Genomic DNA, 71,544 nt, shown 5'->3' on the forward strand with positions numbered 1-71,544 from the left:
CTGTGTGTGCACATTTCAACCCATCCTGCAAATGGAGGTGATATCTGCCTTTTCTGCTCCTGGGATTGTTGAAGTCACACACACACACACACACACACACACACACACTACATGAAAATATGTAAGTGAAGTTTTATGTCAGGCAAAGATTTGACTTTTAAAGAGCAAGATAAAATTCCGATATCATTAAAAAAAGTATCCTTGATATCTCTTAACTTGTCATACAAGGTTTTGTGCCTAAGATCCTGTGCATCATTCTTAGGTACACTAAATGCTGTGAACCACTGAGCTAGATGAAAAGAGGAAACAAAAGGAAAATCTATGTGCAGATTCAAGCATTCAATCCATTTTATATTTAAGAAAACTATCAGAGAGTGACTTAAAAAATGGGAGGAAAGTTTTTTTTTTTAATCTTTATTTATATAGGCTAAGAAAAGAAGGGGAGATGAGGAAGTGAAGGCAAGGGTATAGGTTATAGCTGACAAGTTTTTGTTTTTGTATTTAAATCCTCACCCGAGGATATTTTTCCATTTATTTTCGGACAGAATGGGAGGAAGCGAGAGAGAGAAACATCGATGTGAGAAAGACTCATCAACTGGCCGCCTCCCACACAACCCTGAACAGCACTGGGGACCAAACCGAAACTGAGGTACATGCCCTTGGCTGGAATAAAACCTGTGACTCTTTGGTCCTAGGGCTGACACTCTAACCCTGAGCCAAACTGGCCAGGGTAGGAGGAAAGTTTTAAGCGTTCTCTTTTGCTGACCAGATTTAGTCCATTTGAGTTGATAGTAAGCCATGATGCTATCAATAAATTGGGAGGGGTGTGTAAAGATTAAAGAAAATATTAACAGTCCTTTGCCTTCTATTGTGGCCACAAATATCAGGGAGACACCATTCAAAGCTTCAAAGCAGTGTGTCAAAGGAGCCAGCTCACACGGCATCAGTGTCGACATAGAGCCCAGCGACTGACTTTACGCCAAATCCCATCAGAAGATACACAGCCTCCTCTCTGAAAGAGCCCAAACCAAGGCCTTCTGCTCACGGATGCTGTTGTCAAAATCCAGTCCTCTCACCCTGGGCTCCCCTCGGACGGTGAGAAGACACTGACCCCAACCATTTAACAGCACTTTATTCTTAAAATCTAATTTTCTTTTAGATTCAGGCACCAACAACTCACTTCCCACTTCTGTGCCAGAACAATCATGACAGCCCTTAGGAGCTCCAAGCAGTGCAGACACAGCTGGCAGGAATTTTCCTGTAATCACAACCACCTGACGCCTAAGATCTATGGAATTTTCTGGTGCCTTTTATCTGGACTATTTTGGATAAGTATAAGAGAGCTGAAGGTAAAACCTTTGTAGAAATTTTACTTCAAAGCACTGGCCAGACTTTTCAAAACTAGAACTACCTCTTCCCATATCAGTGGGAAAATGTGGAGATGCATGCCATACATTTAGCAATCTCTGACCTTCTGTTGTGCCTTGTAAACAGAGATCCATCACATACAAATGAGTGCTTTCACTTTGCCTCAAATGGCACTAAATCCTGCTTGCTGCAGATATGGTGGCCACCAGGAATAAGGTTTCCCCAAATCTCATAAATTTGACCTTAGTCAGTATAAGAAGGATTTGAACTCTGAAGAGTGAGAAATACTACCTACACATGACCAAGAATAAATGGATAAGGGTTTAGGGACAGGGACAAGGGCAGGTGAATGTTGCTATAAGAGGTAAGGAAATCTTTGTGACAATGGACCTATTCTGAATCTTGTATTGGTGACTACACAGATCTACACATGTGACAAAATTTCATGAAGCTTGATATACACAGAAGTACAATTGGTTAAATCTGAATAAATTCTTTGGATTAGACTAATGTTAATTTCCTAATTTTGATATTGTCTATAGTATGCAAGATACTACCATGAGGGAAAATGAATGAAGAAGTCTTGGAAACTAAAATCTAAATCCTAAAGCCCTTTATTTTTTCTAATTAGTGGTCATAGATTACCATATTCAGATACATTTTTATAATATCAGAAATTATATGAACAGTCTTATCATTATGTTAACAGAAAAGCTTTAGAATTTATCTCTTGTCATGTTTTGCATAAAGGCATATAAACTGATAAATCTGATAGATCTATAACCTTTGAACTACTTGTATGAATGATCTTGAGTCCATCAATATTCTCTGCCAGTCATTTTCAAAGTGAGGTTTCTGGATCATTGGTATTAGGAAGGGCAGGGGATCTGTGCTTTAGCAACAAACCCTCTAGATGCTTTTGGTGCACATTAAAGTTTGAGAATCACTGCTATCCTTCATCATTGCTATAAGGTATCTGGCAAACATTCACATTTCAAAAGAGAGAGAAAACAAACAAAATACGCACACATTTTAACTTCCACAGAAGTACCCTCTCTGTTCTATCTCCCTCCACAGTATGTGAACTCCTGATACTCACTAAAGATGCTGACCCATTGTGCCTGGTCATAGAACTCCAATTTGCTAATTCTTGAACTCTTTCTAGGAGCTCATTTAAGAATATTGAATGTAAACAAAGTTTGACTGACATCCAATTCTGTTCAATTAATGTTGGAAAATTATTGTCTTGGTAATTGGAAGTATTTTCCACTCATGTACTTTATAATTTCCGCAGAAAATATTCATTTATTATAATTTTTCATATATCCCTGTTTGACTGTAGAATTTCTAAAGAAAAATTGGTGATTGGCAAAACTAACAAGAGTATTCTGATCCTTTAAATCAAATAAATGATCCCAAAGTCATTTCTATTTTTCCTAGAGTCAAGCACATAATTCTTTATTTCTTTATTTTGGTGACAGTGAAGCTTTTCCTAATTATACTCTTCTCAAGAAACTATCACCAAGAGTTCACAGTGCTGGGATGGTTATATTTAGCCTAGAACATTCTGAGTAATGTTAGCAAAGAAAGATAGTACTAAAATTAGTTACAATTAATCCTCCAAATATATTCCTTTATTTTCATCTAACCTGTGTCCTACAAGAGGGAGTTACCCAGCTATTGGTTTCAATACTCTTTTTTTTTTTTTTTGTAATCCTCACCCAAGTATATTTTTCTATTTATCTTCAGAGAAAGTGGGAGGGAGAGAGAGCAAGAGAGAGGAAAAGAGAGAAACATGGACATGAGAGGAACGCATTGACTGGTTGCCTTCTTTATGACCCGGACCAGGGCCGAGGATGAATTGCAACTGAGGGATCTGCCCTTGACCAGAATCAAACCCACGCGACTCATTGGTCCGCAGGCCGACACTCTAACCACTGAGCAAGCCGGCCAGGGCTGGTTTCAATACTCTGTAGTGTTTACGCCAAAAGTATCACTCCTCACTGTAGACACCACCTAAATTGATATCTGTTGCTTGGATACATTAAATATCATTGACACTCTCTGATCAGATAATCAAACCACATGCTTCAAAGTTAATTACTTAAAATCAAATATATGTAGAATGAATGGTGAAAGGGAAGCCTTAAAATATAGGCTTTTCAAAGAAGAACTGGAATAAGCACAGCTGTGGGCCCAGACCAAGCCTATAGTCAGTAATATTCAAACAGCAAGGCATAACATTCCTGCTCTCAGGAAACTTATGCTCGAACTGGAGAGACCACAGGTGGATTTATACTGAAGCTCAGGTAGCAAAGATTCAAAGATTCAGGGCCCTTCTGTTTTTTGTTTTTGTTTTTTTTTTTTTACACGGGTCTTTTCAAAGAGATTGTGTACCTAACTTTGAACTCATTATCTTGAGTTATTTTCTTTAAGTGAATCACTAAAATTGTATAAGCTCAGACTCCTCACAACACTTGATTCATCCCTGGATTACATAAATTGTGAGTGTGTAAATATAGAAACAAGATACTTTCAAGTACTGGCATGAAGTAGAAGATGATTTGATAGAGAGTGACAGGACTATTTTAAAATGGGAGATCAGGGAAGAACTCACAAGCAGAGACCCCAATACAAAATGTCAGAGGAATTTGGAAGAGGGATGTCTAAAAGTTTTCAACATGGCTTCTCATTGAGTTTATTTACATATTTACCATGTATTAAATAAAACTTTATTATCGGTAAAATGATGTTAAATTTGGAGAGATTAATAACTTTGCAGAAGCTAAGCCTTGCTCATATTTTGTTTTTCACAAGTAGGTCCAGTAGAGCTCACAAAAACAGATCTCCTTTGTGAGTGGCAGATTTTATTTTTCAATACATTGGTGTTTGTTCTAGGTATTTTTATTCTAATATCTCATGACTCTTCTCCTAGGAACATTTGAATATTTAAAAACCAATACATATAGATAGATATAGAGACAGAGACTATTTTAGCAAGCCCAATTAACTAAATTATTCTGAATTAAAACAGCAATATGTGTATTTGTATGTGTATTTATGTCTAGTTCTGGCTTTATCACTGTATTGTTGTTTTTTTGAGTGGGGCGAGCATTTTGCTTATTGTTGCTGTTTTCTTTATCCCTACCATCATGCAATAAATAGGTACTTTTCAGTCGATAAACCACATAAGGGACAAACTATATTTGATAGTGGTGTCATAAGATTAAATTGGAGCTAAAAATTCTTATTGCTTAGTGACATCATAGCCATTACAACATCACTGGGCAGCACATTCCTTGTGTGTTTGTGTTGATGCTGGCATAAACAAACCTACTCTGATGCCATTTGTGTAAAACTATAACACACAATCACAGGCTACACCATCCAGGTTTGTGTAAATACACTCTGATGTTTCCACAATGACAAAAGTGCCTAACAATGCATTTCTCAGAACTTATCCCAACAGTTAGTGACAGGACTGTATTATTTAGTACATGAAAAAATAAACAAAAAAATGTATTGAAAATAATGGGTAGAATAAATGTTTATGTAATCTTTAAATGGTGTTTATATCTTCTGAAAATGAGATAACTAGGAAGTAGAAAATGCTTAGGTTCTGAACACCATATTTAAGCTTATGAAACAATATAAAATATGAACCATGGTTATTTCTATTTATACTAATTAAGTAACATTCTTTGTATGTTTTCATGTTAAAATCAGAGACACGTAATGATGTACAAGGTGACATAAGTTCATTAGATTTCAGTTGATAGTTTTGCAATACATACAAATACAAAATTTTTGTGTTGTAACAAAGTGGTTCAGGGAAAGGAATTAACTTGAACAAAGTTAGTGAGGTAACAGTCTCTGAGTCTCATAGAAGATTGGAGACAAAAATCAAATCCCCCGCATCACTCGAACTCCTTTCATTGTTAAACCAGATCATCCAATCACTAGACCCATCTTGTCCTCCTGGCCAGGGACCACAGAATCCAGTGGGAGCTAGATAAGTACCCTCAGACTCCTCCAGGCTTAATTCTGTGCTACCGACAAGGCCCAGGCCAGCACTTCCTGCTGTTGATGCTGAGGGGTCTCCAACTCTCCGCTTGATTGGCTGAGACAAGTTGAGTCATTGGGGACCCAGGGAGTTGTCCGGGCCCCTGGCCCCGCGCCTCTCGTCCCATTTGCCTACAAGGGATTCCCAATTTTCTCAAGTTTGAACTTAAACCAATTGGCCCAATGAAGCCTTTTGCCACATCGGGGACAGGGCTCAGTAGATGTGCCACTGGTTCCGACCTTCCCTTTCCTACATTCCTGCTGAAACTGTCCCGGCTTGCCACCATTGAAACCTAACCTGGGCCCCTGTTGCCCTCTCTTGAATCCTCCAACTGGCAAGGTTAGGAGAGCAGGAGCTAACGTTCTCCACCCATGCGCTTCGGTCCCTACCTTCGGACATGCTTTTATATGTGCCCCTGCGGTGGAGGTTTGTCCCTTCAAAGGAGCAAAAGTACAGCCTGACCATCTGCATTAGCATTCTCTTAGGCTTCTTGTGATAACAATGCACCTGCTGCTTCTGTTTTATTACCCTGTCTACCTACTCTTGCTTGCAACCGATGAATGAATGCCACTTAAGATGCCAGGCTTCTGGCCTGACTGTAGCAAAAGACCCTGTCCTGTCTCCAGACTCGCCACGCCTTCGGCAAGCTCTAGTAGGTCACAGCTCTGGCGTAGACCCACCTTCGAAAGTTTGCCTTTTTCGGAAATCAAGGCACTTCTTTTCTGGGCAAAAGAAGGATAACTGAGTCCAGGGACCGCATTCATGCTCAAGGTAGAGAGGCGGTAGAAGGGTCAGTGACAGTGACATGAATTTGATTTATTGGGAAAGCACAGGCTTTGAGATTTAGTCGAGATCAAGAATCGGGTGACAGTGGGAAACCGCGTGAGATTTTCCCACTGGGCGTGTTCCCGTCGCCTGCGTCCTATGTAAGGGACTGGGCCTCCACCAAGCACAGGCTTTCCCAAAGGACTGCTACAGAACTCCACGTTCTGTCTGCAAGGAGAGGCATGTGTCAAATGACCACGGAACATGATGGAGAGCACACAGGAGGGGGAAGATGAAGGGTTTCCGAGTTTGCCTCCTGGTCCAGCGTGCACTCCGAGAACCTGAAAGAAAGAATTGCGACGGAATCAAACGGTCTGTTTGGTTTGTGGGGTTTCGTTTGGGTTTACTCCCTCATTTTAGTTTCTTTAAATGCAACTGTAGATACACGTCTTATTCCTACTGCATACGATTCCCGTGGTACTGTGGTGACCAGTAAGGTCAACCTGCAGGAACTCGGTAATACACAAATCCGGAGGAGAACGCAGGGTTCCCGCCCATCCTTGGGCAGAGGGCCCTGTGCCTGCCCCTCACATGAGCTGGGGCAGTCACTCCCCTGATGAGATTAATAATCCTGTGACTGGGGAAACCCCGTGATATCTTCCAGCTGGGCGAGATTTCCCATCACGTGAGTCTTTATAAGGGACTGGAGCCCCACCCAGTCCACAGTTCCCGGTCAGACGACAGGAGAGCACTCCGAGGCTGGTTCTCCACTGGGATTTCTGACCTACACACTGTAACTAGTAAGTCAGTGGGGGTTTTGCGGACGTCAGTGATAAAGTAATGAAAAATTCATTATTAAATGTGTTGCAAATGTTACTTATAACGTTTGCTGTAAATTGATAGAAAAACTAATAGCCAACCTGACACTAAAGCTTCTCGACATTCCTGTTGCAGGTCCCTGAGCAGACATCCCTGCACCGGGCCCTGCGTCTTCCAGCCCGGGCATGGATAAGGCCAGGTCCTGGCGCGCGGGCACAGGTGGGAACACAGGTGTGTGCCCGAAACCTGCTGTCGCCCCCGTGGACTCCGCGGCTAGCGACCCCCACAGAATCCCGGCGCAGCGGTTTAAGGAACTGAAGGAAACTCCTGAACACGAAGATGGGCTCAGGAGTCAGGACAGCTCGGACCTGAAGACAGTCGGAAGGAAGGAGTCCTCGTCATCTCCTCCCACGGCCAAAAGACAGAAAAGAGACGCCAAGGGGAAGAAGGAGAGGAAATGGAAAGTGGATGAGGCGGACGCTCAGAAGATGAAACTCCTGATGCTTTCCGAGGAGCAGCTGAACCGCTACGAAGTGTATCGCCGGTCAGCCTTCCCCAGGGCCGCCGTGAACCGGCTGATGCGGAGCGCGGCCAGCACCTCGGTGCCGCAGACTGCGGTCATCGCCATGGCCGGCCTGGCCAAGGTCTTCGTGGGAGAGGTGGTGGAAGAGGCCCTGGACGTGTGCGAGAAGTGGGGGGAAGCGCCCCCACTGCAACCCAAGCATCTCAGGGAGGCTGTTCGCAGGTTGAGCTCCAAGGGCAAAATCCCCAAACACAAGCCCAAACCGGTCTTATTCTAGTCTAGGCCCAGGCCAGCAAAGGGCTGTTGCTGACCCAACAAGACCCAAGCCCGGTGTGTGGCTTCCTGGGGCTGAGACTGTGTGCCGCGCCGCGTCTCTAGCTCAGCCCACCAAGAATTCACCCGGGACAAGTCCTGTCTTCCTCCAGACTCCACTGTCGACATAAATCTATGAAGACATTCAGCCTTGACTCGCTGGGGGCTCCTTGGAGGCCACCTGGGGGCCTTGACCTCAGTCAGTTGAATGAGAAACTGTGCATGCAAGAAGAAACCCAGCAACGTCCGGTTGAGACCTGCTTGGAAAAAGGAAAAACCCTCGCAAGGTTGCCGCGATGGTTTCCCATTGAAGATGGGAGTGGCTATGACTCGGATGGTTACTTTCCCGTGCTCTTTGGGAGATGAAACAACTCGGACATTTCATGTGTGCCTTTCCACCCTGAAGGACTCTGGGCATAGCAGGGGAAGTTAAAACTTTGTCCTTGTAAATAGTTACGTTTTACCCCGGTGTGGGGTTTTTTTGTTGTTTTTTCTCTCTTTTTTATTTTATTTTTCTTAAATCTTAGTGACCATTACTCTGTGTTTCAACTTACAAAAATAAAGATAAAATTACAAATCCTTTCGGTCCCTTGTGTGACTGTTTCCTTCTTCCTCCCCATAGTGGTTTATGTCAGAGAATGACCTTTGACCCAGTTAGTGAGGTAACATAGTCTCCTAGCCTCATAGGGCACCGGGAGGTAGCATCAAATTCCCTGGCATCACTCGAACTCCTTTCATTGTTAAACCAGATCATCCAATCACTAGACTCATCTTGTCCTCCCGGCCAGGGACCACAGAATCCAGTGGGAGCTAGATAAGTACCCTCAGACTCCTCCAGGCTTCATTCTGTGCTACCGACAAGGCCCAGGCCAGCACTTCCTGCTGTTGATGCTGAGGGGTCTCCAACTCTCCGCTTGATTGGCTGAGACAAGTTGAGTCATTGGGGACCCGGGGAGTTGTCCGGGCCCCTGGCCCCGCGCCTCTCGTCCCGTTTGCCTACAAGGGATTCCCAATTTTCTCAAGTTTGAACTTAAACCAATTGGCCCAATGAAGCCTTTTGCCACATCGGGGACAGGGCTCAGTAGATGTGCCACTGGTTCCGACCTTCCCTTTCCTACATTCCTGCTGAAACTGTCCCGGCTTGCCGCAATTGAAACCTAACCTGGGCCCCTGTTGCCCTCTCTTGAATCCTCCAACTGGCAAGGTTCGGAGAGCAGGAGCTAACGTTCTCCACCCATGCACTTCGGTCCCTACCTTCGGACATGCTTTTATATGTGCCCCTGCGGTGGAGGTTTGTCCCTTCAAAGGAGCAAAAGTCCAGCCTGACCATCTGCATTAGCATTCTCTTAGGCTTCTTGCGATAACAATGCACCTGCTGCTTCTGTTTTATCACCCTGTCTACCTACTCTTGCTTGCAACCGATGAATGAATGACACTTAAGATGCCAGGCTTCTGGCCTGACTGTAGCAAAAGACCCTGTCCTGTCTCCAGACTCGCCACGCCTTCGGCAAGCTCTAGTAGGTCACAGCTCTGGCGTAGACCCACCTTCGAAAGTTTGCCTTTTTCGGAAATCAAGGCACTTCTTTTCTGGGCAAAAGAAGGATAACTGAGTCCAGGGACTCACCGCATTCATGCTCAAGGTAGAGAGGCGGTAGAAGGGTCAGTGACAGTGACATGAATTTGATTTATTGGGAAAGCACAGGCTTTGAGATTTAGTCGAGATCAAGAATCGGGTGACAGTGGGAAACCGCGTGAGATTTTCCCACTGGGCGTGTTCCCGTCGCCTGCGTCCTCTGTAAGGGACTGGGCCTCCACCAAGCACAGGCTTTCCCAAAGGACTGCTACAGAACTCCACGTTCTGTCTGCAAGGAGAGGCGTGTGTCAAATGACCACGGAACATGATGGAGAGCACACAGGAGGGGGAAGATGAAGGGTTTCCGAGTTTGCCTCCTGGTCCAGCGTGCACTCCGAGAACCTGAAAGACAGAACTGCGACGGAATCAAACGGTCTGTTTGGTTTGTGGGGTTTCGTTTGGGTTTACTCCCTCATTTTAGTTTCTTTAAATGCAACTGTAGATACACGTCTTATTCCTACTGCATACGATTCCCGTGGTACTGTCGTGACCAGTAAGGTCAACTTGCAGGAACTCGGTAATACACAAATCCGGAGGAGAACGCAGGGTTCCCGCCCATCCTTGGGCAGAGGGCCCTGTGCCTGCCCCTCACGTGCGCTGGGGCAGTCACTCCCCTGATGAGATTAATAATCCTGTGACTGGGGAAACCCCGTGATATCTTCCAGCTGGGCGAGATTTCCCATCACGTGAGTCTTTATAAGGGACTGGAGCCCCACCCAGTCCACACTTCCCGGACAGACGACAGGAGAGCACTCCGAGGCTGGTTCTCCACTGGGATTTCTGACCTGCACACTGTAACTAGTAAGTCAGTGGGGGTTTTGCGGACGTCGGTGATAAATTAATGAAAAATTCATTATAAAATGTGTTGCAAATGTTACTTATAACGTTTGCTGTAAATTGATAGAAAAACTAATAGCCAACCTGACACTAAAGCTTCTCGACATTCCTGTTGCAGGTCCCTTGATCAGACATCCCTGCACCGGGCCCTGCGTCTTCCAGCCCGGGCATGGATAAGGCCAGGTCCTGGCGCGCGGGCACAGGTGGGAACACGGGTGTGTGCCCGCAACCTGCTGTCGCCCCCGTGGACTCCGCGGCTAGCGACCCCCACAGAATCCCGGGGCAGCGGTTTAAGGAACTGAAGGAAACTCCTGAACACGAAGATGGGCTCAGGAGTCAGGACAGCTCGGACCTGAAGACAGTCGGAAGGAAGGAGTCCTCGTCATCTCCTCCCACGGCCAAAAGACAGAAAAGAGACGCCAAGGGGAAGAAGGAGAGGAAATGGAAAGTGGATGAGGCGGACGCTCAGAAGATGAAACTCCTGATGCTTTCCGAGGAGCAGCTGAACCGCTACGAAGTGTATCGCCGGTCAGCCTTCCCCAGGGCTGCCGTGAACCGGCTGATGCGGAGCGCGGCCAGCACCTCGGTGCCGCAGACTGCGGTCATCGCCATGGCCGGCCTGGCCAAGGTCTTCGTGGGAGAGGTGGTGGAAGAGGCCCTGGACGTGTGCGAGAAGTGGGGGGAAGCGCCCCCACTGCAACCCAAGCATCTCAGGGAGGCTGTTCGCAGGTTGAGCTCCAAGGGCAAAATCCCCAAACACAAGCCCAAACCGGTCTTATTCTAGTCTAGGCCCAGGCCAGCAAAGGGCTGTTGCTGACCCAACAAGACCCAAGCCCGGTGTGTGGCTTCCTGGGGCTGAGACTGTGTGCCGCGCCGCGTCTCTAGCTCAGCCCACCAAGAATTCACCCGGGACAAGTCCTGTCTTCCTCCAGACTCCACTGTCGACATAAATCTATGAAGACATTCAGCCTTGACTCGCTGGGGGCTCCTTGGAGGCCACCTGGGGGCCTTGACCTCAGTCAGTTGAATGAGAAACTGTGCATGCAAGAAGAAACCCAGCAACGTCCGGTTGAGACCTGCTTGGAAAAAGGAAAAACCCTCGCAAGGTTGCCGCGATGGTTTCCCATTGAAGATGGGAGTGGCTATGACTGGGGTGGTTACTTTCCCGTGCTCTTTGGGAGATGAAACAACTCGGACATTTCATGTGTGCCTTTCCACCCTGAAGGACTCTGGGCGTAGCAGGGGAAGTTAAAACTTTGTCCTTGTAAATAGTTACGTTTTACCCCGGTGTGGGGTTTTTTTGTTGTTTTTTCTCTCTTTTTTATTTTATTTTTCTTAAATCTTAGTGACCATTAAACTGTGTTTCAACTTACAAAAATAAAGATAAAATTACAAATCCTTTCGGTCCCTTGTGTGACTGTTTCCTTCTTCCTCCCCATAGTGGTTTATGTCAGAGAATGACCTTTGACCCAGTTAGTGAGGTAACATAGTCTCCTAGCCTCATAGGGCACCGGGAGGTAGCATCAAATTCCCTGGCATCACTCGAACTCCTTTCATTGTTAAACCAGATCATCCAATCACTAGACCCATCTTGTCCTCCCGGCCAGGGACCACAGAATCCAGTGGGAGCTAGATAAGTACCCTCAGACTCCTCCAGGCTTCATTCTGTGCTACCGACAAGGCCCAGGCCAGCACTTCCTGCTGTTGATGCTGAGGGGTCTCCAACTCTCCGCTTGATTGGCTGAGACAAGTTGAGTCATTGGGGACCCGGGGAGTTGTCCGGGCCCCTGGCCCCGCGCCTCTCGTCCCGTTTGCCTACAAGGGATTCCCAATTTTCTCAAGTTTGAACTTAAACCAATTGGCCCAATGAAGCCTTTTGCCACATCGGGGACAGGGCTCAGTAGATGTGCCACTGGTTCCGACCTTCCCTTTCCTACATTCCTGCTGAAACTGTCCCGGCTTGCCGCAATTGAAACCTAACCTGGGCCCCTGTTGCCCTCTCTTGAATCCTCCAACTGGCAAGGTTCGGAGAGCAGGAGCTAACGTTCTCCACCCATGCGCTTCGGTCCCTACCTTCGGACATGCTTTTATATGTGCCCCTGCGGTGGAGGTTTGTCCCTTCAAAGGAGCAAAAGTCCAGCCTGACATTCTGCATTAGCATTCTCTTAGGCTTCTTGCGATAACAATGCACCTGCTGCTTCTGTTTTATCACCCTGTCTACCTACTCTTGCTTGCAACCGATGAATGAATGACACTTAAGATGCCAGGCTTCTGGCCTGACTGTAGCAAAAGACCCTGTCCTGTCTCCAGACTCGCCACGCCTTCGGCAAGCTCTAGTAGGTCACAGCTCTGGCGTAGACCCACCTTCGAAAGTTTGCCTTTTTCGGAAATCAAGGCACTTCTTTTCTGGGCAAAAGAAGGATAACTGAGTCCAGGGACCCGCATTCATGCTCAAGGTAGAGAGGCGGTAGAAGGGTCAGTGACAGTGACATGAATTTGATTTATTGGGAAAGCACAGGCTTTGAGATTTAGTCGAGATCAAGAATCGGGTGACAGTGGGAAACCGCGTGAGATTTTCCCACTGGGCGTGTTCCCGTCGCCTGCGTCCTCTGTAAGGGACTGGGCCTCCACCAAGCACAGGCTTTCCCAAAGGACTGCTACAGAACTCCACGTTCTGTCTGCAAGGAGAGGCAGTGTGTCAAATGACCACGGAACATGATGGAGAGCACACAGGAGGGGGAAGATGAAGGGTTTCCGAGTTTGCCTCCTGGTCCAGCGTGCACTCCGAGAACCTGAAAGAAAGAACTGCGACGGAATCAAACGGTCTGTTTGGTTTGTGGGGTTTCGTTTGGGTTTACTCCCTCATTTTAGTTTCTTTAAATGCAACTGTAGATACACGTCTTATTCCTACTGCATACGATTCCCGTGGTACTGTCGTGACCAGTAAGGTCAACTTGCAGGAACTCGGTAATACACAAATCCGGAGGAGAACGCAGGGTTCCCGCCCATCCTTGGGCAGAGGGCCCTGTGCCTGCCCCTCACAGTGCGCTGGGGCAGTCACTCCCCTGATGAGATTAATAATCCTGTGACTGGGGAAACCCCGTGATATCTTCCAGCTGGGCGAGATTTCCCATCACGTGAGTCTTTATAAGGGACTGGAGCCCCACCCAGTCCACACTTCCCGGACAGACGACAGGAGAGCACTCCGAGGCTGGTTCTCCACTGGGATTTCTGACCTGCACACTGTAACTAGTAAGTCAGTGGGGGTTTTGCGGACGTCGGTGATAAATTAATGAAAAATTCATTATAAAATGTGTTGCAAATGTTACTTATAACGTTTGCTGTAAATTGATAGAAAAACTAATAGCCAACCTGACACTAAAGCTTCTCGACATTCCTGTTGCAGGTCCCTTGATCAGACATCCCTGCACCGGGCCCTGCGTCTTCCAGCCCGGGCATGGATAAGGCCAGGTCCTGGCGCGCGGGCACAGGTGGGAACACAGGGTGTGTGCCCGCAACCTGCTGTCGCCCCCGTGGACTCCGCGGCTAGCGACCCCCACAGAATCCCGGGGCAGCGGTTTAAGGAACTGAAGGAAACTCCTGAACACGAAGATGGGCTCAGGAGTCAGGACAGCTCGGACCTGAAGACAGTCGGAAGGAAGGAGTCCTCGTCATCTCCTCCCACGGCCAAAAGACAGAAAAGAGACGCCAAGGGGAAGAAGGAGAGGAAATGGAAAGTGGATGAGGCGGACGCTCAGAAGATGAAACTCCTGATGCTTTCCGAGGAGCAGCTGAACCGCTACGAAGTGTATCGCCGGTCAGCCTTCCCCAGGGCTGCCGTGAACCGGCTGATGCGGAGCGCGGCCAGCACCTCGGTGCCGCAGACTGCGGTCATCGCCATGGCCGGCCTGGCCAAGGTCTTCGTGGGAGAGGTGGTGGAAGAGGCCCTGGACGTGTGCGAGAAGTGGGGGGAAGCGCCCCCACTGCAACCCAAGCATCTCAGGGAGGCTGTTCGCAGGTTGAGCTCCAAGGGCAAAATCCCCAAACACAAGCCCAAACCGGTCTTATTCTAGTCTAGGCCCAGGCCAGCAAAGGGCTGTTGCTGACCCAACAAGACCCAAGCCCGGTGTGTGGCTTCCTGGGGCTGAGACTGTGTGCCGCGCAGCGTCTCTAGCTCAGCCCACCAAGAATTCACCCGGGACAAGTCCTGTCTTCCTCCAGACTCCACTGTCGACATAAATCTATGAAGACATTCAGCCTTGACTCGCTGGGGGCTCCTTGGAGGCCACCTGGGGGCCTTGACCTCAGTCAGTTGAATGAGAAACTGTGCATGCAAGAAGAAACCCAGCAACGTCCGGTTGAGACCTGCTTGGAAAAAGGAAAAACCCTCGCAAGGTTGCCGCGATGGTTTCCCATTGAAGATGGGAGTGGCTATGACTCGGATGGTTACTTTCCCGTGCTCTTTGGGAGATGAAACAACTCGGACATTTCATGTGTGCCTTTCCACCCTGAAGGACTCTGGGCATAGCAGGGGAAGTTAAAACTTTGTCCTTGTAAATAGTTACGTTTTACCCCGGTGTGGGGTTTTTTTGTTGTTTTTTCTCTCTTTTTTATTTTATTTTTCTTAAATCTTAGTGACCATTAAACTGTGTTTCAACTTACAAAAATAAAGATAAAATTACAAATCCTTTCGGTCCCTTGTGTGACTGTTTCCTTCTTCCTCCCCATAGTGGTTTATGTCAGAGAATGACCTTTGACCCAGTTAGTGAGGTAACATAGTCTCCTAGCCTCATAGGGCACCGGGAGGTAGCATCAAATTCCCTGGCATCACTCGAACTCCTTTCATTGTTAAACCAGATCATCCAATCACTAGACCCATCTTGTCCTCCCGGCCAGGGACCACAGAATCCAGTGGGAGCTAGATAAGTACCCTCAGACTCCTCCAGGCTTCATTCTGTGCTACCGACAAGGCCCAGGCCAGCACTTCCTGCTGTTGATGCTGAGGGGTCTCCAACTCTCCGCTTGATTGGCTGAGACAAGTTGAGTCATTGGGGACCCGGGGAGTTGTCCGGGCCCCTGGCCCCGCGCCTCTCGTCCCGTTTGCCTACAAGGGATTCCCAATTTTCTCAAGTTTGAACTTAAACCAATTGGCCCAATGAAGCCTTTTGCCACATCGGGGACAGGGCTCAGTAGATGTGCCACTGGTTCCGACCTTCCCTTTCCTACATTCCTGCTGAAACTGTCCCGGCTTGCCGCAATTGAAACCTAACCTGGGCCCCTGTTGCCCTCTCTTGAATCCTCCAACTGGCAAGGTTCGGAGAGCAGGAGCTAACGTTCTCCACCCATGCACTTCGGTCCCTACCTTCGGACATGCTTTTATATGTGCCCCTGCGGTGGAGGTTTGTCCCTTCAAAGGAGCAAAAGTCCAGCCTGACATTCTGCATTAGCATTCTCTTAGGCTTCTTGCGATAACAATGCACCTGCTGCTTCTGTTTTATCACCCTGTCTACCTACTCTTGCTTGCAACCGATGAATGAATGACACTTAAGATGCCAGGCTTCTGGCCTGACTGTAGCAAAAGACCCTGTCCTGTCTCCAGACTCGCCACGCCTTCGGCAAGCTCTAGTAGGTCACAGCTCTGGCGTAGACCCACCTTCGAAAGTTTGCCTTTTTCGGAAATCAAGGCACTTCTTTTCTGGGCAAAAGAAGGATAACTGAGTCCAGGGACCCGCATTCATGCTCAAGGTAGAGAGGCGGTAGAAGGGTCAGTGACAGTGACATGAATTTGATTTATTGGGAAAGCACAGGCTTTGAGATTTAGTCGAGATCAAGAATCGGGTGACAGTGGGAAACCGCGTGAGATTTTCCCACTGGGCGTGTTCCCGTCGCCTGCGTCCTCTGTAAGGGACTGGGCCTCCACCAAGCACAGGCTTTCCCAAAGGACTGCTACAGAACTCCACGTTCTGTCTGCAGGGAGAGGCGTGTGTCAAATGACCACGGAACATGATGGAGAGCACACAGGAGGGGGAAGATGAAGGGTTTCCGAGTTTGCCTCCTGGTCCAGCGTGCACTCCGAGAACCTGAAAGAAAGAACTGCGACGGAATCAAACGGTCTGTTTGGTTTGTGGGGTTTCGTTTGGGTTTACTCCCTCATTTTAGTTTCTTTAAATGCAACTGTAGATACACGTCTTATTCCTACTGCATACGATTCCCGTGGTACTGTCGTGACCAGTAAGGTCAACTTGCAGGAACTCGGTAATACACAAATCCGGAGGAGAACGCAGGGTTCCCGCCCATCCTTGGGCAGAGGGCCCTGTGCCTGCCCCTCACATGCGCTGGGGCAGTCACTCCCCTGATGAGATTAATAATCCTGTGACTGGGGAAACCCCGTGATATCTTCCAGCTGGGCGAGATTTCCCATCACGTGAGTCTTTATAAGGGACTGGAGCCCCACCCAGTCCACACTTCCCGGACAGACGACAGGAGAGCACTCCGAGGCTGGTTCTCCACTGGGATTTCTGACCTACACACTGTAACTAGTAAGTCAGTGGGGGTTTTGCGGACGTCGGTGATAAATTAATGAAAAATTCATTATAAAATGTGTTGCAAATGTTACTTATAACGTTTGCTGTAAATTGATAGAAAAACTAATAGCCAACCTGACACTAAAGCTTCTCGACATTCCTGTTGCAGGTCCCTTGATCAGACATCCCTGCACCGGGCCCTGCGTCTTCCAGCCCGGGCATGGATAAGGCCAGGTCCTGGCGCGCGGGCACAGGTGGGAACACAGGTGTGTGCCCGCAACCTGCTGTCGCCCCCGTGGACTCCGCGGCTAGCGACCCCCACAGAATCCCGGGGCAGCGGTTTAAGGAACTGAAGGAAACTCCTGAACACGAAGATGGGCTCAGGAGTCAGGACAGCTCGGACCTGAAGACAGTCGGAAGGAAGGAGTCCTCGTCATCTCCTCCCACGGCCAAAAGACAGAAAAGAGACGCCAAGGGGAAGAAGGAGAGGAAATGGAAAGTGGATGAGGCGGACGCTCAGAAGATGAAACTCCTGATGCTTTCCGAGGAGCAGCTGAACCGCTACGAAGTGTATCGCCGGTCAGCCTTCCCCAGGGCCTGCCGTGAACCGGCTGATGCGGAGCGCGGCCAGCACCTCGGTGCCGCAGACTGCGGTCATCGCCATGGCCGGCCTGGCCAAGGTCTTCGTGGGAGAGGTGGTGGAAGAGGCCCTGGACGTGTGCGAGAAGTGGGGGGAAGCGCCCCCACTGCAACCCAAGCATCTCAGGGAGGCTGTTCGCAGGTTGAGCTCCAAGGGCAAAATCCCCAAACACAAGCCCAAACCGGTCTTATTCTAGTCTAGGCCCAGGCCAGCAAAGGGCTGTTGCTGACCCAACAAGACCCAAGCCCGGGGTGTGGCTTCCTGGGGCTGAGACTGTGTGCCGCGCAGCGTCTCTAGCTCAGCCCACCAAGAATTCACCCGGGACAAGTCCTGTCTTCCTCCAGACTCCACTGTCGACATAAATCTATGAAGACATTCAGCCTTGACTCGCTGGGGGCTCCTTGGAGGCCACCTGGGGGCCTTGACCTCAGTCAGTTGAATGAGAAACTGTGCATGCAAGAAGAAACCCAGCAACGTCCGGTTGAGACCTGCTTGGAAAAAGGAAAAACCCTCGCAAGGTTGCCGCGATGGTTTCCCATTGAAGATGGGAGTGGCTATGACTCGGGTGGTTACTTTCCCGTGCTCTTTGGGAGATGAAACAACTCGGACATTTCATGTGTGCCTTTCCACCCTGAAGGACTCTGGGCAGTAGCAGAGGAAGTTAAAACTTTGTCCTTGTAAATAGTTACGTTTTACCCCGGTGTGGGGTTTTTTTGTTGTTTTTTCTCTCTTTTTTATTTTATTTTTCTTAAATCTTAGTGACCATTAAACTGTGATTCAACTTACAAAAATAAAGATAAAATTACAAATCCTTTCGGTCCCTTGTGTGACTGTTTCCTTCTTCCTCCCCATAGTGGTTTATGTCAGAGAATGACCTTTGACCCAGTTAGTGAGGTAACATAGTCTCCTAGCCTCATAGGGCACCGGGAGGTAGCATCAAATTCCCTGGCATCACTCGAACTCCTTTCATTGTTAAACCAGATCATCCAATCACTAGACCCATCTTGTCCTCCCGGCCAGGGACCACAGAATCCAGTGGGAGCTAGATAAGTACCCTCAGACTCCTCCAGGCTTCATTCTGTGCTACCGACAAGGCCCAGGCCAGCACTTCCTGCTGTTGATGCTGAGGGGTCTCCAACTCTCCGCTTGATTGGCTGAGACAAGTTGAGTCATTGGGGACCCGGGGAGTTGTCCGGGCCCCTGGCCCCGCGCCTCTCGTCCCGTTTGCCTACAAGGGATTCCCAATTTTCTCAAGTTTGAACTTAAACCAATTGGCCCAATGAAGCCTTTTGCCACATCGGGGACAGGGCTCAGTAGATGTGCCACTGGTTCCGACCTTCCCTTTCCTACATTCCTGCTGAAACTGTCCCGGCTTGCCGCAATTGAAACCTAACCTGGGCCCCTGTTGCCCTCTCTTGAATCCTCCAACTGGCAAGGTTCGGAGAGCAGGAGCTAACGTTCTCCACCCATGCACTTCGGTCCCTACCTTCGGACATGCTTTTATATGTGCCCCTGCGGTGGAGGTTTGTCCCTTCAAAGGAGCAAAAGTCCAGCCTGACATTCTGCATTAGCATTCTCTTAGGCTTCTTGCGATAACAATGCACCTGCTGCTTCTGTTTTATCACCCTGTCTACCTACTCTTGCTTGCAACCGATGAATGAATGACACTTAAGATGCCAGGCTTCTGGCCTGACTGTAGCAAAAGACCCTGTCCTGTCTCCAGACTCGCCACGCCTTCGGCAAGCTCTAGTAGGTCACAGCTCTGGCGTAGACCCACCTTCGAAAGTTTGCCTTTTTCGGAAATCAAGGCACTTCTTTTCTGGGCAAAAGAAGGATAACTGAGTCCAGGGACCCGCATTCATGCTCAAGGTAGAGAGGCGGTAGAAGGGTCAGTGACAGTGACATGAATTTGATTTATTGGGAAAGCACAGGCTTTGAGATTTAGTCGAGATCAAGAATCGGGTGACAGTGGGAAACCGCGTGAGATTTTCCCACTGGGCGTGTTCCCGTCGCCTGCGTCCTCTGTAAGGGACTGGGCCTCCACCAAGCACAGGCTTTCCCAAAGGACTGCTACAGAACTCCACGTTCTGTCTGCAGGGAGAGGCATTGTGTCAAATGACCACGGAACATGATGGAGAGCACACAGGAGGGGGAAGATGAAGGGTTTCCGAGTTTGCCTCCTGGTCCAGCGTGCACTCCGAGAACCTGAAAGACAGAACTGCGACGGAATCAAACGGTCTGTTTGGTTTGTGGGGTTTCGTTTGGGTTTACTCCCTCATTTTAGTTTCTTTAAATGCAACTGTAGATACACGTCTTATTCCTACTGCATACGATTCCCGTGGTACTGTCGTGACCAGTAAGGTCAACTTGCAGGAACTCGGTAATACACAAATCCGGAGGAGAACGCAGGGTTCCTGCCCATCCTTGGGCAGAGGGCCCTGTGCCTGCCCCTCACATGCGCTGGGGCAGTCACTCCCCTGATGAGATTAATAATCCTGTGACTGGGGAAACCCCGTGATATCTTCCAGCTGGGCGAGATTTCCCATCACGTGAGTCTTTATAAGGGACTGGAGCCCCACCCAGTCCACACTTCCCGGACAGACGACAGGAGAGCACTCCGAGGCTGGTTCTCCACTGGGATTTCTGACCTACACACTGTAACTAGTAAGTCAGTGGGGGTTTTGCGGACGTCGGTGATAAATTAATGAAAAATTCATTATAAAATGTGTTGCAAATGTTACTTATAACGTTTGCTGTAAATTGATAGAAAAACTAATAGCCAACCTGACACTAAAGCTTCTCGACATTCCTGTTGCAGGTCCCTTGATCAGACATCCCTGCACCGGGCCCTGCGTCTTCCAGCCCGGGCATGGATAAGGCCAGGTCCTGGCGCGCGGGCACAGGTGGGAACACAGGTGTGTGCCCGCAACCTGCTGTCGCCCCCGTGGACTCCGCGGCTAGCGACCCCCACAGAATCCCGGGGCAGCGGTTTAAGGAACTGAAGGAAACTCCTGAACACGAAGATGGGCTCAGGAGTCAGGACAGCTCGGACCTGAAGACAGTCGGAAGGAAGGAGTCCTCGTCATCTCCTCCCACGGCCAAAAGACAGAAAAGAGACGCCAAGGGGAAGAAGGAGAGGAAATGGAAAGTGGATGAGGCGGACGCTCAGAAGATGAAACTCCTGATGCTTTCCGAGGAGCAGCTGAACCGCTACGAAGTGTATCGCCGGTCAGCCTTCCCCAGGGCCGCCGTGAACCGGCTGATGCGGAGCGCGGCCAGCACCTCGGTGCCGCAGACTGCGGTCATCGCCATGGCCGGCCTGGCCAAGGTCTTCGTGGGAGAGGTGGTGGAAGAGGCCCTGGACGTGTGCGAGAAGTGGGGGGAAGCGCCCCCACTGCAACCCAAGCATCTCAGGGAGGCTGTTCGCAGGTTGAGCTCCAAGGGCAAAATCCCCAAACACAAGCCCAAACCGGTCTTATTCTAGTCTAGGCCCAGGCCAGCAAAGGGCTGTTGCTGACCCAACAAGACCCAAGCCCGGGGTGTGGCTTCCTGGGGCTGAGACTGTGTGCCGCGCAGCGTCTCTAGCTCAGCCCACCAAGAATTCACCCGGGACAAGTCCTGTCTTCCTCCAGACTCCACTGTCGACATAAATCTATGAAGACATTCAGCCTTGACTCGCTGGGGGCTCCTTGGAGGCCACCTGGGGGCCTTGACCTCAGTCAGTTGAATGAGAAACTGTGCATGCAAGAAGAAACCCAGCAACGTCCGGTTGAGACCTGCTTGGAAAAAGGAAAAACCCTCGCAAGGTTGCCGCGATGGTTTCCCATTGAAGATGGGAGTGGCTATGACTGGGGTGGTTACTTTCCCGTGCTCTTTGGGAGATGAAACAACTCGGACATTTCATGTGTGCCTTTCCACCCTGAAGGACTCTGGGCGTAGCAGGGGAAGTTAAAACTTTGTCCTTGTAAATAGTTACGTTTTACCCCGGTGTGGGGTTTTTTTGTTGTTTTTTCTCTCTTTTTTATTTTATTTTTCTTAAATCTTAGTGACCATTAAACTGTGTTTCAACTTACAAAAATAAAGATAAAATTACAAATCCTTTCGGTCCCTTGTGTGACTGTTTCCTTCTTCCTCCCCATAGTGGTTTATGTCAGAGAATGACCTTTGACCCAGTTAGTGAGGTAACATAGTCTCCTAGCCTCATAGGGCACCGGGAGGTAGCATCAAATTCCCTGGCATCACTCGAACTCCTTTCATTGTTAAACCAGATCATCCAATCACTAGACCCATCTTGTCCTCCCGGCCAGGGACCACAGAATCCAGTGGGAGCTAGATAAGTACCCTCAGACTCCTCCAGGCTTCATTCTGTGCTACCGACAAGGCCCAGGCCAGCACTTCCTGCTGTTGATGCTGAGGGGTCTCCAACTCTCCGCTTGATTGGCTGAGACAAGTTGAGTCATTGGGGACCCGGGGAGTTGTCCGGGCCCCTGGCCCCGCGCCTCTCGTCCCGTTTGCCTACAAGGGATTCCCAATTTTCTCAAGTTTGAACTTAAACCAATTGGCCCAATGAAGCCTTTTGCCACATCGGGGACAGGGCTCAGTAGATGTGCCACTGGTTCCGACCTTCCCTTTCCTACATTCCTGCTGAAACTGTCCCGGCTTGCCGCAATTGAAACCTAACCTGGGCCCCTGTTGCCCTCTCTTGAATCCTCCAACTGGCAAGGTTCGGAGAGCAGGAGCTAACGTTCTCCACCCATGCACTTCGGTCCCTACCTTCGGACATGCTTTTATATGTGCCCCTGCGGTGGAGGTTTGTCCCTTCAAAGGAGCAAAAGTCCAGCCTGACATTCTGCATTAGCATTCTCTTAGGCTTCTTGCGATAACAATGCACCTGCTGCTTCTGTTTTATCACCCTGTCTACCTACTCTTGCTTGCAACCGATGAATGAATGACACTTAAGATGCCAGGCTTCTGGCCTGACTGTAGCAAAAGACCCTGTCCTGTCTCCAGACTCGCCACGCCTTCGGCAAGCTCTAGTAGGTCACAGCTCTGGCGTAGACCCACCTTCGAAAGTTTGCCTTTTTCGGAAATCAAGGCACTTCTTTTCTGGGCAAAAGAAGGATAACTGAGTCCAGGGACCGCATTCATGCTCAAGGTAGAGAGGCGGTAGAAGGGTCAGTGACAGTGACATGAATTTGATTTATTGGGAAAGCACAGGCTTTGAGATTTAGTCGAGATCAAGAATCGGGTGACAGTGGGAAACCGCGTGAGATTTTCCCACTGGGCGTGTTCCCGTCGCCTGCGTCCTCTGTAAGGGACTGGGCCTCCACCAAGCACAGGCTTTCCCAAAGGACTGCTACAGAACTCCACGTTCTGTCTGCAGGGAGAGGCATGTGTCAAATGACCACGGAACATGATGGAGAGCACACAGGAGGGGGAAGATGAAGGGTTTCCGAGTTTGCCTCCTGGTCCAGCGTGCACTCCGAGAACCTGAAAGACAGAACTGCGACGGAATCAAACGGTCTGTTTGGTTTGTGGGGTTTCGTTTGGGTTTACTCCCTCATTTTAGTTTCTTTAAATGCAACTGTAGATACACGTCTTATTCCTACTGCATACGATTCCCGTGGTACTGTCGTGACCAGTAAGGTCAACTTGCAGGAACTCGGTAATACACAAATCCGGAGGAGAACGCAGGGTTCCTGCCCATCCTTGGGCAGAGGGCCCTGTGCCTGCCCCTCACATGCGCTGGGGCAGTCACTCCCCTGATGAGATTAATAATCCTGTGACTGGGGAAACCCCGTGATATCTTCCAGCTGGGCGAGATTTCCCATCACGTGAGTCTTTATAAGGGACTGGAGCCCCACCCAGTCCACAGTTCCCAGACAGACGACAGGAGAGCACTCCGAGGCTGGTTCTCCACTGGGATTTCTGACCTACACACTGTAACTAGTAAGTCAGTGGGGGTTTTGCGGACGTCGGTGATAAATTAATGAAAAATTCATTATTAAATGTGTTGCAAATGTTACTTATAACATTTGCTGTAAATTGATAGAAAAACTAATAGCCAACCTGACACTAAAGCTTCTCGACATTCCTGTTGCAGGTCCCTGATCAGACATCCCTGCACCGGGCCCTGCGTCTTCCAGCACCGGCATGGATAAGGCCAGGTCCTGGCGCGCGGGCACAGGTGGGAACACAGGTGTGTGCCCGCAACCTGCTGTCGTCCCCGTGGACTCCGCGGCTAGCGACCCCCACAGAATCCCGGGGCAGCGGTTTAAGGAACTGAAGGAAACTCCTGAACACGAAGATGGGCTCGGGAGTCAGGACAGCTCGGACCTGAAGACAGTCGGAAGGAAGGAGTCCTCGTCATCTCCTCCCGCGGCCAAAAGACAGAAAAGAGACGCCAAGGGGAAGAAGGAGAGGAAATGGAAAGTGGATGAGGCGGACGCTCAGAAGATGAAACGCCTGATGCTTTCCGAGGAGCAGCTGAACCGCTACGAAGTGTACCGCCGGTCAGCCTTCCCCAGGGCCGCCGTGAACCGGCTGATGCGGAGCGCGGCCAGCACCTCGGTGCCGCAGACTGCGGTCATCGCCATGGCCGGCCTGGCCAAGGTCTTCGTGGGAGAGGTGGTGGAAGAGGCCCTGGACGTGTGCGAGAAGTGGGGGGAAGCGCCCCCACTGCAACCCAAGCATCTCAGGGAGGCTGTTCGCAGGTTGAGCTCCAAGGGCAAAATCCCCAAACACAAGCCCAAACCGGTCTTATTCTAGTCTAGGCCCAGGCCAGCAAAGGGCTGTTGCTGACCCAACAAGACCCAAGCCCGGGGTGTGGCTTCCTGGGGCTGAGACTGTGTGCCGCGCAGCGTCTCTAGCTCAGCCCACCAAGAATTCACCCGGGACAAGTCCTGTCTTCCTCCAGACTCCACTATCACCATAAATCTATGAAGACATTCAGCCTTGACTGGCTGGGGGCTCCTTGGAGGCCACCTGGGGGCCTTGACCTCAGTCAGTTGAATGAGAAACTGTGCATGCAAGAAGAAACCCAGCAACGTCCGGTTGAGACCTGCTTGGAAAAAGGAAAAACCCTCGCAAGGTTGCCGCGATGGTTTCCCATCGAAGCTGGGAGTGGCTATGACTCCGGTGGTTACTTTCCTGTGCTCTTTGGGAGATGAAACAACTCGGACATTTCATGTGTGACTTTCCACCCTGAAGGACTCTGGGCATAGCAGGGGAAGTTAAAACCTTTGTCCTTGTAAATAGTTACGTTTTATCCCGGTGTGGGTTTGTTTTTTGTTTTTTTCTGTCTTTTTTATTTTTATTTTTAAATCTTAGTGACCATTAAACTGTGTTTCAACTTACAAAAATAAAGATAAAATTACAAATCCTTTTGGTCCCTTGTGTGACTGTTTCCTTCTTCCTCCCCATAGTGGTTTATGTCAGAGAATGACCTTTGACCCAGTTAGTGAGGTAACATAGTCTCCTAGCCTCATAGGGCACCGGGAGGTAGCATCAAATTCCCTGGCATCACTCGAACTCCTTTCATTGTTAAACCAGATCATCCAATCACTAGACCCATCTTGTCCTCCCGGCCAGGGACCACAGAATCCAGTGGGAGCTAGATAAGTACCCTCAGACTCCTCCAGGCTTAATTCTGTGCTACCGACAAGGCCCAGGCCAGCACTTCCTGCTGTTGATGCTGAGGGGTCTCCAACTCTCCGCTTGATTGGCTGAGACAAGTTGAGTCATTGGGGACCCAGGGAGTTGTCGGGGCCCCTGGCCCCGCGCCTCTCGTCCCATTTGCCTACAAGTGATTCCCAATTTTCTCAAGTTTGAACTTAAACCAATTGGCCCAATGAAGCCTTTTGCCACATCGGGGACAGGGCTCAGTAGATGTGCCACTGGTTCCGACCTTCCCTTTCCTACATTCCTGCTGAAACTGTCCCGGCTTGCCACCATTGAAACCTAACCTGGGCCCCTGTTGCCCTCTCTTGAATCCTCCAACTGGCAAGGTTCGGAGAGCAGGAGCTAACGTTCTCCACCCATGCGCTTCTGTCCCTACCTTCGGACATGCTTTTATATGTGCCCCTGCGGTGGAGGTTTGTCCCTTCAAAGGAGCAAAAGTACAGCCTGACCATCTGCATTAGCATTCTCTTAGGCTTCTTGCGATAACAATGTACCTGCTGCTTCTGTTTTATTAACCTGTCTACGTACTCTTGCTTGCAACCGATGAATGAATGCCACTTAAGATGCCAGGCTTCTGGCCTGACTGTAGCAAAAGACCCTGTCCTTTCTCCAGACTCGCCACGCCTTCGGCAAGCTCTAGTAGGCAACAGCTCTGGCGTAGACCCTCCTTCGAAAGTTTGCCTTTTTCGGAAATCAAGGCACTTCTTTTCTGGGCAAAAGAAGGATAACTGAGTCCAGGGACTCACCGCATTCATGCTCAAGGTAGAGAGGCGGTAGAAGGGTCAGTGACGGTGACATGAATTTGATTTATTGGGAAAGCACAGGCTTTGAGATTTAATCGAGATCAAGAATCAGGTGACAGTGGGAAACCCCGTGAGATTTTCCCACTGGGCGTGTTCCCGTCGCCTGCGTCCTCTGTAGGGGACTGGGCCTCCACCAAGCACAGGCTTTCCCAAAGGACTGCTACAGAACTCCACGTTCTGTCTGCAGGGAGAGGAGTGTGTCAAATGACCACGGAACATGATGGAGAGCACACAGGAGGGGGAAGATGAAGGGTTTCCGAGTTTGCCTCCTGGTCCAGCGTGCTCTTCGAGAACCTGAAAGACAGAATTGCGACGGAATCAAAGGGTTTGTTTGGTTTGTGGGGTTTCGTTTTGTTTTTCTCCCTCGTTTTAGTTTCTTTAAATGCAACTGTAGATACACGTCTTATTCCTACTGCATACATTTCTCATGGTTATTGTCATGACAGGTCAACTTGCAGAAACTCGGTAATGCACAATTCGGAAGGAGAACTTGTGGTTCCCACCCATCCCTGGGCAGAGTCCCCTGTGCCTGCTCCTCGCTTTCTCTTGGGCGGTCACTACTGCGAAGAGATTAAGACTCCTGTGACTGGCCCGGACTCGTTTGGCTCAGTGGCTACATTTCGTTCCCTCTAAGGGTACATATCTTGGTTGCAGTTTGTCCCTGGCTCCGATTGGGGTCGTGTCGGTGGCAGCTACTCAATGTGTCTCTCTCTCTTTCTCCCTCTCTCCCTCCTGCTCTATCTGAAGATAAATGAAAAAAAAAAAAAAAGTCCTCAAGTGAGAACAAGAATAAAATAAAGAATCCTGTGACTGGGGAAACCCCATGAGCTTTTTCAGCTGAGCAAGATTTCCCTTCACATGAGTCCTTTATAAGGCACTGGACCAGTTAGAGAGGTAACATAGTCCTGGAGCCTCATAAGAGACTAGATACATAATCAAATCACCAAATACACTTGGATAACAACCTCCATTATGGATATGCGCATGTTTCTACAGGCACTAGAGTTTATTTCAAAACATGTCTGAAAATATATTTATTTTCCCATTTTACCCAAAATTCCTAGAACCTCAAAACCTGAGTCAACCACAGGTAACAGAAGTTGTCAGTATGAATTAAGCAAGCTTATCATGAGTTACACACATCCTAATTTTTACTTGTACATATGTTGTACTACAGAACTTTTCATTATAATGTCTAAAGTTTATTTTCCAATGGCCATCACCATTCACAGCACAACTTTCATGTCTACAGTGCTATTTTAGTCTGTTTAACTTGGCCACCTGGCTTCTGAAACACCCAGTACAGGCAAAAGAACCTAATAAGCCCCACTGTGCAACTTTAATGCTAAATGGAGAATGTCCTCCATTTTTCTCATCTTGAAGCCAAAAATATCCCCACACAAATGTTATTTTATTTCTCCTCACATTTTCTCTTTGCCTTTATATTGGTATCCATAATAGATAGAATCTATAATTATTTTGGTGTTTTGTTTACAGTAAGCTTTGAGACTCTAGTAAGAATAAGCAAGTTCTATTTAATACCATAATAGTCTGTTACACTCTTATTTACCAACTTGCTGCATCAGTGGTTATAATGAGCTAGACCAGGAAACAAAAAGGGAGATGGAGGTTACAGGTTCTTGGAAGAACCCATGGGCTGTCTCAGGAAATTAAGTGATTGAGCAAGAAAAGAAGTAAGGTGCAAGGGATTCAACTTTTCCCAACCTTTTTATTGCTCTCAGCCTCATTTTTCCACACAGGGTCAGAGGAAGGTTTGGAAGATGTTTTCTGGGTAGATAAGTCATGCTTGTGGCTTTCTGAACCATGGAGGCAAAGAGAACCTAACCCAAGCAGGTGGAAGTGGGGAACAGTATTTGGCCAATAGCAGTGATTATATCCACTGGACACACGGCTGTAAAGGTCTTGTGGCCACCTGGAAGGCTCAGTGCTTTCGTGGGGTTTGAGTATAGCTGAACCACTGATAGTTGAAGCAAGTTCCTACTAAGGTCTCAAAGGTCAGATCAGGAACAGGAACTTTTGCATTGTTTTCTCAGATGGGCAAAATGGATTGGCTAAAGGTTCAATATATTTACACATTCTAAGACTTTTTGCCATGTAGGTGTCTAATATCCAATGTTCTCAAAAAGGAAATTTATGTGTAGTCTGGTACCCTTCTAAGAGAAATCTCTGAAAGCTCTTGTGTATGGTTGTGTGCCATTGACAATGCAGATTTCCCCTTGAGCTTCATTACCAAAGTACATATAATATATGCGTGAAGACTTTTTAGAAAAATGTAGTGTGTAGTTGGTGCTATTTTTGTAAAATGATGCATAACAAATAAAGAAACTAAACTTGTCTGTGTGTTTTTCAGTACTTTAGTATCCCTCTGTGATAAGGTCAATACCTTACCACCACCTCCCTGCCCTGCCCCCAGAAGTTCTCAGCATACGCCCAAACAAAATTCATTAATCTAGTTCCACTATACCAAAGGCATATCATCTAAGGAATAGTCTTCAAAAATACAAAGACCTGTGGCAACTAAACATAAAATGTATACAAAGTAGACAAGTTTAAACTGTGAGTGGATGGGTTTATGTTTGAAGGAGAGCAAAATCAGGGTGCTAAGCTACATAATCATATATAATGGAGAAGGGGAAGGGCTTTCATAAAAATGAACTGATTATATGTAATTGTAAGAATGAGGTGGAACGAGGTGGTCCAGGATCTGCAGAAGTGCAGGTTTATTGGGAATTAGCCTGCCGGACTACCTCTAAGGAGAGAGTAGCAACCGGCTTGTACAGACTAGGGATTTTTAAACTCAGGGCTGGGGGGATGGTTGTTCAGCTGAGGAGACGTGGTCGTCTTTGATTGGTTGGGCCTGGGGTCTCCCAAGTTCTTGATTGGTCTGGGGCTCAGGTCTCCTGAAACTTATTTTTCTTGTGGAGCGACCGTTTGCTGTTTTGGGTGGGTTAGGGTGGTTCCATCATTCTGTTCCACCTGACTGGAGTGATGGGTTTTGGTTTCCTGGAATGAGAGGCTTAGGGCAAGGTTAAAGGATAAGAGGCTTGGGGCATCAATATGAAAGTAAAAGATTGAAGAGCCTTGGGGCAGTAATATGGAAGCTAAGTGCTAACAGTAATAGTTTCATAAGTTGCCTGAATATTTGGAGAAACCTTATGAAATTTTTTGTTAGTATCAATTTACAGACAAAATCACCATAGTAATAATTAGAGTAGGTAACCCTCAAAAATATAGATTTGGGGAGAAATAGAAAAAATGTACAATGCATAGCATGTCTTTCATTAACTAGAGTCATTACTCTGCCTTAGAGAGCAAAAAGCAGTGACAAAGTTTCTTGCTGTTCCGTATTTCTTAGCCCATTCTTCTCCTGTTGTAACCCAGGAGATCGACCAAACTCAGACCCGAGATGGGGTTTAATAAAAGGAGTTTATTGAGCTAAGTCCGCAGGCACCTGCAGTATGTCCCACACAGGAGTAACTGCGGCCCTGGAGAGCTAAAATGGCTCCTTTTTATAGGATTTTGTAAGGGGGTTGCTACGTGTAAGCAAGCATGTTACAGAAGCGGAATTTAGCAGTTAGTTAATTACCTGTTACTCAGTTTCCCAGACATCTCAAAGGTCAAGATGTTTTCAATAGATTATCGCTGGTGCCGCCCAGGATTACTCAAGGGTTAGTTATTACCCCAGGGTTAGCGATTACTTAGGGATTAGTTAGTGAAGAATGTTCTTCAGTAAAAGAGTAAACTGACAACCCCTTTGGTTGTCGTGAAGGCCTCTGGGAGTTTAGGTCAATGGCACTGAGTTATAACACTCCCACAGGCATTTCTTTGGCTTACACTGTCACCCTTTACGCTGTGTATTTCCTGCCACTTGTCTTGAAGCAAGAACCAAATCCCACCTTTCAGAAGCTGTCCTTTAAGTGTTGTCTGGACACAGTAGACAATAGAACATCGAGAACTGCCATTATAATTAAAAACTGACACATGAATTTTCTATGGGCTAAGACTACAGACTTCCAAAACACACAAAGCAGACACATGTTCACAAACTAAGCACAAAAATTGAACCTTCACAATCATCATGAGAAATTATGAGCCAGATTTGAGTTGGAAACCACCAAGGAGAAGGACCAGAGCAGTTTTTGCTGTAGCTCTATATGGATCTATGACTTTGGCAGCAATTTAACATGGGCAGATAAAGCAACAAAAGGATAATTAGTTATTTGAGACATAAGCTGGATTACAGTGATGAGGAAAATAGAATCTAGATTTATTTCCCTAACTTGGAAAATCTTCTTTATCTGGATTTACTGCAACATTCTACATTTCTAACTTTACTTTTCATTAAGCACACCAAATCCATTGGACATGTAATATTTGCCTTCACTTGTAGTGATTTCCTGACCTGGAAATCCTTCTTCCCTTTATTCTAGTGTATCTGATTTATTCATGGAAGCCTGGTCAAGATCTGTCTTTTCTAGAAGGCCTTCCTAACTCCAGTGTCCTCATTGTACTTCCTGCAGTATGCCATTTCGACCCATGAGTTGGCATTGGATTATATTCTGCCTTGTTCTTTCAAGTGTTGGCCTTATGTCCCACATTATACTGAAATCCCTGCTCAAACTTCTAAACCAAGACATTCTCCAGCAAAACAGTAAACAGTGAGCACTAAAAAGTACCTTTTTTTTTCCTTTATTGATTTTAGAAAGAGCGGGAGGGAAAGGGAGAGAGAGAGAGAATAATCAATGAGAGAGAACATCAACAGGGTGCCTCCTGCATGCCCCCCACTGGGGATTTGGCCCACAACATGGGCATGTGCCCTGACCAGGAATTGAACCAGTGACCTCCAGTGCATGGGTTGATGTTCAGTCACTGAGCCACACCAGTTGGGGTAAAAAGTGTCTATTTTTGATGGTCAAAAAGTAATAATTTTTGCCCTAGGATTCAAGTTGCTAAAGAGTTAATGCATTACATTTGTGATATACCATTTCCCAAATTCTATAAAGATAAAACAGAACGGCCTGGCTGGTTTTGCTCAATGGTTAGAGCGTCGGCCTGCAGACCAAAGAGTCTCAGGTTTGATTCTAGTCAAGGTCACGTACCTCAATTGCAGTTCAGTCCCCAGCCACGGTCAGGGTCATGTGGGAGGTAACCAAACAATGAGACTCTCTCACATCTATGTCTCTCTTGCTCTCCTCTCTCTCTCACTATCCTCCCTCCCACTCTATCTGAAGATAAATGGAAAAATATCCTCAGGTGAGGATTATTTTTTTTAAAAAAAAAAAGATAAAAAAATGATAAAACACAAGGAACAATAACATTGCACCAAGAGTATGACTTCTACCAAGATAAGCATACATTCCTATCTACCAAGTCATATGAAAACTAGAGGGATAAATACAGATGGAAAGTTCATTTTTCCCACCAGCCAAACTTGAGAACAACCACATACCTAAAATTTTGTAGGTATTATCTAATCTGGAAGCAGAAAGAGAATATGTGAAGTTCATGCTCAATGGCCTACACCTTTAATTGTATCATTAAGTTTTAAACTGATCCAGATTCTAAGTAATTTACATTTCCCACATTACCTCACTAATTCTAAATGTACTCCCACAAAATCAAAGATTCTAGGTTTTGACTAAATAACTTAGTAGCACATTTCATATATAAAGGTAGTAGTCCCTACTTGAATCAAATAATTGAATCCACATTTTTAATGAGTTTTCTTCATTTTTTATTGTATTGGCCCTTAATCAGTATTACATTAAATATTAAAGGGATTATATTTTTATATTTTAAAGTAAAATTGGTCTTGTGTGTTTTTTTATCTTTATTGTTGAATGTATTACAGATGTTCCTCATTTTTCCCCCATTGACCACCTCCTCCCCACTCCCGCCCCACCCCTCCTGCCTTTTACCATACTGTTATCTGTGTCCATTGGTTATGCATATATGCATGTAAGTTCTTTGGTGTATTTCTTCCCACCCCTCAACCCCCCTTCCCTTTCAGGTTTGTCAGTCTAGCAACCAATTTTTACTTCTTAATCCCTTCACCTTTTCACCCATTCCCCCATTCCCCCTCCCATCTGGCAACCAACAAAATGTTATCTATATTTATGAGAATGTTTCTGTGCTGCTTATTCATTTTGTTTGTAGATTCAATTGTTGATAGCTATGTATTCACTGCCATTTTCTTTGTTCATATTTTTTATCTTTTTCTTCAAGAAGACCTTTCAACATTTTATATAATGTGTGGTGGTGATAAACTCCTTTAGCTTTTCCTTGTCTGGGAAATTCTTCATATGGCCATCGAGTCTAAATGACAGCTTTGCAGGATAGAGTAACCTTGGTTGTAGGTTCTTGCATTTCATCACTCTGAATATTTCTTGCCACTCCCTTCTGGCCTGCAAAGTTTCTTTTGAGAAATCAGCTGACAGTCTTATGGGAACTCCCTTGTAGGTAACTAACAGCTTTTCTCTTGCTGCTTTTAAGATTCTCTCTTTATCTTGAACCTTTTGCATTTTGATGATGATGTGTCTTGGTGTGGGCCTCTTGGAGTTCATCTTGTTGGGGACTCTCTGTGCTTCCAGGACTTGTATGTCTATTTCCTTCACCAACTTAGGGAAGTTTTCTGCCATTATTGTTTCAAATAGGTTTTCGATTTCTTCTCTCTCTTCTCCTTCTGGCACCCCCAAGATGTGAATGTTGGCATGCTTGAAGTTGTCCCAGAGGCTCCTTACACTATCCTCATTTTTTTGGATTCATTTTTCTTTTTGCTGTTCTGATAGGGTATTTTTTGCCTCCTTATATTCCAAAGTGATGATTTGCTTCTTGGCTTTACTTATTCTACTATTGAATCTGTGTAAATTATTCTTTATTTATTTCAGTGAGTGCCTCCTTCATTTCTGACTGTGCAACCTTCATTTCTGACTGGTCCTTTTTTATGCTTTTGAGGCCCTCACTAAGTTCACAGAGGTTCTCATTAAGTTCATTGACCATCCTTATAAGCAGTATTTTTAACTCAGCATCTGTTAGGTTGCTTATCTCCATTGTGCTTAGTTCTTTTCCTGGGGTTTTGTTCTGTTCTTTCATTTAGGACCTGTTTGTCTCCTCATTTTGGCTGCCTCCCCGTGTTTGTTTCCATGTATTACTTAATGAGAGTTTGGGGGCGATCTGAGACCAGATGCTGCTTGTTTTAAAGAATTTAGGAAAACCTGAAGCAGGATCTAAGACAGGCCAATCCTATAGTTAACCAACTGGCAATAGCTTGGGTGGGCCTGAAAGTTAGTTGGGCGGGGCCTCAGGGAATCACTGGGGTGGGGCAAACTGTGCGAGCCAGGTGGCTGGAATCCCAGATATGGAGGCGGTCTGCCACCCCAGGGAAGGGCTCACCAAAGGAACAAAGGCCTCTGACAGCACGTCTGTCCCGGAGAAAGCCCCCTCTCCAGCCCTCGCTCCAATGACACACAGCTCAGTTCTTTTCCATATGTCTCTGGCACCCTTCGATCTGCCTCCCCTCCAAGTTTAGAGGGAGTGAATTTGACAAGGCCATGCATGGGCCCTTTCAGAGGAGCTACCTGGAGCTCCAGCCTCCTCAGCCTCCTCAGCCTCCTCAGCCTCAGTTCCCACTGATTTTTCCAGCCAGAAGTTATGGGGATTTCTCTTCCTGGCACTGGAACCTGAGCAGGGCACCTGGTGTGGGAAGGGGACCCCTCAGTCCTCAGGGAGGACCTTCCCAGACGAGGTATCTTCCTAATTTTTATCTGCCACATGTGTATGTGGGACCAGCCCGTTGCGCCTCTGCCCCTCCTACCAGTCTCGGTGTGACTGCTTCTTTAATTTCATAGTGGTAGGACTTCCATTCAGCTTGATTTCAGGCAGTTTTGAATGATGGTTGTTCTGTAGTTTAGTTATAGCTTTAATGTGATTTTGGGAGGACACAATACCGCGTTTTACCTCTCAAGTGTTTGTTAAGTACTTCTTTGACTTGCCTTCTAGGGTTTTCTTTTATTTTTTTTAAATTATTGTTATTATTTTAATCCTCACCCAAGGATATGTTCCCATTTATCTTCAGATAGAGTGTGAGTGAGAGGGGCGGGGAGAAAAACATTGATGTGAGAGAGACACATTGATTGGTTGCTGCCCGCACGGTCCTGGGTCGACTAGGGCTGGGGACCAAGCCACAACCGAGATACGTGCCCTTGACCAGAATCAAACCTGAGACTCTTTGGTCCACAGGCCGTCGCGCTACCCACTGAGCAAAACTGGCCAGGGAGCCTTCTGGGATTTTAATGAATACAGGACACTATTGCAAGTGCTAGAGTTCAAGTGGCCATATGCATTTAACTAAAATGCATATAACATTAAAATTGTTGAGGTGCTCATTACTATAAATTTAACGGTAATCTGAACACTTACATTTTTGGAGTTTTGGGGATAGAATTAACAATAAAAATAATATTGTAATAATCTTAAAACTAGCACTTAATTTGAATTTATAATAGTCAATCAAAATAATCAAACTTCTGAGCATTTATAATGCTTTGGAGCTGAGTAAAAATTTTACTTAACTAACATTAGGGGAGATGGATGTGAAAGAATTACACCTGTGCAATTCTTGCTTCACTCAAAATCTTTACTTCCCTTCTCCAGCACAGCACGTTTACACCAGAGCCTTCGTAAGTCACACAGGGTGTCCCTTTTCAACCTTAGGGTGATCACTAAAGGCATATAGGGAGATAATGAGCAGAAAGAAACTGCAAATCAAGAATTAAGAATCATCGTGAATTGAAAATTAACCTCTAGGGGGAAAAAACAAACAGAAACATATAGGGTTTTGAAGGAGATTGACTAGCCCTGGCTGATTTTGCTCAGCAGTTAGAGCATTGGCTTGCTGTCCAGAGAAAGAGATTGACTACACAATTATCTCTCATGGTACTTTAACAAGAGTCTGAATTTGTCTTAGCTTCTTTTATTTTTTATTTTTCTCTTAAAACCGGTGTGGTTCTTTACCTATAGGCTAAAGAAAGACCTAAATCAGTGGTCTCTAAAATGAGTGGAATTGAAGAAGAAACTCGAAATAGATAAAAGACTTAAATGTGACTCATGAATCCATAAAAATCCTAGAAGAAAATGTAGGCAACAAAATTTCAGACATCAAACGCAGCATGATTTTCACTGATACCTCACCTAAGGCAACAGAAACAAAGAAAAAAATGAACACATGTGACTATATCAAACTAAAAAGCTTCTGCACAGCAAAAGAAACAACCATCAAAAAATGAAAGGAATAAAAAAGCTGGGGTAGCAACACTCTTATCTGATAAAATAGATTTCAAAATGAAGGACATAACTAGAGACAAAGAAGGCCACTACATAATATTGAAAGGATCTATCCAACAGGAAGATATAACCTTGATAAACATATATGCACCCAATATAAGAGCACCAAAATATATTAAAAATCTTCTGGAAGACTTCAAAGGAGAAATCAATATCAATACAATCATAGCAGGTGACTTCAACAACCCACTGACATCACTGGATAGATCCTCTAGACAAAAAATTAGCAAGGAAACAGAGACTCTAAATGGAGCACTAGACCAAATGAATTTAATAGATATCTACAGAGCCCTGGCCGGTTTGGCTCAGCGGTTAGAGCGTCCACCTGCGGTCCGGAGAGGCCCGGGTTCAGTTCCCGCTAAGGGCATGTACTTCGGTTGCAGTTTGTCCCCGACCCTGGTTGGTCGTGCGGGTGGCAGCCACTCGATGTGTCCCTTTCACATCGATGTTTCCCTCTCTCTCTCTTCCTCTCTCTCCCTCCCACTCTGTCTGTACAAAAAATGGAAAAGTGTCCTCGGATGAGGATTAAAAAAAAAAAAAAAAATAGATATCTACAGAGAATTACACCCCAAAACTACAGAATTGACATTCTTCTTAACTGCACATGGCACATTCTCAAAGATAGACCACATGTTAGGACAAAAACTAAGTCTCTACAAGTTTAAGAAGATTGAAATCATATCAAGCACCTTCTCAGATAACAATAGCATGAAACTAGAAATCAATTGCAACAACAACATGCAAAGACATTTGAACACATGGAAGCTAAATAGCATGTTATTAAACAACGATGGGTTACCGAGGAAATCAAGGAAGAAATTAAAAACTTCCTGGAGCCCTGGCCAGTTTCACTCAGCAGTTACAGCGTCAGCCTGTGGTCCAGAGAGACCTGTGTTCGGTTCCAGCTAAGGGCACATACCACGGTTGCAGTTTGTTCCCTGCCCTGGTTGGTCGTGCAGGTGGCAGCCATTCGATGTGTCCCTTTCAAGTTGATGTTTCTCTCTTTCTCTCTCTCTGTCTCTCTCTCCCTCTCCCTTCCTCCTACTCTATCTGAACAAACAATGGAAAAATGTCCTCAGGTGAGGATAAAAGAAAAAAAAAAAAAAACTTCCTGGAAACCAATGAAAACGAACACACAGCAACACAAAATCTATGGGATGCAGTGAAAGCAGTTCCGAGAGGGAAGTTCATAGCACTACAGGCCTACCTCAAGAAACAAGAAAAATCTCTAATAGACTACCTAACCTCACAACTTAAAGAACTAGAAAGCAAACAAAAGAAAACCCCAGAGCAAATAGAAGTAAAGAAATAGTAAAGATCAGAGCAAAAATAAATGACATAGGGTCCAAAAGAAAAAACAATTCAAAGGATCAATGAAACAAAGAGCTGGTTTTTCGAAAAGATAAACAAGATTGATGGACCCTTAGCTAGACTCACCAAGAAACAAAGAGAGAGAACCAAAATACACAAAATCAGAAATGAAAGAGGAGAAGTAACAATCAACACCACAGAAATGCAAAAGATTGTTAACAACTACTATGAACAATTATATGGCAACAAATTCTACAACCTAAGTGAAATGGACAAATTTCTAGAAACACATAGTCTCCCAAAACTGGACCAGGAAGAGACAGAAAACTTGAACAGACCAATAACAACCAAGGAAATTGAAGAGGTAATCAAGACTCTCCCAGCAAACAAAAGCCCAGGCCCGGATGGCTTCTCGGGGGAGTTTTACCGAACATTCAAAGAAGAACTAGCACCCATTTTCCTCAAACTATTTCAAAAAATTCAAGAAGAAGGAAGACTTCCAAACTCATTTTATGAAGCCAGCATAATTCTAATTCCAAAACCAGAAAAAGGCATTACAAAGAAAGAAACTACAGGCCAACATCCCTGATAAACATAAACGCCAAAATCCTGAACAAAATACTAGCAAATCGGATCCAGCAATACATCAAAAAAATTATTAAACATGACCAGGTGGGATTCATCCCAGGGAAGCAAGGCTGGTACAATATTCGCAAATCAATAAATGTGATACACCACATAAATAAAATTAAGAATAAAAACCACATGATCATATCAATAGATGTCGAAAAAGCCTTTGACAAAATCCAGCATCCATTTCTGATAAAAACCCTCAGCAATGTGGGAATAGAGAAATCATATCTTGACATAATAAAGACTGTAAATGAAAGACCTACAGCCAACATCATACTCAATGGGCAGAAACTAAAAGCATTTCCCTTAAGAACAGAAACAAGACAGGGATGCCCACTTTCACCACTCTTATTTAACATAGTACTGGAAGTCTTAGCCACAGCAATCAGACAGGAAGAAAAAATAAAAGGAATCCAAATTACAAAAGATGAAGTGAAACTGTCATTATTCACAGATGACATGATACTATATGTAGAAAACCCCCAAAACTCCATCAATAATTTACTAGACTTAATAAATGAATTTGGCAAAGTAGCAGGATACAAAATTAACATCAAGAAATCTATGGCATTCTTATACACCAATAATGAACTCACAGAAAGAGAAAGTAAGAAAGCAATCCCATTTATTATTGCATCAAAAAAAAAATTAAGATACCCAGGAATAAACTTAACCAAAGAAATAAAGAACCTATTGGCAGAAAACTATAGGTCATTGAAAAAAGAAATAGAGGAAGATATTAAAAAGTGGAAGCACAGCCCTGGCCAGTTTGGCTCAGCGGTTAGAGCATCGGCCTGCGGTCCGGAGAGACCCGGGTTCGGTTGCCGCTAAGGGCACGTACTTCGGTTGCAGTTTGTCCCCGGCCCTGGTTGGTCACGCGGGTGGCAGCCACTCGATGTGTCCCTTCATGTCGATGTTTCTCTCTCTCTCTCCCTCCCACTCTATCTGTACAAAAAATGGAAAAATATCCTCGGGTGAGGATAAAAAAAAAAAAAGTGGAAGCACATACCCTGTTCATGGATTAGAAAAATTAACATCATTAAAATGTCCATACTACCCAAAGCAATCTATAGAGTCAATGCAATCCCCATCAAAATACCAATGACATACTTCACAAAACTAGAACAAATACTTCAAAAGTTCATATGGAACCAAAAGAGACCTCGAATAGCCACAGCAATCTTGAAAAAGAAGAACAAAGTAGGAGAGATCACATTAGGAGAGATTTCAGGTTATACTACAAAGCCACTGTAATCAAAATAGCCTGATACTGGCACAAGAACAGGCATATTGACCAGTGGAACAGAACAGAGAACCCAGAAATGGACCCAAGGCAATAGGCTCAATTAATATTTGACAAAGGAGGCAAGAGCATACAATGGAGTAAAGACAGCTGGCTTCTTTAATAAATGGTGTTGGAAAAATCGGACAGCTACATATAAAAAATGAAACTAGACCATCAACTTACACCATGCACAAGAATAAACTCAAAATGGATAAAAGACTTAAATGTGACTCATGAATCCATAAAAATCCTACAATAAACTGTAGGCAACAAAATTTCAGACATCATATGCAGCAGAATTTTCACTGATATATCCCCTAAGGCAACAAAGGAGAAAATGAACACATGGGACTACATCAAACTCAAAAGCTTCTGCACAGCAAAAGATACAATAATCTAAATGGAAAGGCAACCCACTGTATGGGAAAGCATAATTGCCAATAATATATCGGATAAAGGGCTAATTTTCAGTATATATAGAGTGCTCATACAACTCAACAAAAGGAAGACAAAGAACCTAATTAAAAAATGGGCAGAGGAACTAAATAGACACCTCTCCAAACAGGACATACAAATGGCCAAGAGACATATGAAAAAATGCTCAACATCACTAATCATCAGAGAGATGCAAATTAAAACAACAATGAGGTATCACCTCACACCTGTCAGAATGGCCGCCATCAACAAATCATTAAACAAGTGTTGGCTAGGGAGTGGAGAAAAGGTGACTCTAGTACACTGCTGGTGAGAATGCAGGCTGGTGCAGCCACTATGGAAAACAATATTGTGTTACCTCAAAAAATTAAAAATTGAACTTCCATTTGACCCAGTGATCCCACTTCTAGGAATATACCCTAAGAAGCCTGAAGCAACAATCAGAAAGAATATATGTACCCCCATGTTCATAGCAGCACTATTTACAATAGCTAAGATCTGGAAACAGCCCAAATGTCCATCAGTTGACAAATGGATAAAAGAGCAGTGGTACATATACACAATGGAGTACTATGCAGCTGTAAGAAAGAAAGATCTCTTATCCTTTGAGACAACATGGAGGGACCTGGAAAGTATTATCCTAAGCAAAACAAGCCAAACAGAGAAAGACAAGTATCATATGATCTCACTTATTTATGGAATATTATGAACATAACAGTCTGAGGAACTGGGTAGTCCCAGAGATGTGGAAGTAGGGTACAGACTGACAATCCCCCGAAGAGGGGCTAGGGGAAGAGATAAACCACAGAACTTATATGCATGTATGCATGACCAATGGACATGGACAACAAACCTGGGGACAGGGCTGGGAAGGTGGGGGAGGGGACTATCAGAGGGGGAAAAGGAGAAACATCTGTAACAAAAATAATTAATTAATTAATTAAAGGAGAAACCTCTGTAACAAAAGTAAATTAATTATAATTAAATAAATAAATAAAATGGGTGAACCTGGAGGCCATTTACCCTAGGAAGTTTGGAAGATAATCAGTCAATTGATACATGAGGGGAAAAAATGTTAAAACTTTAATTTATGTTTATTTTGAACTAAAAAGAAAAAAAAATTAAACATTTACTAATACTGAATATACAAAATTACTATTACAGATTAATAAAGCCTATGAATATGTAGATTCATGTTAGGGTATTTAAAAATGTTATACTGATGAGATGCATTGTATGTTCTACTGGATATAATACTGCAAAAGAGAAAAATACAAAGAGACTACTGAATATAACTGTTCATGATATGTTCAGTGATCTGACATATTTTTACTGTATAGACCAAAATATATATATATATTCTTCTCAGCATAATCTAATAGTTCATATTCGTGTTTCATCAATTGTCCCAACAATGACCCAAATGGCTCTTTTTTTTCTGGTGTAGAATCAGTTCAAGATCACACATTGTGTTTATTTGTCTGTCTCTTTAAAAATAGCTGCCTAACAATAAATTACCAAATTTCAATTTCTCTCTCTCTCTCTCTCTCTCTCACACACACACACACACACACACACACACACACACACAATAAAGACAAAGATTTCTATCACTATATACACTTGTTCCAGATAAGAGTTAAAAAAGTGGAAGTGGACTAGGTAAAGTTCTTATATATTGGGGCACTTATTTTAAAAATATGGCCTTGGATCTCACCTAGAAACTGGCAACATAGATTTAAAAACCAGAGGACTGAGTACCTGCATGATTAAAACTATCCAAAGACTGTAAGAAGTAAAGCAATATATAATATATTTAGCAAATCTGTAAGTCAGCTATCCTTGGTCTTTCAATTACATTGCTGGTTTTCAGAGAGGGGTCCAGAACATCTCAAAATACGTTTTCTTTGAATATCTTTACAGAAAAGCATGCTGCCATTCAGCTTTCTCATATCCTTCATCATTTTTACAGGTTTTTAAAATTTTTCTGTTTTGACCATCATGTTAGGTTATTCCTTTAAATATTTTAACTCATTGCATTTCAAACTCATCTTGACAAAGGTATCCTGTCCTCGACTTACATCTCAAAGCAAACCAATGCAGATACACATTCACAGATATATTTAGATACTAAAGAATGAAAACAAATTCACAAGGCCAATCAATAGCAAAACAGATACACTTAAGTACAAATATTTTTACATTTTAGTTCAGTCAAAGTTCTGCCCACTGAACCATAATGCTCCAGTAGGAATCCAGTACATTGTTACTGATCAGCAATTGCCAAATGGTTTACCAATGAAAATAGCTTTGTGCTCAACCTATGACTGATACCCGGGTCAAAGCAAAAGTGCTTCCTCACATCACATTATTGTTTTGTCAGTGTTCCCAAATCCTAGGCTGTAGCCAGCCAACAAAAACCGGTCTTTGTTGGTGGCTTAATTACCTTTTTGTCACAGCCATAGCTCCCCCAGTAAGAATAGCAACCCTGACTAAAACAATTTAGTGTTACTGTTCTGGAAAGAAGTGCTTGAATATGGGTGACTACTGGTGCCAGCATCACTTGCCAGGGGAAATTATGGTGTGGTGTCATGGGATTTCCCAACAAAGACATGTTTGGTTACCTCCTGACACAGAGGGTTAGATGTGACTCATCAAATATTTATTAAATTTTACCACTGCTTTTCATTTTCTTTGCCTGTATCAAGCCATATCTCACTGGTTTGTTCTGTTACCCTCCAAACCGTCCATCTATAATAGGACTTATTTACTGAAATAGATGTAGTTAACAACATGTTCAAGAAATATACTTTTACTTTTGATGTTTGTATATATATGCCTTATTCTAGTAACTATTTTAGTCTCTTGACAGTAAACAAAAAAGGGTATTTAGAGCAGGAAATTAATTTGATGTTCATAATACTTTAGCACCACAAGGGCCTCAATTTTAAATTTTATAGAGTAGAAATCTAAGAGCCAAGAAGTTGAGAGGTCGCATAAACCAGATTAATATCTGAACTGAGGTGCTCAGACTGTTCATTTAAACCCATCATTTTTCATGGTGTGCTATGTCTTATTACACTATCAACAGCAAGCATCCGCTATCTACAGCTGATCGAAAGACATCAACAAGTGCCCTGGCCAGTTTGGCTCAGCAGTTAAAGCATCAGCCCACAGGCCAAATAGTCTCGGGTTCGATTCCAGCCAAGGGCATATACCTCAGTTGTGGTTTGTCCCCTGCCCTGACCGGGGTGGTGTGGGAGGCAACCAATCGATGTGTCTCTCTCACATCAATGTTTCTCTCTCTCTCTAGTCCCTCCCTCTCATTCTATCTGAAGATGAATGGGAAAATATCTTCAGATGAGGATAAAAAATAAAAAAATAAAGACATCAACAAGTAACATTACATGGGAGTGTTAGCTTTTATTCTAATTATTGGCTGTTTGTTTTCCTTATATTGATTAACGAAGATAAGAAATGTTCAAATAAATATTGGAAACATACCTATTTTTAAACACAAAACAAGTAAACAACAGAATACAACAGAAAAATTGTATTAGAGGCTAAATAGAATTGTTGGTTATAAACAGCATTGCTCTTATAGGTAACAGCAACCAGAACCCTTAGTAATGGATTAGCTTTTATAAAACTAACTTAAAATATTCAAGAAGACTTTCTCTCATTGATAATCATGGGGATATCAGAAAACTATATGGGATAAAGACTAGTTTTAAAAATGTTTACATCAGGTTAGGTTTTTCCACCAAATTAGAAAACAGAAAACAAAAACAAAACAAAATCTGTTACCTTCCCATAATTCTTAGATTTTAGAATTGCAGACGAAGGCTTGACACAGGAGAAACCAAATAAGGGTCAACTGGTAGATACGTCCATTGGTCTGTTGGTTAAATAATACCAGTGTCTCGGCACACTATAATGCTTGAGCCACAAATAGCATCCAGGAACGGAGGCTGACAAAGCAGTTTCTGTCTCCCTTCTCATTTCCAAGGCAGGGCACAAGGCCACTGAGTGGAATGAAAGCCATAATCACTCCCTATATGTAACGTCTTATGCTATTTTTTCCTTAGTCAAATTATAGTTAAATTTTCATGTCTTAAACATTTATATAACATGAATCTGTTGTGTCAGCAGAAAGTTCATTTTTGTTGTAACTTCAGCATTCGCTGGGTCCTAGAAATCAGGAAAGAATTTATAAAAGATTCAGAAAATTAACAACAAAGAGGATGAAGATAAATATTTATATTCCTTTTCTTTTTTTTTTTTTCTCATCAATATTTTTTCTTCTCTCCTTTACTCTTCACTCCCAAATGGTGGCATTTAAACAGAGAGTAAACCATCAAAACAAGAAATGATGCTAAATTACCTCCTTCAGGTAGACAGCATCAAAATTGAAGGACACTGACATTTATAATTCAAACAGTTCTGATCATTTAACTTAGGAAGAAAGACACTGTTGGTGGCACTCAAGGCACACTTGGCAATTCTCCTTTCACTTCCCCTTCTGAAACTTTCTTGTCTGGCCTCTTATCTGTGGTTCTCCCCATTGCCAATACCATCATGGTGCCCACTCGCTGCCCAAAGCCCCTCCCTCGTCTTTACCAAAACAAACAAACAAACAAAAAACATCTCTCTTTCTAAATCCCTACCTCACTTCCTTTCAAGACCTTTTGACTGATTAAAATAATTTATAACTAGAGTCAAAAAAAAGAAAGCACAACACTTCCTGGAAATAATTTGTAATTTATAATAATTTTCTACTCAAAATAATATTTGCTCTGCAGGTTATAGAGCATTCCTAAGTTCTTTGCTCATTCACTGCTACCCCAATACATCCCATGCTGTGTTTTCATGCACACCCATATGCATGCTTAAGCTGTGTTTAAAACAGAACTAAATAAAAATAGTCATTCTTTCCGGAAAATACAATGGCTAGCTCAACAAACCGCAAGTCACAAATAGAAGGTAAGGAGAGCCTTTTAGACTTTATTTTTGACAAACAACTTGAGCCATTTTCCTCCCCTTCAAAAAAAAAAAGGTCTTTATAATAGTATTTCCTACTAAAATTATCTCAAAAATAAATATAAATAAATGCTTGAGTCTGATATTCCCTCCTCAAATGTAGAGGAAGATATCAGTTTAATTTTTTTTCATTCAATTTAGGGGTTTTAACCAACTTCTCTTAACACTATAAAAGTAATCAAAACTTCCATCCAGATGTCCAACTTTGCTATTGTAATAGCTGAGTGGTTCAGTTAATACATTTTCAAATCAATATTTTGTTCACAAACCATCACCTCATGCTTTATGATCTAATTTTATTTCCTCTATTGTCATTAATGTTTTCTGGTAAGTTTCATAAATCCCCAGAGCTTGAATTTAGCTAAATAATAGCTCTATGATTAGTAGCTAATATTATTAAAGATATTAACTATCCACTATTGAATATCTAGCCAAATAATGGAAGTTAGTAATTCAAGTTGATTTTATAAGATATTAAACACATTGACATGTAGTAGACATTTAGTAAATATTTGATGAATGAGTGAATGATCTAATGAGTAAATTAATTGGCAAATATATCTAAGTTTTAATGTAAAGGATTGATGTTTTGAAGAGATTGCACTTTTTCCATGCCTGAATACCATCTTCTACTTTAAGACTGTCCTTCTGGGGTTCCCCCCCCCCACTTTTTAATACCTTTGTTGAGATAGAATTCACATACTATACAATTCAACGACTTAAAGTATACAATTCAACAGTTTTCATTATATTTACAATTCAATTTTAGAACATTTTTCAACCCAAAAGGACACCCTGTACCTTTGGCTATAACTTCCAGTTTTCTAACCCCCTAGTCTTTGGCTCTCACTATTTTACTTTCATATATATATATATATTTTATATATATTTGTCTATTCTGGATACTTCATACAAATGAAATCATATAGCCCAGCTGGTGTGGCTCAGTGGTTGAGCATCGACCAATGCACCAAGAGGTCACCAGTTTGATTCCTGGTCAGGGCACAAACCCAGATTGTGGGCCAAAATCCAAGTGGGGGGTATGCAGGAGGCAGCCAGTTGATGTTCTCTCTCATCAATGTTTCTATCTCTCTCTCCCTCTTTCTCTCCCTCTAAGATCAATAAAGAAAAAATATAATAAAAAAAGAAATCATATAATATATGGTCTTTTGTGGCTGGCTTCTTTCACTCCGCATAATGTTTTCAACATTCATCCATGTTCTATTAATATAGTAATACTTCATTTTTTCATTGCTGAGTAATATTCCATTGTATGGATAAAGTAAATTTTATTTATCTGTTCATCCATTTATGAACATTGGCGGAGTTTACCCCTTTGGGCTACTGTAAATAATGCTGCTATAAACATTTATGTACAAGTACGTATTTGAGTAATTGCTTTTAATTTTCTTGAGTATGTACTGCTAAAAAGCAAAATTCAACCATGAAAGTGTAAAGATCTAATTGATTTTAATAAGAGGCTCATGAATTTGTCAGTATCCCATATAGCAACTAGAAGGTTTGTGCAAAATGGAAGATTTTTATAGGCAGAAGAGTGGGGCAAGGGGACTACGGACAAAAGAAATGAAAGAATTGTTTCTTTTTCTTTAATTTTTAATTTTTTTATTCATTTATTTTTGTTACAGATGTTTCTCCTTTTTTCTCCATTGACACCCTCCTCCCGATGACGCCCCTCACCCCGTCCCCAGCATTGTTTTCTATGTCCATGGTTACGCATACATGTACGTAAGTCTTTTTTTTTTTTTTTTTTTTGTCAACAAGTAATCTCCACTTTAAATTTACACCTTTGTGATATGACATTCTTGTGGGATGGTTCCTTTGTCTGGCTTTTCCAGCCTGGTTTCTGTAGAGCGATACATAGTAACAATCCATGAAACCCATTCACCTACTATTTGCAAGTGGCTTATAACCTTCTTCAAAATGAAAAAGAAAATCTGTTGTTGGAATTCCTATACAATTAGGTAAAGCAGGAAACAACTGCATTTATTTTATAAGTAAACTCTAGCTCTGACCTCTAACAAATATATTTTTCCCCTTTTACATAGGTATCTTCTCATGACATAACAAGATATTTTATTTTCTCAGAGACTATACTCTGTTAGAGGAAAAGTCCATCTGGATGTCAAGTGAACTGATGTTGTGGACTGAACTGTGCTGCACCCCCAAGTTGGTATGTTGAAGCCCTAACCCCCATGTGACTATTTAGAAACAGGGCGCTTAAGGAGAAAATTGAGACTAATTGAGAACGTAGGGTGGGGTCCTAATCTAGGACTGCTGTCCTTATCAGAAAAAGACACCAGTGATCTCTCTTTGTGCTGGCACAGAGAAAGGGTCTGGTGAGGCTGGGGTGAGAAGGCACAGATTACCAGCCAGAAAGAGAGGTCTCATCACAAAGTAATCCTGAGAGCATCTTGATCTTGGACTTTTAGCCTCCAAAACTGTGAGAAAATAAATTTCTGTTGTTTTAGCCTCCCAGTTTTGTTGCTTGTCATGTACATAAGTTCTGTGGTTTATCTCTTCCCTCCTCCCCTACCCCCTCTTCTGAGGTTTGTCAGTCTGTACCCTACTTCTATGTCTCTGGGTCTATTTTGTTCATCAGCTTGTTTTATTCATTATATTCCACAAATAAGTGAGATCACGTGATATTTGTCTTTCCCTGATTGGCTTCTTTTGATTAGGATAATACTCTCCAGATCCCTCCATGTCATCTCAAAGGATAAGAGATCTGTCTTTCTTACAGCTGCATAGCATTCCATTGTGTATATATATGTACCACACCTTTTTTATCCATTCGTCTACTGATGGACACTTGGGCTGTTTCCAGATCGTAGCAATTGTAAATAATGCTGCTATGAACATAGGGGTACATACATTCTTTCTGATTGTTGCTTCAGGCTTCTTAGGGTATATTCCTAGAAGTGGGGTCGCTGGGTCAAATGGCAGTTCAATTTTTAACTTTTTGAGGTAACACCATAGTGTTTTTCTTAGTGGCTGCACCAGTCTGCATTTCCACCAGCAGAGTACTAGAGTCCCCTTTTCTCCACATCCTTCTCAACAATTGTTGTTTGATGATTTGTTGATGGCGGCCATTCTGACAGGTGTGAGGTGATACCTCATTGTTGTTTTAATATGCATCTCTCTGATGATTAGTGATGTTGAGCATTTTTTCATATGTCTCTTGGCCATTTGTATGTCCTGTTTGGAAAGGTGTCTCTTTAGGTCCTCTGCCCATTTTTTAAATGGGTTCTTTGTCTTCCTTTTGTTGGGTTGTATGAGCACTCTATATATTTTGGAAATTAGCCCCTTATCTGATGTATCATTGGCAATTATAGTCTCCCATATAATGGGTTCTCTTTCCATTTTGATGGTTGCTTCTTTTGCTGTGAGAAGCTTTTTAGTTTGATATAGTCCCATGTGCTCATTTTTTACTTTGTTTCTCTTGCCTTAGACATTGTATCAATGAAAATTCTGCTGTGTATGATGTCTGAAATTTTGTTGCCTACATTTTCTAGTATTTTTATGGATTCTTTTGTCACATTTAAATCTTTTTATCAATTTTTAGTTTATTCTTTTGTATGGTGTAAGTTGGTGGTCTACTTTCATATTTTGCATGTAGCTGTACAATTTTTCCAACCCCATTTATTGAAGAGGCTGTCTTTACTACATTGTATGCTCTTGCCACCTTTGTCAAATATTAATTGAGCATAATTTATTGAGTCAATTTCCAGGTTTTCTGTTCTGTTCCATTGATCTATATGCCTTTTCTTGTGCCAGTACCAGACTGTTTTGATTACAACAAAACAGTTTTGGCTTTGGAGTATGACCTGATAACTGGTATTGTGATCACTCCTACTTTGTTCTTCTTTTTCAAGATTGTTGTGACTATTTGGGGTCTTTTTTGATTCCATATAAACTTTTGAACTTTTTGTTCTAGTTCTGTGAAATATGTCTTTGGTATTTTGATGGGGATTGCATTGAATCTATAGATTGCTTTGGGTAGTATGGACATTTTAATAATGTTAATTCTTTCAATCCATGAACAAGGTATATGCTACCACTTTTTTATATCTTCCTCTATTTCTTTTTCCATTGTCTTATAGTTTTCTGCTTATAGGTCCTTTACTTCTTCTTTTTTTTTTTTTTTAATCCTCATCCGAGGACATTTTTCCATTTTTTGTACAGACAGAGTAGGAGGGAGAGAGAGAGAGGGAAACATCGATGTGAAAGGGACACATCGAGTGGCTGCCACCCGCACGACCAACCAGGGCCAGGGACAAACTGCAACCGAGGTACGTGCCCTTAGCGGGAACCGAACCCGGGTCTTTCCGGTCCTTTACTTCTTTGGTTAAGTTTATGTCTAGGTATCTTAATTTCTTTGCCACAATGTTAAATGAGATTGTTTTTTTAGTTTCTCTTTCTGTGAGTTTATTATTATTGTATAAGAATGCCTCTGATTTCTTGATGTTAACTTTGTATCCTACTACCTTGCCAAATTTGTTTATGAAATCTAGTAGATTTTTTATGGAGTCTTTAGGGTTTTCTATGTACCATATCATGTCATCTGCAAATAATGACAGTTTCACTTCCTCCTTTCCAATATGAATCTCTTTTATTTTTTCTTCATGTCTAATTGTTGTGCCTAAGACTTCCAGTACTATGTTAAATAAAAGTGGTGAAAGTGGGCATCCCTGTCTTTTTCCTGTTCTTAAGGGAAATGCTTTCAGTTTTTTCCCATTGAGTATGATGTTGGCTGTAGGTTTTACATACACAGTCTTTATTATGTCAAGATATGATCCTTCTATTCCCACATTGCTGAGCGTTTTGATCAGAAATCGGTGCTGGATTTTGTCAAATGCTTTTTCAGCATCTATTGATATGATCATATGGTTTTTATCTTTTATTTTGTTTATGTGGTGTATCACATTTATTGATTTGTGAATATTGTACCAGCCTTGCATCCCTGAGATGAATCCTATTTGGTCATAGTGAATAATTTTTTTAATGTATTGCTGGATCCCATTTGTAATATTTTGTTAAGGATTTTGGCATCTATGTTCATCAGGGATATTGTCCTATAGTATTTATTTATTTATTTATTTATTTATTTATTTATTTATTTATTTATTTATTTTGTAATGTCTTTATCTGGTTTTTGGAATTAGAATTATGCTGGCCTCATTAATCAAGTTTGGAAGTCTTCCTTCTTCTTGAATTTTCTGGAATAGTTTGAGGAGAATGGGTGTTAGTTTTGTTTGAATGTTCAGTAAAACTCCCCCAGGAAGGTGTCTAAGCCCAGGTTTTTGTTTACTGGGAGATTTTTTATTACATCTTCAATTTCCTTTGAAGTTATTGGTCTGTTCCAGTTTTCTATCTTTTCCAGGTTCAGTTTTGGGAACTATGTGTTTCTTGAAATTTGTCTATTTTGCCTAGATTGTCCAATTTCTTGGCGTATAATTGTTCATAGTATTTGTTAATGATCCTTTGTATTTCTGTAGTGTCAGTTCTCTTTCATTTCTGATTTTGTTTATTTGGGTTATCTCTTTTAGTTTCTTGGTTAATCTGGCCAAGGGTCCATCAATATTGTTTATCTTTTCAAAGAACCAATTCTTTGTTTTATTGAGCTTTTGAATTTTTTTCTTTTTTCTTTTTCTTTTTAGTCTCTATGTCATTTATTTCTGGTCTGGTCTTTACTTCCTTCTACTTGCTCTGAGGTTTTCTTCTTGTTTGCTTTTTAGTTCTTTAAGTTGTGAGATTAGATAGTCAATTAGAAATTTCTCTTGTTTCCTGAGGTAGGCCTGTAGTGCTATGAACTTCCCTCTCAGGACTGCTTTCTCTGCATCCCATAAATTTTGTGTTATTGTGTGTTCATTTTCATCGGTTTCCAGAAAGTTTTTAATTTTTTCTTTTATCTTCTTGGTAACCCATTCATTGTTTAATGACATGCTATTTAGCCTCCATGTATTAAAATGTCTTTTCTGTAATTGATTTCTAGTTTCATGCCATTGTGATCTGAGAAAATGCTTGATATGATTTCAATCTTCTTGAACTTGTAGAGACTTAGTTTGTGTCCTAACATATGGTCTATCTTCGAGAATGTTTCATGTGCACTTGAGAAGAATGTGAATTCTGCAGTTTTAAGGTGTAATTCTTCAGATATCTATTAAATCCATTTGATCTAGTGCATCATTTAGAGTCTCTGTATCATTGTTAATTTTTTTTGTCAAGAGGATCTATCCAGTGATGTCAGTGGGGTGTTGGCTATGATTGTATTGCTGTCAATTTCTCCTTTGTCATCCTCCAGAAGTTTTTAAATATATTTTCATGCTCCTATATTGGGTGCATATATGTTTACCAAGGTTATATCTTCCTGTTGGATAGATTCTTTCAATATTATGTAGTGGCCTTCTTTGTCTCTAATTATGGCCTTCATTTTTTTCTTTTGGTATGTGCCCCTAGTGGGAACCAAACCCAAGATCTCTGGTCCGCAGGCCAACACTCCAACCTCTGAGCCACACCAGCCAGGGCTGGCCTTCATTTTATTAGATATGAGTATTGCTACCCCAGCTCTTTTTTCCTTTCCATTTGTTTGAAAGGTTTTTTTGTTTTGTTTTGTTTTGTTTTGTTTTGTTTCATCCCTTCACTTTCAACCTATGTGAGTCTTTTGTTGTGAGGTAGCTCTCTTATAAACAACATATATATGAGCCGTGCTTTCTTATCCAATCAGCTACTCTGTGTCTTTTGATTGGAGCATTTAATCCATTTACACTTAAGGTTATCATTGATATGTACTTATTTATTGCCATTTTTCTTTATTGTGGTTATATTTTTCTTCCTATTTCTTCTACTAATCACAGCAGTTCTTTTAACATTTCTTACAGTCTAGTTTGGTGCTAATATATTCCCTTACCTTTTTTTTTTCTGGGAAGCTGTTTATTTCACCTTCTATTTTTGAATGACAGCTTGCTGAATAGAGTAGTCTTGGATTCATATCCTTTTTTGCATTACCTTGACTACTTTATGCCATTCCCTTCTGGCCTGTAGTGTTTCTGTTAGAAGTGAGCTGATAGCCTTATGGGTGTTTCTTTGTAGGTAACCTGTTGCTTATCTCTTGCTGGCTTTATGTTTAATTTTTGGCATTTTAATTATTATGTGTCTTGGTGTCGGCCTGTTTAGGTTCTTCTTACTTGGGGCTCTCTGTGCTTCTTATTCTTGTATACCTTTTTCCTTCACCAAGTTAGAGATGTTTTCTGTCACTGTTTCTTCAAATATATTCTCTAACCCTTGCTCATTTTCTTCTTCTTCAGGATCTCCTATGATGCAAATGTTGCTACATTTCATATTGTCTTAGGCTGTCTTCCTGTTTTTTAATTGTTGTTTCTTTTTGGTTCTCTGATTGGGCAATTTTTTCTACCCTGTTTTCTGATTCAATGATCTGATCCTCAGTCTCCTCTACTCTGCTGCTTATGCCTTCCAATGTGTTCTTTATTTCTGCTATGTCATTCTTCATTTCCAATTGTTTAGTTTTTAATACTTCTATATCTTTACTCATGCTTTTGAGCTTCCTTGTGATTATTACTCTGAACTCTCCCCCTGATATCTTGCTCAATTCTTTTTGTTCTATTTCATCTTCTGTTAAATTATCTTGTTCTTTCATTTGGGATTTGTTTCTTTGTTTCACCATATTGGCTGTCTCAGTGGGTTTTGGAGCCTGCCAAATTTTTCCTGTGGGTGTTGGTGTTCCACTGGTTGTGGCACCCTCTACTGGGTTTGGGTAAATGTGGTCTGACCCAGGTTAAACACCACCGTCAAGTCGTTCTTTCCTGGATAGATATGCAAGCCCAGGAAAGGTTCACTTATTCTCTTTTTCTCCAGAGGCTATTAGTCTCATCTACTTGATGAGCCTTGGGTTGTAGTCCTCAACTGAACTGTCTCTTATATTTCTTAAAGTTATCTCTCTCTCTCTCTCTCTCTCTCTCTCTCTCTCTCTCTCTCTCTCTCCCCCTCTCTCTCTCTCTTTCTCTCTCTCTCTCTCATGCATGCACACACGCACACGCGCACACACCCCTCCTCAACTTCTTTGAAACTCACTTTCCCCTACACATCCTTCTCCTCTCAAGTGGATACTAGGAGTTGGAGTTGTGTTTTCTTTCTTTCTTTTATTTTTTAAATTTAATCAGGTGGTGTTGTTGTTCTAATTTTATTTTATTTTCCAGAGTTATTGAGTATAATCGACAAAGTTTTGTTTTGTAGAACTGATGCAATGTCTCCCTAACTACCTAATGCTGCTTCCAGACAAATGGTTGCTCTCTCCTTTGTAAGTTGTTCCTTTGAGCAGCTGTCTCTAAGAGCCTGTTCTCCCTCCAATCATCAACTGACCATCTGTCCATTCATTAAAGAATTTAGCACTGACCTACAAGCTTCCTTTCATCTCAATCTTGCTATCATCCTAGGCAAATTCAACATCACATGGATGATGCACTTTGGCCAGCAGTGTCCTGACTTGATACCCAATGATCTTTTCCATCACTCCACCTCAAGTACCAATTTCCATAGCCAATTATGAATTTGATCTTCATGAGAAACTACACCAGGTAATTCCACAATAACATATTCACATACACACCACCACAAATATCAACACTTTTGACCTCTTCTCATTCTAGTTGCCTTGTTGCAGTCACCTCACTGCCACACTTCTTTCTGCACTGAGACCAGAAATCCAATGACACTTGCCATCTCTCTATGCCCATCAGCCACCTCTACACTCCACACCTCTCCATAAGTACAATCAGTGCCTCCTCCCTCCCTCATTTCTACCCTCAGCTCCTGGCTCTATATTTTATCTGCTCTGTTTCTAGTCAGCCTTATATCACTTTCTTACAAAGGGTTATCTCAACTTCTAGCTGGATATAGTTCTGCTATTAAACAATATTATAAGTTAGGTATACTTTTCTTTGCTTTCTTCAAATACAATAGTTATCATGCTGTAATTATACCATTGTGGATTTGAACATGGGAAGTCTGTTTTATTCTAGATTATAAATGCATTAAGGAAGAGACCGTGGTTGTTTTATTCTCAACTATACATCAACTAGCCTCATACCTGGCATATAGAAGGTACACAGGAAATATACATGGCATGGCATACACACACCTCATTTTTTACAGCAGATGAATACTTGTATTATGCAGGCAATGCTAAATCAAAAAGAATGTTTTGGGTTTTGTTTTGTTTTTTCCCTGCTTAACACCAAAACTAATTACAACCAATTTTTAAAACTTCATTAATTTATAAATAGCATCTTTCTGATTTGTGGGGTAGAACAGTTCTGGTCTCTGCTCGATGTTCATTGGCTGTGACAGGTGCCCTACCAAGAGGCTCAGCACTTCTGTAGCGGGAAGTGTGAAGAAAAGCAGCAGGGATAAAGAGTATGTGGAGGAAAAAGAAAGTCAAAAGGTTCTTTACAGTTCAAAGATACCAAGAATAAATGTGCAGAGGCTGTATAACACAGAAGAGATTCTAGTTTTATTGTAAAGAGCAGATTCTTTAAAGATGGCTACATCGTTAATCATTGTGTGAAGATGGTAGAAATGCAAAACACCTCCTTCTCATTCAGGGTATGTGGCTGAAACATAATTTCTCTAGACTGGAAAGATAGAGGAGTCTTTATTCTTAACTCTTCCAACTGTTTCTCCCATACAATCCCTAACTCTCCAAGAAGGTTAACCCTCCATCCAGCAGCACACTACAAATAGCAGTTCACAGCATTTTCAATACATACCTTCGTCTCATTCTTGGTGGCAATCTGAAAGAAGAGAAAGAAGAGGAGGGAAGAAGGAGGTAGAAATCCAAAGTATTTGCAATATACACACACACACACACAAGAAAATCAATTAGCACCAATATAGATGGAGAAATAAAGAACAGAAATTATGATAGCAATGTGTCTTCTCATTACTCCCTCAACTGACCATATCTAAACCAAGATATGTGAGCAACCTGGGCTGCTGTATACTTGGACACACATTTGCTATGTAAAGGTATCTTCAGCATATATTTAGAGAAGAGCCTGAGAATTTTGTGGGTGAGACCAGCGAGATATAGGGAGATCTACACATCTGCCAAAAAAATAGAACACGAAAATCAAAATATACAATCATATGAAAGTATGGACTGGTATAGGCCAAACCACTGAATGATTTAAGTGAGTTGGATTTGTTTTTTTAATTAGTTAATTAAGTACTTCATTATTCAGGCACTTTGGCAATAGTCAAACAAAATCTTTGAAACTACAACACATTGTAGAAACAGGAAGTACCACTACTGTTCTGTTGGCAAGGAAGGTTATAAATAAATCTCCTGATATCCCAGATATAAAGAAAATTTCCAACAAGATCCATTTGAATAAAATCAAGTCATTGGCCTGCTTGTCTTACTATCAGGCAGCTGATGTCTTACTATTAACTCAGAGCAGCAGGCAAGACAAAGACAGGGCTTTGAATTTATTTATAAAAGGCTCTGCCACAGGTAGGCAAAAGAGGAAGGAATAAAATATAATTTTCTGGTGGATGAATTTGCAAGCAAAGGATTCTAAAAAAAGAAAGGTTATGTTGATCCAATGCTCATAGTTTGCTTTTTAAAGTTGTGGGTAAAATAAATGACAAACCTTTCTATTTTTCTAAACTTTTGTTCCAAAAAATAAAATTAAAAGTAACAATATCCAATCATCTCTAAATTACTTCCACTGAAAACACCACCAAAGGATTTGTAATGTTTTCTTTAAATACTTTATTCTCATAATTTCTTCCTTGGTCCAGAAAATAATGGTTTAAAATAACTTGATTTGTATTTTATTTCTTTACTGCCTTTCTACACATGTATTTAGAAATGCTTATTTATGGGAAAGCTATTGCATACCTAGCTTTCATCATTTATGAAATCTACTTCCTTCACCTCAAACTGGCACGTCCTCTGTTTCCAGCAACACGAAAGACTTTTCAATAAGGAACATCTTTTGCTATTGACATGTTTAATATGTTTGAATGTGTTTTAAAATATACAACTGAGTTCCCAAGAAAGGGAACTTAGATGCCAGAAACAAGGAAAAGGTTGAAAGACAGACCTGGAAAAATGTGAGCTGCCCCCTGTGGCAGCTCTAAGTATAGCAAAATACCAGTGTTATTTAAGACACCAATATCCCTAAGGATATCTTCATCTGTAGTTATGGCACCCAGGGTAATCTTCCTAGAGTAGCAAGCACCTGGTTAATATGCAGTAGTCACACCTGATCAACGATTTCACTTTCTGCAGTTTTATTTATCCGTGGTTGACTGCAATCCAAAAATATTAAATGGAAAATTCCAGAAATAAATAATTCATATGTTTTAAATTGTGTACTGTTCTGAGTAATGTGATGAAATCTCGTGCTGTTCCACTGTGTCCCTAGTCATCCCTTTATCCAGCATCTCCTTGCTGCATATGCTACTGCCTGTCAGTCACTTAGTAACAGTCTCGGTTATCAGATCAGTTATCAGAGAGAGAGAGAAAGAAACCACACTCACATGACTGTTATTACAGTATATTGTTATCTTTGTTCTATTTTATTATTAGTTATTATTGTTAGTCTCTTACTCTGCCTAATTTATAAATTAAACTTTATCATAAGTATGTATGTATAGAAAAACACATAATTTACATAGGGTTCAGTACCAGCCACAGGCTCAGGCATCCACTAGGGGTCTTGGAACATATCCCCCACAGAAAAGGGGGGATTACTGTATTATACCTTCAAGTAAAGATGAAGTCATGACTGAGCATTTACTAATTGAAATATTCATTATGTTAGAATTAGGACATTTTATGTTTTAGAGCATTCATTTATGTAGATTAGATTGTCAAAGATGATTGTTTTAGAATAGAAAAGGAGTTAAAATACTGGGTCAAATCTTATAAAATTGCTGATATTTTATCACTTTTTAAGTTAAAAAAAAAATCAAATGAAAACATTAGGTCCAATAAGTTTGCTTTGCCCTACACAACTGACACCTCTCTTCAATGAGCTGAGAAGTCCTTCATTCACTTCTCAGTTACCGTTGTGTTTCTCTGTTTATCAAAGCATCTCCCATAGGAAGATGGCCTTCCACTCCCTCAAGTCCTCCCCTTGCCTCAGCCTAGGCACCAGTCATTTAGTTCTGTCCAGTTTCCTCTAGATGAACCTATTGTGTGTGGTGGGGGGAGGGGGGGATATCCAGTCCATGAGAGAAGTTGACAGTTGAACTTGAAGGAGAGCCAGGAAGGAACTTGGACCTCATTAGTGAAATTCAAGGCCAAGCCCATCACACCTTCCACATTTCCAAGGATATTAACCTCATGCTATATGATTCTGAGAGTCTCTAGAACTTTTTCCTCTTTCTACTTTGAGTAAGTTACATAAGTCCCCTTTCTGTTATCTAAGCTTGGTGAGTGCCAGGCCCCAGAAAGGAAGTTATGGAAGAGGGTAAAAATTTCTTCCATATTTATTTGTATGGAATCTTCACTTCTCAACTATATACCAGATGTAAAACAGTTTTCCTGCTCTAGTACCATCTGTCATCTCAGAGCTAGGCTTGATTCTCATGATATAAAAAAAAGAAATAAAATGACCTGGTTTTAAATCTTGTCACTGCTGTTACTGACGATGCTTAACTTCTTGACCTGCGGTTTTCTTGTCTATGAAGTGGAACTTAGGCCATGCCTAGCCATGTAAGTTCATTCTAAGGAACAACTAAAATAAAGTCTGTTCAGTATTTTGAAAGACCCAGGTACAAAAACATGGTCAGGGAAATTTACATAGAGAGCAGAGTTGGGACATGGTGGTGGTAGAAACAACAGAGGAGAAAACCAGACTGGGCCAAAGTAAAGGATTCCAGAAGTTCAAGTCCAAAAGGAATATATATTCAGGACACATAAAAGTTGCAAATATAGCCACCAATTTAAGAAAAATGACAACTACTTCCTTAGACAGGTCCACTGACCCAGCGGAAGTTCTGCAGATCCAACACTCCTACAGGTTCACATCTAGATTATCATCCCCTGTTGCACTGAGGATTGCAAGGTATTCTCTGTGGGCAGCCAGATGTCTCTCAGTACTTAGTGTATTCCTTCTACCCAATGAAGAGAAAAAGGAGATTCAAGCCTTTTAGGTGGAGACGCCTCATGCCAAGATCTTTAAGGAAACAAGCAGAGTTAAATGAAAAATTTCGGAGAGCAGAGATCTGTACCAAGGCAAGCTATCTTTCACAGGCTGTTTTTTATCCTGGGGCATCTGCCAGCTCTGAGTACAGTCTGAAGATCAGATCTGGTCCATGCAGAAGAACTGTAAGAGGGCAAAGATAAACCAAAAAAGTTTTTGGCATTCCTACAAGGGGCCACAATGATTTGGAAACCAAAGTATTTCTAAATGCTTGGTGGGTTTTTCGCATAGCACCTTTGCTGAATTCTGGGGCTGAACACAAGGTAGACTAAAATCTCTGGTAATCCCATAATAGCTGAGTGCCACTGGAGAAAAGGGGCCTGGCTCAGAAACACGGCTGGTTTCCTCAAGACATCCATGAAATTTAGAAGTAGTGTGCAGCAAGATGCTAAAGAACAGACCTCAGCTTTCACAGTCTCTCAGACATCACAATCAAAATTGCAGGGAAGACAGGCCTAAGGAGAAAAGGCAGAACTGGAGGCAGAGAGAGTCTTACTAAAATTCCTGTGGTTGGGATGATCGGCTCCGCACCGTATCTGCCTCACAGAGGACACACAGAGCCTTGTCTAGTAGAAATAACATCACGCAGAGTTCGGACAAGTGTTCTGTACATAATATCTGGCTACAATAACAAATTACTAATATGAAAATGTGGCTAATAAACCAAGTGAAACAAACAACATAAGCAGATACAACAAAAACGGATATTGTTGTTACCATCTAATACTTTGATACAATGATTAATATATTAAAGAAATTGAAAGAAAACATAGACAAAAGTGATGAAATAGTGTGGAATTTCATCAAAGAATTGAAATCCACACCAAAAATGTCAATCTAAGACTGAAAAATACAATATCTGAAATGAAGTCGTCTTTGGATGAGTTAAACAGCACAGCAAAAGATTAATGAAATGATCCCAAAGACAAATATTTGTATCAAATATTTGTTTAAAGCACAGAGCAGACAAAATAATACAAAACATATCAGTTACATGCAAATCTCAGTCTAAAACTCTACATCACTATTATTAGAGTTAACTGAAGAAGAATAAAGAAAAGTATGGCTGGATAAATATATGAAGAAAGCATAATTAAGAATTTTTCAAAGTTCTTAAAGAGAGCAACCCTCATATCCAAGAATCTCAGCTAAGCCTAAATAGCACTAATAAAAAGAAAACTGTAACTAGGAGCATCACCTTCAAACTGCTGAAAAGCAAAGATTTACCCTCATTCCAACAGGCTGAATGGTCACTGTGCCACAGCCCTTATTCTAAACTCAAGTGGAATGTGCTACAAATTATCTTTTTATATTGCTCATTTTGAAAGAAGACATTAACTTCCATAACTTCAAAACAACACCAAGTAAAAGATGAATAAATTGTATTTATTGTTTGAAGATTTTAGCTGCTTTTCAAAAGTAATAGAAACCATATGTTTTAAACTGTCCTATAATCAAGATAAATAAAACCAAGTTCAAGAAGAATCTCCATGCCTAACTAACATAAGTAAATTGGAACACTGAGAAAGTAATTCCAAAGAAAGAGAGTTCAGAATATGAAGTCTTAACTCTTATTTGAGGCATTTGCTTCAGGAAGCACAGATATATATTTTAGAAAACTTGGCTGAGGTTGTTGATATCAGAATAACAGAAAATCGGGCACAAATTGTGAGTGGCATACAAGAAGCACATACTATTTCATGAGGATGTAAAGTGTAGCATAGGAAATATAATCAATAATATTGTAATAATGATTTGTGGTGCCAGGTGGGTACTAGAAATATTGGAGGCAACATTTTGTAAAGTATATTATTGTCTAACCACTATGTTGTACACCTGAAACTAATACAAGATAATATTGAAAGTAAGCAGTAATTGAAAAATAAAATTAAAAAATGAAACTCCTTTTTCTTTCTATTTAGAGATAGACATTCATTCTAGCTCTGGGCTTCTGGATTTGGGCTGCAGCGATGCAGATCTTGGTAGAATCAGCTCAGTTCCCACTGCACCCATTTTCCAAGGACCAAGCCTGCCCTCCATTCTTCCCCCCTCCTCTCAGTAACTTCCAATCCTTCTCTGTCCCTTCCTCGGATTATGCCATCCCCTCCCTAACCACTAGCCTGGCTGTGAAATGGAATAGAGTCCCCTGACTTTTCTCATCCTTCTAGCTCACCCATCCATTTCCTCCTAAATTGCCTCAGCTAATCACTTTGGGAAACAGGGATAATTAAAGTTATAACCATGAAGGAATTTAGAACCTCATCATATTCTTGGAGCAGGGTTCTCTGGCACATTCGTCCCCTTGCATCTGAAACAATAACCGAGAGGCTCAGCTGGGAATTCTGGGCCCCACACCTTGATTAATTAAATCTTGTTGGTGTCATAAAGATACCTGGTGTCTCTGGGCTCCAAGTGATTAATTCACAACTCAGAGGGCCCCCAGAAGAGGTCTCTGCTCCAAGTCTACAAGCAATTTTCTCCAAAACATGGGAATCTGCGAGGTAAGTGATCCATCAGCACCCGGTACCTCTCATTCTCCTACCGCCTTGGAGGAAAAGGAAAACATAAAATTTGGAACAGAAAAGTTCTCAAAATCTAATAAGGTAACATTTTGTCCGAACCCCTCTGGATGGACCCATGTACCATCTATGTTAAGTAAACCTATACAAAAAAATTGGGGCATTTGTTAAGAAAGTCCTGACATTCCTAACTTTTAAACTAACCATAGATAGATCCCCCAATTCACCCAACTGAGTGATCTTTCCAAGTTAGACACAAAGGAGTTATTTCCCCCTCTTTCTTTATCCTCATTTGAAGAGTTCTTATTTATTTTCCTATATATTTTATAGAGTCACTCTCAGCCTCACTCATTTTTTTCTGTTGAATGTAAGTATTTGCTAGATGTGTCGTCACCCTTAAAATATCTTGCAGAAAGCTGACACCAGTTGACTTTTGAAAGAAAGATTTACTTTCTATACTGGTTTCTAATTTCATTTTAATGATTGTTCATTCCATTGTTCTAGGTTAATATTTATTTTTTATACCTTAAATAATTTTGCCACCACAAGGCAGAGTTGTTGGTTTTTGTTTGTTTGTTTTTAGCATTTCCTGCTTAACTCTTTATAAACACAGTGAAATAAGAAATAAAAAAAAAAAAGAAGGATTATTTCATACGTACCTTCCACTATTCTGTCTTTGATTCTTGGTATTTGGCATCAAATTCAAGTGCACAGAGCAGCATAGCAGTTAGCAACTTTCATCACTTTCCGTCATTTCCTCCCCGTTATCCGGTCTGCCTAATGAACACATCACTCTGACTGCTGGGAGATGTCAGTACTCAGAAAGGAAGTTTAAAATTATGTAACAAATGAGCTCAGTGACCTCCATTTCCTTGCCTATTTGGTAAATAATTTGTGGTTTCTGAGACTGGAAGCATATTTTAGAGTTCAAGCAAGCTTGGCAGTAACTTGTCCCAAGGCTCATAAAAATATGTGCACAGGGTTTGCAGACCCCAAATCAAATAGCTAAAGTGAAGTGAAACCAAAACAGAGCTGATACATGCACACTCGCAGCATTCCTGGGTCCTAAGGATGCAGACGCAGTGGTCTGTCTTCTCCTGTGTACCATAAACTCTGTCACAGTAAATAGTCCAGTGATTAGATAGGTTGTTTGAGTTGCCTTCTCTTTTTTGACTTTTAAAATATCTCTACACTCAGTTTTGACTGTTTTATGAAAGACATAGGTTATGGGTTGCAGGCTAGGAGCTGAGAATGTCTCAGGGCCTAGCAAGGCCACTGTCCATGCCTCTTGTTTTCCACATGTGCCAAGGAAGGGAAGGAAGGGAAGTCAGAGTTGATGGCTAAAGTTGAGAACAGATTTTTGTAATCATCGTTTTTTTCCCCCAATTATGAAGTTCATGAAGAAATGGGAACTGACAAAAACAAGTCAGACGCACAATAGTATACTTAATCAAGGTTCTTTCTTTCAATTTAGGGACTAAAATTATTATAGCTTCCTCTTATGGAATAAATTACTTGGCGGAATGCACATTCCTTGGCTCGGAGGCCAGGAATTTTGAAATGTTCATCAGCAGATCCTCTAGGTCAACCAGAAAACTGTTCGCTCAAAGTTTGGGTGAGCATGTAACCACAGATGTGGTCAATAACTGCAGTAGACAAACAGGGACATTTCAGAATAATGGCTGGCTGGTGTCAGAAATTGCATATCTAGAAGCCATCTCTTTCTTGACTTGGAACTTGAAGAATGACTGGGCACTTTTTTAAAGGTACACTGTGGCTCCTTTGCAGTTCAGCACAAGTCATTATAGACTCAGGGTGTCCTCGACACAGGGAGCCTTGAGTGGGTGGCAGAAAGGTGGAGCGGGAGAGTGGCGGGAAGTAATAACCATCAGGGTGCTTTATAATTACTGTTTGATCCAGCACATACTTTTTCAGAACCCAAAAAGTTGGCATGTCATGGCTCACTTAATCATCTAAATCCTTGTGGGGGTTTGACTTGTTCAGCCTGAAATTTAAATCACAGAAGAAAAAAAGGGGGAAAGGGTTGGTGAATGAGAGTCTCTTCCTTTGATTGCCTTAAAAAATAAAACACACCAAAATTAAAATCAAACACAATAAAAGATTATTGAAAATTAACCTATTAACATTGCCATTTCTCAAAAAAACATCCACTTGAAAGAAATTGAATAAGGGGAGCGGAGATCAAGTGTTCTTTTTCTATTCTCCTTTGATCTTTCCACTCTCCAACTTTACCTTAATAACGTGTCCAAAGACTGATTCAACCTCTCTTCCACTTTAATAAAAGGTTCATTAGTGGATTAGGAGAGATTTGAAACTGAGCCCAGTGGAGTCAGCAGAGACAAGTTCCAAACAGCTACTCAGCTTATTTTGAAAAGTACCAAGCTAGCAACCTGGAAAAGATCCACCCTTGTGTAAGAGAAGCCCCGCTGGACAGACAAACCATCTCCACTTTGTTCAAGAGTGGCAACATGGCCCTGGCCAGTATGGCTCAGCGGTTAGAGCATCGGCCTGAGGTCCGGAGAGACCCGGGTTCAGTTCCCGCAAAGGGCGCGTACTTCGGTTGCAGTTTGTCCCCGGCCCTGGTTGGTCGTGCGGGTGGCAGCCACTCGATGTGTCCCTTCACGTCGATGTTTCTCTCTCTCTCTCCTTCCTCTCTCTCCCTCCCACTCTATCTGTACAAAAAATGGAAAAATATCCTCCGGTGAGGATAAAAAAAAAAAAAAAAGAGTGGCAACATGACCCATTGACATTGTGGACAAAAAGGGGCCACACACTAAACCTGACAAGCTTGGGGGAGACCTGCACGGCAGGCTTACAAACTCAGAGACCTCAAGTAACCACATAGGAGAGTCTGAAATTAGAACTTCCTAACTAAAATCAAGTCACAGCAGGTAATCATGTCCTAGACTGGTCTCTTCCTTGACAAAGGTCAGTTTTTACCTTAACTGAACCTGTCTATGTTTTCTTTTTCTTTTTACATCTAAGATAACATACCTTTGGAATGTCTAAGTAATCTCCTTTTTCAGACCCCTCAGGGCACAATCTTCCACCAGAGAGCCCCTCGTTATTTTTATCATTTTAATTTTAATTACTATCCTATACCCACCTATGTAAAAAAAAAAAAAAAAAAAAGATGTGTGCATTTTTTTACTTTTTATTCATTCCTATAGATTCCTTACATCTTCCCCTTTGATTCTGGTGTATAAAATAAGTGGTAAAACTGCCATTTTCTGGAGCATTTTCTCAATCCATTGAGATTTTGCTTCCCAGCAATTGTCGTCAATGTGGCTCAAATAAACTCATAAAAATTCTTATAGGTTTGAACATTTCTTATGTTGACAACATTAACAAGGCAAAGATTATCGTGTTCAATATGAGTTTATTCCAACAAAGTAAACACAGGCTATCAGCATGAAAAATAATAATGAAAAAACTGACTGTCCAGCATATATTACTGTGATAAAAATAAGCAAATAAGTGCTGCCACCTGGGTCTCTGCTACTCAGGGATCCCACTGGTCCTTTTGAAATTCGCAAAGTCCATCTCAATAAAAGCATGTCCCATAGCTCCACCTGGTCTACCAAGCGATCAATCAGAGTTTGGAACTGAGGAATGAATTATTGACTTACTTTTCCCTCATTTTCATGTGCCTTCTCAAAATTATTTTGAAACTGATGACATCTGACAAAAATACTACAACTTCTACTAATAGTACTGAAAATAAGATTAATAATAGCTATTTAAGCACTTGTTATAGATTTTTAAAAATTTTTATGGCTATTAGTTCATTTAATATTCAAAACAGCTCTAAAACACTTAACAGACACTCTTGGTTGAAGAGTGTCTATTACCTACATCTATAATCCATGTTTCTTCCCAAATTCAAGCAAGGGTGACCATGAGATATAAATCAGGACCATGAAACATAACTAAAATTCTGCTGATTGGAAGTTTGAGGAAAGCTTTGATTTTCTGGTAAAAGGACACTCAGCTAAAATACCCCCAGTGTTCTTTCCCCTTCTTGCTATTTGGAAAGTGAAACCACACAGGGAGTGTTCCGAGACAAAGGACAGAAAGGATCTCATGTCTCTGGCACTACTGATCATCAACACCAGGTCCTTAGACTTTGTTCAAGCCACTATAAATCACAATTCTGTCACTTGCAGCCAAAGGTATTCCTAACAAGTACAGTTATTATTCCCATTTACAGATGAGAGATAATGAAGCACAAAAAAGTTAAGCAATTTGTCTAAGAACATCAGGTGCTAAATGAGAAAGCTTGGGTTTAAACCTCGGTTCTCTTTCTCCAGAGCCCCCCTTATTAACCATTATGCTCTGGACAAAACTTTGTTTAGAAATATGGTCTTTTTTTAAATCAAAATAAAACAGAAATATTTCCCTCCAGTTTTTAAAAAATTTAGCCATTATCATATCATTTTATTCCAACTCTACACAATTTATTCATCAGCTACAGATACCCAAAGACAACTCTGGATCATCTCATCTCAACTGGAATCTCTGTTGTCATTTCTCCCAGGGAAAACATCCATCCTGGATCTAGCCAATGTTTTCCTTTAATTCTTCACTTTTAAATTATTTTAATCTGTAGAACATGCCAATAAATCAGAAGTTTCTTCAATGTATTCTCTGTATAATATAGAAAGAAGGGGAGAAGGGAACAGAAGGAGGAAAGGGGAAGAAGGAGTGGAGGGGTGGGGGAGGGGGGAAAACAAAAGAAGGAATGAAAAGAAAGAAAGTATTGTTATTAACTAGGATTACCAGATTTGATCCATTATATTGTGGTTACTTTTTTGAAACTTTCTATTTGAAAATAATTTCAAAGTTACCAAAAGTTACAAAAATAAAAATGGTACAAAGATCACCCACTTAATCTTTAGAGATTCTGTTATTGTTAAAAGTACCTCATTTGGGAGAAAGTTATGGCAGTAACCCATGAGGAAAATGCCAAGAAAGAATTGTAGGACTTTTCCACAAAAGGCTCTTGGGAGAGGGTGCTTCACGTAGGCAGTGGTCACAAGGCTGAATGGCTACACACAGGGAGCTCAGGTCTTTATGGAAGGACACCTTAGATCATGGTCATGGGCTCGTGTTAAATTATAGCCAAAACCAACGTCTCTAAGATCTGCCTGTGTGTTTCCTTTTCTGGGCATGGTTGTTTGGGGATTCGTTTATGGACACACAGTGTTCCTGCTGCTGGCAGTTAACTAGGCACACCAAGATATGTATATTACCTCATGCAAAACAAAGTTTACTCCATATGCTTGTTATTTGCTACAGATGATAGAGAAAGAGATGATAGGTAGATAAATAGATAATATCATGATTATTTGTGCCCCCCTTAAAATTTATATATTGAAACCTTAATCCCAGTGAGATGCTATTTGGAGGTGGAATCTGTGGGAGGTAATTAGGACATGCTGTGGAGCCCTCATGAAGGGGATTAGTGCACTTATAAGAAGAGGCCAGAGAGAGATTTTTTTTTTTTTTTCTGAACATGGTTCTTTACCCTTGAATACTTCAGAGTGTACTTCCTAAGTAAAGGAATATTCTTTTATACAACCACTGTGTAGTTATCAACGTCACACATTCATATTGACACAATAAATTTTATCTAATCTGCTGATCATATTCTAATTTTGTCAGTTTACCTATTAATGTCATTTATAGCATTTTCTACCTCCAGTGCAAACTTATTGAGACTTCATTATAAGAGCTCTTTTTATCATTGCTGTTGTTGTTTACATTAATTAAATGCTTTGGCAAAATACTTTCAGTCTCTTGAATAAGGCTCAACCAATGGTCATCCCTTCTCGGGACTCAGACTTGTAAGAACAGTTCATATTTTACCTAATCTCTTCTATATCTACCTTCTGTTTTATTCTCTTCATTCCTTTCTGTCACAGGAAGCAAACAGAAGATAATGCAGACTTTAGACCCAGGTAAACAGGGCTCCTGCCTGGGTTCTCCTGCTCCAGGGGCCCTGAACTTCCTACGCATTCCAGGAAATTTTCCAAGACTCTCCTCTGATGTCTGGGCCTGGTTGGAGCTGGAAATGTTGTCTGGGAAGATCCCCTGAGTATGGGTGGGAGCCAGCATGTATCTAGTCCCAGCTTTTACTCTTTACTCTTCAACCCTCTATCTTGTGTATGGGTGGGCCTGATGCCCCAAAAATCTCCAGAACTTGTGCCTGTGGGGTTATCCTGGAGCTGGGCTGCAGCAGCTTGGTGAGTGTATCAATTCTGCTGACAGAGACAGTATTGCTTTCATGGGATGGTATGAGATTGGGCTACTAGAATGATGCTGACACTCTGATTTTGAGTGATTCTCACTCCCTTGGATGTAGAATGAATTTAGGACTCTGAGCTCCCAACAGCCCACAGCCAACCCTTGAGTTTGAACTTCATGTGTGATCTCCTGCATCCTCATTCACCCATCACATTCCTATCATGGAGTTGTCTCTGGGCTACAAGTACCCAAAGTGGCAGATGTTGTTTACCCTGTGCAAATTACCCTCACCCTTTTGCTGCTGACACCCAGGGCAGTCACCTCATCCCTCTGTGGGTTCTGCACCACATGGAATACAGTCCTTGGTGTGGCCCCAGCTATTTTCTCCAAGAGCTTTCTAGACTGTTGCTTTGCAACATCAATGGGCCTTGCCAATCCATGTCCTCTCTTCCCTCCAATGGATAAGTGGCTGTCCTGGGTTAAGCTAAGTCAGATGAAGGTCAGGGATTTCTTGCATGAATGGGATCACTACTCTTGCTCTATGTACAGGCCCACCCCTATCCACTCCCACTGGTGATGGTGGATAGAAACCAAAGGTGCAATAAACATGCAAAGAGATCACATGTTCGGAATGCTGTGATTACAACCTGAAGAGTTCAAGGGAAGACACGGCTGGAAACTGTGTTCTTTATATTATGCCATACATTTCCAAATGATAAATTTAACACAACCCTAAAATAAATTACTGTTTACTCTTTTCTGTAAACTGTGTGCATTTGTGTTCATCTTCAAAGAAGCACAGGAACCGCCTTCGAAAGAGCCTTCAGAAGCCAGTACTCACTGTAGCATCATAAATAATGATATAACCAGCATGAAACAAATGGCATTAGGGCACATTTAGTCAGGAAGAGCTGTACTGTTTCCACCCCGACAGGTTCTGACGAGCTGTAGGACTTGAATAATAACAGCGTTGTTACCTTTTCCTCGGAGTGGGAGAAATGAAATTACCCAGTAACAGCACATTCCCCAATAAGGAATATGACAAGATGATTCCTGGATCTAAACAGAAAGAGGTGGTGTGTGGATACTAAGAAGAATCAAGTGCTCTGATTGGAAAGTAAGCAATTACATCAGTACTTCTTCTCTACCCATCACTCTAAATCTTTGGTGATAAATTGCTATGCCTCATAGATGTTCACAAATTTTGCCAAGTATTTTTAAGTATGATTGATTATATAAAGAGGAGACCCCCCCCCACACACACACACACACACACATGTTTATGCAGGGTCCCACACATCCTAGGTGGCAAGAAATAAGTGGTGGGGAGCTGGCCGGTTTGGCTCAGCGGTTAGAGCGTTGGCCTGCGGTCCGGAGAGACCCGGGTTTGGTTCCCACTAAGGGCACGTACTTCGGTTGCAGTTTGTCCCCGGCCCTGGTTGGTCATGCGGGTGGCAGCCACTCGATGTGTCCCTTTCACATCGATGTTTCTCTCTCTCTCTCTCCCTCTCTCTCCCTCCCACTCTATCTGTACATAAATTGGAAAAATGTCCTCGGGTGAGGATAAAAAAAAATAAAATAAAAAAAAAAATAAGTGGTGGGGAGGATAATCACCATGTCCCAATTCTTTTTTGAAAAAAAAATTTTTTTCTTTATTGATTTTAGAGAGGGGAAGGTAGAGGGAGAGAGAGATAGAAACATCAATGAGAGAGAACATCGTTTGGCCACCTCCTGCATGCCCCACACTGGGTATTTGGCCCACAACCTGGGCATGTTCCCTGACTGAGAATCAAACTGGCGACCTCTTGGTGTATGGATTGACTCTCAACCACTGAGCCACATCGGCCAGGCACCATGTCCCAGTTCTAACAAGTGCATCGCAAAGATGGCGCACTTTTCCAGCATCTTGATCAATTTCCATTTCCTTTTAAGAGTCATGGGAAGTAGCCCTGGCTAGTTTGGCTCAGTGGTTGGAGCATCGGCCTGCGGTCCGGAGAGACCCGGGTTCAGTTCCCGCTAAGGGCACGTACCTCAGTTGCAGTTTGTCCCCGGCCCTGGTTGGTTGTGCGGTGGCAGCCACTCGATGTGTCCCTTTCACGTCGATGTTTCTCTCTCTCTCTCTCTGTTCCTCTCTCTCTCCCTCCCACTCTACCTGAACAAAAAATTGGAAAATGTCCTCGAGTGAGGATGATAAAAAGAGTCATGGGAAGTGGACAACCTACAATTGAAGAGTTTGTCTAGAACAGGAGTCTTGGTTTCTGTAACAGGCAGAAATACCAGTTGAAGTTTGAGGCCAGTGTAGGAGACACTCTGACCTCAGCCCAAAATTGTGATGTCACCAAGGTCACATAAACACCCTTTGAACTGAAGAGGAAAGAATGGGGAAAACTGTACAATTTAAGGAGATAGCGCATGAGGTCTAGGCTGCCAGTCCGGCTAGGGAATGAAGTTGACCACAACACTACTGCAAGTTAAGGAGAGGAAGAAAATGCATTATGACAAGAAGGTTCCATGGCAACGTCTAGCGAGTCATTGTGGTTACTCGCTATTAAAAGGTAACTTGGAAAGAAGTTGATCTGTTTTCACAACCGGTTGAGTCCTAGTCCCTGTTCTTTGGCAACGGCTTCCTTGTCTTGCCACTCCCTATGTACCTAGGCACACAATGTATTCCCTGGGCACCGAGTGCCCTGCTCTGCACTGTGGAGCTCAACCAAACGCAGTATGTTCTGTTCCTCGCTCATAGCGAGATGCACACTCAGAAGTGCTGACCTGTGCATGGATTCTTCTCCAGCCAACATTCCTGTTTCTAAGCACAGCTATTCCCTCCTTTGTTTTATCATAAGTATGCCTATTGGGATCTCCACTCATCTCCCCAAAGAACAATGAGAAATGCACAGTCACAGAACAACTGAAATATAACCCACTGCTATTTCCTTCTTTCTTTGACATCCCTTGCTTAGGTCAGGCTACCTTTTGCTGTAGTAATATTCTGTTGAGAATAATTACAAAAGCAAATATGTTCTATTTGTACTAGAACTCTAATCTCAGCCATTACTGGAAACCACAATTCGTTCAAACAAAAGGGATGTGCAGTGACTCTAATGAGAGCATCCGACTTATACTATCCTGCCTTTATTTTGTAAAGCAGACTCTCCTGAAGGGTTATTCATTTCATTATCTCTGGCACTACTTTGGTAGTCAAAACCTTACACAGCATGCAGCTTCTTTTGGCAAAATTTAGACACTACAGGAAAAGGGGAAAATAAAAAAAAAAAAAAAAAAGAGTCTTGTGCAAGGAAATGGTGAACAGAAGAGAGAAAAAGGAAAAATAAAAGAAAGAGGTATATCTGATAGGGGGAGTAAGGTACCACCAGCAATGACCCATCTATCACGTAGAGGCCCCGAGGGGCCTAGTTACCTGCCAGGGGTTATATATGTGGTGTATATAACAGGAGAGCAATAGCAGAGATCGTGTCTTGAAAATGAATTGACTAGCCAGGATTACCTATCTTGCTCCACACATATGTAAAATTTCAAGGCTAGTTGCTACAAATTAGTATTATTTTTCATTGTTTCCACTGTTGTATTTCATTAGCCCTCTTTAAATAGAAGTGAAAGTGATGTTGCATTGAAAAGCCTGGGTTTGCCTAGGACAATACCCTTTGTTTCAGCAGTTCTAGTAACGTAGCGATAACCGAACCAAATGCCATAACACAAATGCCAAACAGAAGACTTTAAATATACTGTTTTCATTCTGGCTTTACAAGAATTGCAGTATACGCGGAGATTTCCTCGCTTCAGTTATTTTTCTGAAGTTTGTACATAATAGTTACCATTTATTGTGTTTGATGTTCTGGTATGGTTTAAAGTACTTTAACTGTTATCATTTATGGAAATCTCACAACAGCCCTATTCTCACTTCAAGAGAGAAACTGAGGTCAGAGAGACTAAGCATCCCTCTCGGTGTCCCAGCTAGTAAGTGATGGAGCAGGGCTGTAACTACAAAACACTGTGTACAAAGATAGTTTTGAACTCTCAGACATTCTGAAACATTCAGTAAGTTATTATCAGCGGGGGGGGTGGGGCACAACTTCTTGATTTGGTTCTGCTGTGTCTGCAATTAATGTCATTTGTCTACAAAATAAATATACATCCTCATTCCCCTGATTTCTAGAGCGCATGTCCCCTGAATCTGAAGAAAGCTGAATATTCATCCAGGAAACAAACAACCAGTGGAATCCACACACACTGACATGTGTAGATTAGTAATTGTTGAGAATGCATAATACACCCTCTAAATAAGTCAGAGTGCCCCAAAGAGCTTTCTGTTCCCTCTATCTCATCATATATTACTAGAGGTTTTCATCAGAGCATGCGGTTTCTCATTTCATTTTGTGACCCAAAATGAAAACCAGCAGAAGTTTCCAAGTAGCTCCACACTACTTTAATAGCAGGGCTGATGAGGTGTGGGGTGCTGTTCTTATTTAATTCTGGAAACTAACATACATGATAGAAATCTGATCCGCCAAACCCTACCGCTGGGACAGCATCACCTTTCAGTCTCACAATCTTTAATTACCTGTATAATTCACACTTTTATAATGTAATTATGAGTTAATATCACATTTGCACACAAACTTCACCCAGGCATAAATCAATCACAGCTGCCTAAAAATCCAAGACACATCTATCTCTCAGGTAGCTGCTTCTCTCTCCATAGGCCTGTTCACAAAAATCCCTTCTACTTTTCAGTCTGTCTCCAGGACTAATAGCCTAAATAAAAAAAAATTTAAACTAAACAATTCCTTCATGTTTTCCAAGAAGAGCTCCAAACTTAGGCTTTTTTCTCAAACAAGATTCTCTAATTGGTAGTATTCAAATATACACAGAAGTATTTTAATATTAGTAACCAACTGTTGGCGGAGTTCTTTGTTTGCAAAGCACTGCCTCAGACATTATTCTTAGAACGCTCCACACAACCTACGGAAGGTCAGGTCATGTGATTATCAGCACTTGACACATATAAAACGTGTGACGTGAGAGAGGCGCTATAACATGATTTCTGATCACATGACGCACAGGAATTACAGTTAAGATTCAAACCTAGGTTTTCAGAGCCTGCCATGTTCGGCAAAAATACACTTTACAATGAATCAGTTTATTTCATATTCACAGGAATTTTATTAAACAAAAACCAAGAAAATAGTCCAAGGGTAGACAGTAAGGGTTCTCCTGAGGTATTCCCTATAAATCCAAGCATACTCCAACTTACCACCACATAAAAGACAAAGGAACAAAACCGACTCAAAATAAAAACCAAAGGAGCTATTTTTACTGCCCATGCTGTATAAAAGGCAAGGGGAAGAAAAAGTCGAAGATCAAATGACAAAGAACTTTCTAAATCTGTCACTTGGTAACATGTTGCCAAATTCTTGGTGATTTTACCCCAGTTTTAATTCTGCATTTCTGAA

The 71,544-nt window shown here is 42.4% G+C and overlaps 5 protein-coding genes, 1 long non-coding RNA gene and 1 pseudogene across 6 annotated transcripts; 6 read left to right on the top strand and 1 right to left on the bottom strand.

Moving 5' to 3' along the window:
* Positions 1–7,200: 7,200 nt before the first annotated feature.
* Positions 7,201–7,815, top strand: LOC118641592 (transcription initiation factor TFIID subunit 11-like). The gene has a single exon (XM_036278896.1). The coding sequence runs from the start codon at positions 7,201–7,203 to the stop codon at positions 7,813–7,815; it is 615 nt and encodes a 204-aa protein (XP_036134789.1).
* Positions 7,816–10,489: 2,674 nt separating this feature from the next.
* LOC118641593 (transcription initiation factor TFIID subunit 11-like) lies at positions 10,490–11,104 on the top strand. Its single transcript, XM_036278897.1, has one exon. The coding sequence runs from the start codon at positions 10,490–10,492 to the stop codon at positions 11,102–11,104; it is 615 nt and encodes a 204-aa protein (XP_036134790.1).
* A 1,959-nt stretch (positions 11,105–13,063) lies between these two features.
* LOC118641594 (transcription initiation factor TFIID subunit 11-like) lies at positions 13,064–14,393 on the top strand. The gene is made up of 2 exons (XM_036278898.1): positions 13,064–13,152; positions 13,727–14,393. Exons 1-2 carry the CDS (start codon positions 13,064–13,066, stop codon positions 14,391–14,393), a joined length of 756 nt encoding a protein of 251 aa, XP_036134791.1.
* Positions 14,394–17,064: 2,671 nt separating this feature from the next.
* Positions 17,065–17,680, top strand: LOC118641595 (annotated as a pseudogene).
* Positions 17,681–20,353: 2,673 nt separating this feature from the next.
* On the top strand, positions 20,354–20,968 carry LOC118641597 (transcription initiation factor TFIID subunit 11-like). Its single transcript, XM_036278899.1, has one exon. The coding sequence runs from the start codon at positions 20,354–20,356 to the stop codon at positions 20,966–20,968; it is 615 nt and encodes a 204-aa protein (XP_036134792.1).
* Positions 20,969–23,637: 2,669 nt separating this feature from the next.
* Positions 23,638–24,252, top strand: LOC118641598 (transcription initiation factor TFIID subunit 11-like). The gene has a single exon (XM_036278900.1). The coding sequence runs from the start codon at positions 23,638–23,640 to the stop codon at positions 24,250–24,252; it is 615 nt and encodes a 204-aa protein (XP_036134793.1).
* Positions 24,253–25,957: 1,705 nt separating this feature from the next.
* LOC118642582 lies at positions 25,958–60,570 on the bottom strand. Its single transcript, XR_004961744.1, has 3 exons — positions 60,466–60,570; positions 59,680–59,832; positions 25,958–26,261 (listed from the first exon to the last, which is right to left on the bottom strand). It is a non-coding gene; the product is annotated as an uncharacterized LOC118642582 (long non-coding RNA).
* Between the last annotated feature and the right edge of the window lie 10,974 nt (positions 60,571–71,544).

This window comes from Molossus molossus, unplaced genomic scaffold (genome assembly GCF_014108415.1).
Source record: "Molossus molossus isolate mMolMol1 unplaced genomic scaffold, mMolMol1.p scaffold_m16_p_3, whole genome shotgun sequence".
In the NCBI taxonomy this organism is placed as follows: Eukaryota; Metazoa; Chordata; class Mammalia; order Chiroptera; family Molossidae; genus Molossus; species Molossus molossus.

Bases quoted from the DNA above. Each gene is read 5' to 3' on its own strand.
- LOC118641592 (XM_036278896.1), top strand. From the start codon at position 7,201: ATGGATAAGGCCAGGTCCTGGCGCGCGGGCACAGGTGGGAACACAGGT.
- LOC118641593 (XM_036278897.1), top strand. From the start codon at position 10,490: ATGGATAAGGCCAGGTCCTGGCGCGCGGGCACAGGTGGGAACACGGGT.
- LOC118641594 (XM_036278898.1), top strand. From the start codon at position 13,064: ATGAAGGGTTTCCGAGTTTGCCTCCTGGTCCAGCGTGCACTCCGAGAA. The intron at 13,153-13,726 runs GTTTGTGGGGTT...TTCCTGTTGCAG, and splicing joins GGAATCAAACGGTCTGTTTG to GTCCCTTGATCAGACATCCC.
- LOC118641597 (XM_036278899.1), top strand. From the start codon at position 20,354: ATGGATAAGGCCAGGTCCTGGCGCGCGGGCACAGGTGGGAACACAGGT.
- LOC118641598 (XM_036278900.1), top strand. From the start codon at position 23,638: ATGGATAAGGCCAGGTCCTGGCGCGCGGGCACAGGTGGGAACACAGGT.